The sequence below is a fragment of the Seriola lalandi genome, unplaced genomic scaffold (assembly GCF_002814215.2).
Source record: "Seriola lalandi dorsalis isolate HSWRI2012SDOR001 ecotype SW California unplaced genomic scaffold, Sedor1 jcf7180002053697, whole genome shotgun sequence".
Lineage (NCBI taxonomy): Eukaryota > Metazoa > Chordata > Actinopteri > Carangiformes > Carangidae > Seriola > Seriola lalandi.
Genome location: NW_019524250.1, coordinates 94,670 through 166,758, shown reverse-complemented (window position 1 = coordinate 166,758; position 72,089 = coordinate 94,670). Strand labels below are relative to the sequence as shown.

At 39.9% G+C, this 72,089-nt stretch overlaps 2 protein-coding genes across 3 annotated transcripts in view; one reads left to right on the top strand and one right to left on the bottom strand.

Moving 5' to 3' along the window:
* Nucleotides 1–2,387, bottom strand: part of st3gal2 (ST3 beta-galactoside alpha-2,3-sialyltransferase 2) — a 15,547-nt gene extending 13,160 nt beyond the window's left edge. Inside the window, exons 1-2 of the mRNA XM_087172741.1 lie at nucleotides 2,317–2,387; nucleotides 1,847–2,273 (exon numbers count right to left, since the gene is read on the bottom strand). Coding sequence (XP_087028867.1) covers nucleotides 1,847–2,273; nucleotides 2,317–2,387 — 498 coding nt within the window. The remainder of the gene's footprint in view (nucleotides 1–1,846; nucleotides 2,274–2,316) is intronic.
* A 36,736-nt stretch (nucleotides 2,388–39,123) lies between these two features.
* On the top strand, nucleotides 39,124–65,569 carry sf3b3 (splicing factor 3b, subunit 3). 2 transcript variants are annotated; one of them, XM_023401572.2, is made up of 27 exons: nucleotides 39,124–39,252; nucleotides 39,936–40,070; nucleotides 40,517–40,672; nucleotides 41,016–41,186; nucleotides 41,462–41,634; nucleotides 41,951–42,092; nucleotides 42,508–42,620; nucleotides 42,925–43,062; nucleotides 43,189–43,292; nucleotides 43,489–43,654; nucleotides 43,759–43,854; nucleotides 44,719–44,791; nucleotides 45,748–45,899; nucleotides 46,974–47,129; nucleotides 47,605–47,760; nucleotides 49,068–49,211; nucleotides 50,172–50,294; nucleotides 50,951–51,105; nucleotides 51,396–51,570; nucleotides 52,326–52,531; nucleotides 52,711–52,867; nucleotides 56,356–56,481; nucleotides 58,872–59,084; nucleotides 59,353–59,451; nucleotides 63,529–63,672; nucleotides 63,865–63,969; nucleotides 64,111–65,569. In XM_023401572.2, exons 2-27 carry the CDS (start codon nucleotides 40,001–40,003, stop codon nucleotides 64,249–64,251), a joined length of 3,654 nt encoding a protein of 1,217 aa, XP_023257340.1. In that variant the 5' UTR covers nucleotides 39,124–39,252; nucleotides 39,936–40,000; the 3' UTR covers nucleotides 64,252–65,569. The 2 variants fall into 2 exon arrangements, with proteins under 2 accessions (XP_023257340.1, XP_023257341.1); XM_023401573.2 differs by having other exon boundaries at nucleotides 39,158–39,200.
* Nucleotides 65,570–72,089: the final 6,520 nt, after the last annotated feature.

Below are 72,089 nucleotides of genomic sequence, written 5' to 3'. Positions count from 1 at the left end.
ATAAGTCATGCAGTGTCTACTTCATGCGATTATATGTGCCGTCTCATGCAGAATAACAGAGAGTCCAAACAGAGAAACCCTGATCGAATAGGTCTGCAGAGACTGATATGTTTATCCTGTTTGGTATGGCCCTGTACCTTTCTTCTCTTTGTTCTATAGTTTGTTTTCACACTCTTCATTCCTTCCCTACTCTGTCTCTGTCTTCCTCCCTATTTATCTACTTTATTTCCCTCTTTCACCACTCCCGTTTCCCTGTCTCTCATGTTCCTGCCTTATGCTGTGTTTGATCTCCCCCTATTCCTTCCCTATCCATTCCCATTCCTCTTCGTCTTTTCTACCTCTCATTTATTTCTCCTTCTGTCTCTCTCCCCTCTTCCCTGTTGCAGTGTGACCTAATGACTTGGCAGCTGTCGGCCTGTGTTTGCAGCTTTCTGCCATTTCAGCGCAGGACTACGGATACTGTGCTGAAACAGGACTCTGAAACCTGCTACTGAAGGACGCCGCGCAACACTGAGGATAATACTGGAAACAAACACGCAGACACACACATTTATATTTTCAAGTCGAAATGCACACACAAATGAGTACACAGCCGTGGAAGCTTACCCACTGAGGGTGGATGTTAATGCAAGAATTCTTTAATTAAGTGCTTTCTATCTCTTGCTCACACTCTCTCTGAGGATGTATTTATTTCATTTTTAGTCATTACTCAGTTGTGGTTTCAGAAAAGCCCAGTGGCCAACCCTGTAATGTTCCACTTCTCCACTAACACCATTACATATGACTGGCAGGGATACATGAGGAGCATGTAATACTTGTAAGGAGGGATTGGTTGGAGGGAAAAGGATGGAGAGAGAGATATGTGATTATGATGCATTACTTCCCCTATGTTGGTGCCCTAATAAACTTATATCTTCCATGTGACCGATTGCGCCTCCCCTCCTACTGTGCCATACACAACAATGTAAAGTGTTTGACAGTGTTGCAGACACGGTTTGTAAAACTCTGTGTTCGTACAAGTTGTGAGGTACACAGGACATAGTGTACAAGCCATCTTATTATTGTGTTGTTTTTAATGAGTATCAATGATGTTAGAAATATTGAATCAGAAAAACACAGTCTGCAGGTGAGAGCAATTCAGAAGGATTGAATTATCAACCAAAATGGAGTCTAGCAGAAAACAGATTTATACATGTAATATTCAAGATTGATTCTGGTTACCCTTGGTTCCAGAGGTAAAAGTCCCATTCATTTTTCCCCAGAGACAATGTTACATGATTGAAAACTGGAAACTCTGCTGGTTAAATCAAGAGTGTACCAGACTTACAAGTGTGTTAGAAAATATCTCCTGAGGTGCATCATATCAAACCAGTCACCAGGCTTTATTAATTCGGTAATGTTCAGCACCAACGGCGGACGGGAGCTAAAAATGACAGTGTTGAGAAAACACAGTCTGCAGCTTGAAATCCGTTCAGATCCTTTTCTGATGAATTCAGTAACTGCGGTGCCACGTTTAGTTCACAAATTCAACAACAAAGCCTTTTGAGTTCACTCCAGCTCTGATTCGTGCCTCTGACTGGAATCTTCTCTATGGCAACAGTGACCGAGGCTCATGGGTATAAATGACAAACAAAGCGTTATTTCACAGGCAAAGATGAAATAATCAAAACTGTTGCCAATGCCAAAAAAACTGGAGTAGAGTCCTTTTTTTTCTATGTTCAGTATATTATTTAAAGAAAACATTTAAATAGGGAAAAACACCCCTGGAACCAGCAGCTCCTCCCACTTCACATCTGTATTGGCTGCAAACCTCTAGCAGGTAAAGTTATATGATATGGTTACTTACCACCCACCAGTAGTAAACATCAGAGGGCAGTTGGATGTTGTCTCTGGTCCAAACAGGTGAGATATCCGGGTCGTAGTTCTCATCGAACCAATCAGAAACACCTGGGTCTCCAACACAGCGTGGGCAGGCACATGTCTTCTGCAGCGGGGTGTCGGGTGGCGACAGGCGGTGTGCGCCCACATAATTGGGCACTAGCTTCACTCGCCTCGACTCCTCCCACCCAGGTGGCTCCAGGTAGTTAAAGCTGACGCCCCCGCGCAGTGAGACGGAGAAGAAGAGTGAGGTGAGAAAGACGAGAACCAGCGAGCCGAGGAGAACCCAGATTCTGCGGGAACATCTCACCCTGCCTCCTTTCTCCGCTCCGCCTCCTCCGCCTGTACTACCTCCACCCCCTGCTGCCCAAGCCACCCCTCCGCTCAGCCAGGGCCTGAGCTCGGAGAGTCTGGGAGCTCCCCTGGATGGACCCCCGCCCCAGGACCCCCAGCCCCAGCGCCTGTCCCGGTGCAGGGTGGAGGACGGGATGCGGCCCCCCCACGGCCATGCCCCCACCCCTGGGCCTGCCACTGTCCCCAGCCCACCACCTCCTCCGCCTCTGTGCAACGACCACCAAGGTCTAGTCAGCGCGATTGGGACGACCCCCTGACGATGACTCTGAACCACAGGATCACCCACGATATCAGAACAGTGAAACACACACACACACACACACTGACAGAACACAGTGTGTCAGAGTCAATTTGTCTCACAGTCAAGCTGTGCACTCAGCGATGCTCCACCGCTTTCTTCTCGTCTCCCACTGGATCCTCTCCCTCCCTCCTCTCCACAGCTATGTGATGTGCTCGTACAACACACAGCAATGTGCTGATACACACATGCAGGAGTCACAGCTGAATCACACACAGCTGGAGCCTGGCTGCTTCGGAAGTCCTTTGCTTTCAGTGTGAGGTGATCTCTCCTTCAGCTACGAGCACAGCCTCAGCTTTTTCCACCTTTCTATCATTTGTTCATTCCCTCCTTTTTTTTTTTTAACTTTCTAACTTCACCTTCTCTGGCTTTCACTGCCTTTTCTGTCCACCTCTCTCTTTTACTTCCCTCTTGTTTTCATTAGCTGCAGTGTCCATCCTCAGTGAAATCCAGTGGATGGATGCAGCAGGTCCTTCTCGCTTTCGCTGCCATCTGTGCGAATGGTAAGCTTGGCTCCAGTGCTCCGCTTTCTCTCTTTTCTGTCTCTCTCGTTGCACTAAAGCGACGTAGCCAAAGAAAGGCTGGCAGACTAGTTGAGAGCAGTGGAGAGAGGGAGGGAAGAAGGGAGGAGGAGAGGGAGGAGGAGCAGTACAAGGGAGGAGGTTTGGCCTGAAGGGTATTCCATCACGTCCCTAGCCATCCTCAACAAAAAAAAAAAAATACCTCTCTTCCCTTCTCTTTTGCTTTTGGTGTCTTTTCTTCTCTGCTTGGTTCCTCTGTTATCTGCCGTTTTCTCAGTGTGTTTTTCCCTCCTCTCTTTGCCTTCCTCTTGAGGTTCACCTCGTCTAGTCTTTCTCAGTCTCAAGGTCTCTCCTTTCCTCTTGAACCCCTCTCAGTCCATTGTCTGTGTCTGTTTCACTGAGTCTCTGTGACCTATTTGGTGCGTGGAGTTTAAAGAACTCTTCTGTTGCTGTTCTTCTGCGCACTTTCCTCAAACACAAAGTTCTCAAAGTTCGGATAAAAAGTTTCAGTTTTTTATGGTGAATGATGAAATCTTAAAGAAATAAAAAACTCTTAAGATAGGGGCAGAGGATTCCATGACGCTCTTTCAATGAAAGCGCAGCATTTCCCTCCATCACCTTCTAGATGTCAGCGCTGCAGTTGATAGCTCATCATCATCCTTTCACTGTTCAGCTGAGACTCCACAGAGATGAAGAATTTAAAAAAAAAAGACAATGGATATAAAAATGAACTACTTTCGGAGAAATAATCAAAACATCACAAGCAGATTGGAGGATGTCCTCCTGATGGAAAGTACTTTATGAAGATCGTTCATCCGGGGTCGAGGCTGCACCAAGGAAAGTTTAAAGCAGTGGATGGATTGATGTGGAGAGGGTGCAATGGAAAAAAAGACAAAACCAATCAGCCCCAAATCTCATCTTCTCTCCAGCTGGCTTTGAGAGGATGACGGCAGGAAGGGCGGGGGCAGCATCTGTCCTGCTGCCCAGAGTGTGCGCATGTGTGTGTGTGTGTGTATATACCGGTGATATAATGTGTGTGTGTGTGTGGAGTTAAGCTAGGGTTGCACACCGTCTGCCAGTTGCACTAATTTAATTGTGTTCAACAGCTGTGCCAGTGTGTGTGTTTGTGAACGACCTATTGGCTGGCGGCGTAAGTTTCATTGGGCCGGTGAGCTTGAGGCGACTGCTGCTTAGCGCTAATCTGCTAAACTGTAATCCAAGGGTAGAACCCATGCAGTGCCCACTTTATGCCAGCTGTCGACCCTGACCATGTTCATCTGATGCCCTTTAAACACCTGCTTAACTCACCTGCACACATACTGATCCAAGTTACACTGCTGACTTTCTACTGCAATAACAACTAGTTTTTGATGTGTTTGTGTTTCTCGACCCATAAAACACAAATCGCTGCTCTCAGTAAAGTTGTGAAAGTGAGTATTTCATTATAAAATGTCCATGTCTGTGTTTTTTGTGTCTTTCCTTGTCTGTCCTGAAGTCTGGCTTCCTGTTCTGTAGAAAACCTGTAGAGAAAGAGAGAGAAAGAACAGACAGATTGTCATTTGTTGCCATTAGCCTCATTGACCACTTTAATCCCTCTCTCCTTTGATCTGCTTCCCTTCTTCTTCGCTCAGTCTAACCCAGCTCACCAAACTGTTTCTATTTTCCTGTTTTTCTTTGGCTCCAGCAGCTGCTTTCTAACTTTCTGCTCTTTCTTTCCCCCCCATGTTTTCATCCCTTGTTCAGTGTGTCTTTCAGACTGTCCATCATGAGGGACAGGGGCCAACATGGAACAAACTTCTGCTCTGCTCTGTTGTGTCTGTTGATTGGTGCTGAACAAATTTCAAAATGTCACTATGCTGAATTGGAAATACTGAAGTAGAGTGACAGGACACAGATTGAAAGAGTCAGGCAGAATACTAAACAGAGGAACAGGCCTCCCATACAAACTCCTCTTACATTTGGTATCTGCTGTTTTTATTACTACTGTACCAGATGATCATGCATCTGTGGGAGCTATTTACTGAGCCCAATACAAAATGCCGCCAAGTTGCTTTGTTTTGCTTCATCAAAATGTTTCAGTTTAGAGGAAGGAGAGAAGACAAAAGTGCTGCAGCCTCTCCTCTTGCTACGGCAAAGTGCAGGAAGCATATAACTCCAGTGTTGGCTTCTCTCCATTGGCTGCCAGTAGAATTTAGAGTTACATATAAAATCTTAGTTATTGCCCATCAGGCTTTGCATGGTGAAGCTCTTCAGTACGTCTCCGAATTGTTGTGTCCATATACAACTTCCCGACTTTCAGTGCCTTTTGGATGTTGACTTAATAAATCCTTACTTCCTGCTGGCTGATCAAATCATCGCACACTGGACAGTAGGGCTGAACCACACGCAAAAAAATATGTTGAGAGATATTACTACGCAATGAGTCACAGTTTCAGTGAGAATGGTAAATTTTACATTTCGTTTTGACTGAAAGAAGTGACGGTGATTTTTTGTGGCGTCTGTACCAAACAAACATGTTTCCTTATGCCTGGCTCTGTAGGACCATAGTGCTTCATTTATTAATGGTATGTCGTGACACATTTTACCCTTATCAAAAATTTGCAGCTCCTGTGATTTGGATATTGCACTTGGCCGTGGACCTACAGATAAGTCATTAGCATTAAGACAGGAAAAATAAAAAGGAGGGGACGACTGAGGAAAACAGACCAGAGAACAATAATCAGCTGTTACAGTGATGGCTGCCCACTCGCAGTTGCTCTTTCATCCTCTCATGTTGGACAGATGGCAGACTGGACGCTACAGTGACTCACTTTTGTCTCTTGAAGTAAGCAGCGGTATTATAAGACTTGAGCGCCGGGACTACCTGCTTAGCATGCTATCGTTTTAGTAGATATCTCTGCAACACAAAACCTTTGACGTCTTTGACATCACATCAAAATTGTTATTTCTTCACAATCTTTAATCTTTAATTTTTGAATGTCTTAAACTGAAATACTTACATATTGTTCTTTTAATAGACTGAGCAAATATTCAATTAATCAAAATGAAATAATCAGCAGTTTAATTGATATTGAAAATAATCATTAGATTTTTAGTTATTTAAACCTTGCTGCAGTCCTGTGGTAAATAAGAGAAACTCATTTGCCTGAAAAAAAGGGACACAGTGAAGACAGTCTGCCTCACTTTCTTGCTACCAACCTATCCACCCACCCAGCAATGAACGATTATCTTCCACTACTCTATTTTTGACGCATTGCCATGGCAGCCGGCAAGCCATGCAGGGTTGTTAATGACAACACAAACCACAGAGTCCCCAACCTTGACCCATCTAATCAATGCTACAGAACTGGGACAGTCTTTGCTTTGCTCCAGTTGACATATGTCTTTCTTTTTATCTCCTGCCTCTATATTTGCTGCGTATATCAACACTTCCATGACAGAGAGATGTTCACACTGCGGTACCGTTAGTCCTACACCTGTCCATGTGGTTTTTCATAACTTTACCGCAGTCACTGGATGTCTTCTGGGTGTAAAAGTGCAGTGACAAACAACACGCAGATGCACAGAAACATACAGAAACACACAGCGCTCGTGACAAGACTGCCGTTGTATTTTAAGTCACTAATACACTGCAGATTTACAACATCAACTATAGCTGGCTGGTTTTCACACCAGTTACACTTGAGGTAAATTGTTCATTTTTCAGACCCTGTATAAAAGGCTTGTTAGCGTTCCTTCTATTTGTCACTGAAGCCAAGACATACAATTAATTTGAGCATGAATCTCGCCTCTGCCCCTTTGGTTTAATAAGAAATGCTCCCAATGCAACTGAGAGCATTCTTTATTGTGTTCACTATTCATTTTTGAGAAAGCAAAGGACAAATACAGATAATTGTTGACTATGGCAGCTGTTAATGGAAACAGCTGTCCGTATTTTCCACTGTATTCCCACTGTTATCCATAACGTCCTTGAGAGAAATCTTCTTTTACGTGATTCATGTCATCAGGTATTCACTGAGCAAATGCTCCTTTCTGCACAGCCATCACGGCTCATTGTTGTGAAAGAAAACACACTTAATCTTTAATGAATACAATCTAAATATAATTTTTCATCAGCCCAGAGACATCACCTGTCTAGGTGTTAATACATTTATGCACCTGGGGAGCAGCTTTCAGAATGTGAGCTTGACTTCTGTGTTTTGTATTCTGTCCAATCTTTGTGCATCGCTCTGCCTTTTGAATGGTAACATTTCCTCACATTGATTTCAGTGCATATTTAACAGGACCAAACCACTTGAAACTGTCCGTCACTTCCCCCCGTGTTCCCTTCCTGTGCTGTCTCTACTGTCTGCATACAATGAGTCGACTGATTATCGGCCTGGCTGATTCAGCATTTTTACCATTATTGGGTTTTTTTTTTTTTTTTTTTAAACCAAAATCTCTGATGAAATAAATTAATTTAAAAAATGCAATATTTGACTCCTCTCCCTGTCTGTAGTCACCACTCTGTGCTCTGGAGCACACAGCACTATCTGATTGGTTGCACCTCATGAGCAATAGCCTTTCAACACTGACGGATACTGTTTACACAGATGGGCAAAGACTGGAGCGGCTCTGATGAGCACGGAAGCAGTGTCAAAGGTAAGGTAGCAGATATTGCCAGTTGTGATAAACATCACAATCTAATGATCTAGTTCATTTGTTGATCCGAGACACACTGAGCAAGAGAGAGCAGGAGAGTGAGAGGGAGAGAGAGAGAGCGAAGCCGTCGCTAACTGCTAAGTTAAAGTAACTAGCAGATCTGAATAGCATGTAAACAACAGTGGAATTAGCGTGAAAGTCGCTAAAAGGAGCGAGCTCTGAGTGTTTGAGCAGAACTAGTGTAAGTTTAAATGTACAGCAGGTAGCTGGTGATGAATAGCAACATTAACTGGGTCGAGACAGACAGCAATAAAGGCTGCCAGTAACAGAAACACCAGCAACTGGAAAAGAGACATTACGCTTACAGCAGCACGTGACCATGTGAACGGCCACTAACAGTTACCTAAAAGAAATTTTGCTCAAGTAGAAGTCAAATTACTTGTGTTAAAACATACTCATAGACAAACATGCAAACGTAAGTCAGTTAAAATGGACTAGCAGTGAACATTACAGTGTTACATTTTTAAAAGGGGGGGAGAGTAAGGGTAAAAATGTTGGCGTTTGAAGCCATCACATTTTTACAGCTAGCAATTATCAGCCAATACGATCCTGTCAACCTCCTTTCTGTCACAATGGCTCTTAGCCTGTGCTGGCAAATTTCTGTGTTTTCACTCAGCCTCCTGTTGAGTGCACTGGTGTATGATGGCCTCAGTCTATTCTGTCTCACCTCCTCTCTTTATTCTGTAGGTGAGGCTGTCTAATGAACAAAACAATGGCTTAAGTAAAGTGCAAATCTATCTCCATGCAAGTGGCTTTCAGCCACTGAGTGGTACAGAGCCCTGGCCACATATGTGGTAGACAGTTCCTACAATCCTAGCAGCAGTTTTACTCCACATGATGTGACCTGCTGTGGAACAGTGAGTACCACATTATTATTACTGACAGTGAAAACCTGCAGTTGGCAACAGACAGTTCTGCTGTGGGTCTGCAGTCCATGAAGAGAAGGTAAACAAGTTTAATTAAGTTATGTTATTTAACTGTGATCATACTAGCAATCATTTCAGAGAGATGCAGCATCCACAGACTGTGAATAAATTAACGTAGAGTATATCCTACACCGTTTAAAGAATACGTCTGTCCGAATTCTGTATTTTTCAACAATCAACAGTCAACAATCCCATTCAAAGTCCAGAACCAATATGAACTGATCCTAACAGGTATTGCCCGTGTTGCTAAAGCCTGATATAGATTATTTCTCTGTGCCACAGAGCTGCATTGTTGTCCAACAAGACAAAGGACGTGTTCAGATCGACTTTAGCCCTGCGTGAAAAAAATGCAGCCCTCTCATTCATTTGAATGAGGCCAGTCCAGCAGTGCAGTGGGGGTGCCAACGCAGAGGGCTCTGGGAAAAAAGTTGAACCAGGCTCAACTTTTGCTGGAGCACAAAGCCACGTCATCTGGCAAGGCAGTGCGTTGGCTAACCAAATACGTAAAATTGCACATTCCTGGTGGATTACTTTGGGTGGATTAATTTCTACCGCTTGCCTCGCGACTGACACAACAAAAAGATCAAATAGTTGCTGTGACAACTTTGTAACATCCTTCCTCTTATTATTAAAATTATTACTGATTATTCCTATAGCTATTTTCAAGGATTTACATCTTCAGTGGGAATAAGTGGGCCTGGGGCAGAATCCCACAGGTTAGCGAAAATAGGGAAAATAGACAATATCAGCAGCACTCTCCTTTAAATTTGATCTACATATCAAATACCATTATAACCTAATCCACTCATCTCTCATCTCTACTTTGTTGAACCCTCTCTCCTGGATATCTGAAGGTATATGCCTTTAGAAATGTAGTACGTGAGGCTGTTCACCCACACAGATACCATCTGCAAAATACAGTGAAGTATTTGCTGAGCCCGAGAGCAGCCAGCTAAGCTTTAGGCAACAAAATGTGAACTGTTGAGTCTTAAGAACAGAGAACATAACGAAATATGAAAAAACTGAAGGTGTTTGAACACTTTCTGAATGCACTGTATGAATGCACTTACTCTATAATACTGCATCATTGTGATTTCACTTCCAGGTCTAATTACAACATTTAATTACTTTAATCACTCGCCTTAACTGCTGCTGTTACTAAGCATGTTGTCGCAAACCTGCCATTAACCTGCCTGGATGAGTCAAATCTCGTCAGTCATCTTCCTTTTATCCATTTTCTGTCTCTTTTCCTCTCATCATCAGTATAAAATAAGACATCAGCAAAACCCTGCTGTAGAAAACATCTGTTATTAGCAGCTGTTATCGTGGCACTGACCATTTTTAATTACTTTTCATAACCTCCTCCTCCACCACCCACTTTTTACACTCTCTCCTCTTCTGATACCAGTTGTCTGACTCCCCCTTTCACCTCCAGTCATTATAACCAGAGTTGTGTTCATGACGATGAAAGATTGAAGCTGTCATTACAGGTGCATAATGCCCAGTGTGACACATCGCCCACCACACGCCTTCTCCATCGCTCCCACCTTGTTCCCTCTCTGGTGTTATTCACAGCAGAAGCAGCAGCTGGTCTTTTTGACCTTTTTAAAAAGGTTCAAACGTGCCACTTCTCTCTTTTTGCTTTTTTTTTAAAATCTATTCCCTTAACTTAGCTCCCCATCTGCTTCTCCCTGTCTTTCATCTCAATCACCAGAGTGGATGGTGGAACTAACAAACAAAACAAAAAAAGGTTTGGTTTTGTTCCTCTGTACCCACCTCCTTCACCTTCTTCTTCTTCTTTATCCTGGCTGCGTGTGGCTTTTGGCAAAAGTGCGAATGCTTCACTGCAATTTCATACAAGAGAGGCCACAACCTCCATCAGCATAAATTATAAATGTAGGTTTCAGACACAGGTCTTAGTTTAATGTGATCCATATTTCTGTTATGCACTCCTATCCTCTTCGTCCTGCCTGCACTTCCGCAAACCACATTCTCTCTTTTGGTTTCCTTCTACACGTTCTTTTTTTCTACACACTCTCCCTTCCATCTTTATTGATTACGTACCCGATTACAGTGCACACAGATGCTCTGCAAGTCTGACTCTGAATCAGTGAAGTTACACTGTTTTAAATCTTGCTTTTGCTTCAGTCTCTAAGTAAGACGCCAAATTTATTACAAAGCACTAACATACAATAAAATATTCTTGAATAGCTCAGAGACTAAGAAAAATGTTTGACCTCTGGTAACCTCATCAGCATCAACACTTCCTCTTGCTGATGATTTAAAATTTTAATGCTGTTGTTGCGGTATTTCAAATGGAAGGTGCGCAGCCGATGACCTCTGAGCTTTATTCACAGGAAAAGCTCTTCAAGAAACAATTTCCACAACAACGTGGATCTTACATCTGTGCCTCGATGTATTCGAGAGAAACATCCTTGGCTTTGATGGTACTCACCATCTTGAAACACAGAGAGAAAGCCAAGACCAGCCTTGAGCGACACAGTAAAGGGAGAAAATAAAAACACGAAAATGAAATATAGGACGATGAGAAAATAATCCCACACACAATGAGCAGCCAGTTTGAAAAGAAGATAATGGCTTATTTATCACCAAATTCAAGTGTCTCCATTTTTATAAACTGCAAGCAGAAAAAGCCTCACTCTGCAACTGGGCTGTAGTCATGGAAACCCACTATCTGTATCTTATGGAAATAGATTATTCTTTCATTCCTGCCTTCAGTTAATTGTGTCATACAGCCGCTCTGATCACAAAAAATTTCTGTAAAAATCTAGTCGTCCGTTCTTCAGTGTTTTTACTTAGGACTGATGAGGTGATCTGAAATCAGTTCTAACATTTCCCAAGGACTGACAGATCATACCTGCTGTAAGCGAACAGTTGGATCGCTGTCTGAAAAATACATCTTGAAATAATCACCTGAGAGCTCACGCTTTAAAAATAAAAATGAAAACTTACATGTTGATACCTGCAATAGCATTTCTGTGCTAACTGTTAACCGCATCCAACTAAAAATAATCACTGTGAGGCTGCTGCTATTAATATAGAGAGGAGAGATTTGTCTTTGAGTATAAAAATTCTGGCAGCTTAACTTTTCATTTTTAACCTGGAAGTTTTCATTTGAACATTAATTTACTGGTTATGGGCAATTTATTTACTTATTTGGCTTCAAAAAGGGGATGTGACAGAGAAGTTTGAGATCCTTTTAAATCTCATTTGATTGCAGTGTGGATTGTAACTATTTCCACAATTACCAGTTCAATAGCATATTATGGAATATGAAGATATCAATTTGAGTGGAAATTTCTCTTAATTAAGCAAAAGGCAAACTGTGCATTCCTTTGCACAGTTTCCTCTGTCATGAAACTGAAGCACTTAGTGCCATAACAAAGTGGCTTTTAACAAATGAAAGTAGGAATGGTTACAGACGATTGTGAACAAAAATTAAACAAGACTATTATTACCATTATTTTTGCATTGTAATACATGTAGTGAGAAAAATAAATAAAAAAACAGGTTTTTAGGATGTTAATACTTTACAACATACACAATAAATGCCGCAAATAAATACAAATAAAACAACAATTAAACAAAAAGAACTTTAAAAGGAAGAAACAAATAAATAATAAATAATTATATAAATAATTATCCAAGTAAAATAAGAGGGGAGGTAGTTCTTTAATTTCTTGTTAGAGGTGTATATTGAGCCTTTCTTAGTTTTGTGTCTGAATACCTAAAACAAAGATGGTTGAAAGTGTGATATATATATATATATATATATATATATATATATATATATACGATCAGCAGAAGAGCTGAGGTGTAAAATCACAGGCTGTCCTAAATCTATGAACGAACTAATCCATTCAAATCTTTACGGATAATTCAAAGAGCTTCCACATAAATTCCAGCTTGACAAAAGAAGCCAGAATAGGTTAAATAGATGTGTTTTATATGGTCTCTTATTTCTGTCTTTGCCGAGACCCCGGCAGCAGCATTTTGAATAATTCCAAGCTCTGCAAGTTCCTGGTTTAGTGCTGTCAGCATGACTATAATTAGAAGAGCCCGGGTCCTATGGCAAAAGATCACTTCAGAAAAAAGTGTCCTGACCTGAAAAAATGTACACGGTGCTGTGAGACAAGCAGAATCTGTAGAGAATAATAGGAGTTTTATAAATGTCATATGACCTGTGTTTGTATACTTGTACAATCTAATGGATTCCAATACAACTAGTATCCCATGAAGTGTACTTTTAATGTTCAGTGTTTGTTGACACCGTCATAGAAATGTTAAGTTTTAGCACTGAAGTCATAGCTTTTGTACTGCACTGCATTTTATGGAGAGATGTGTTTAATACTCTCCCAATATAATGTGGACCAGCACAACACACCTGTAACTATGACCTCATCAATAAACATACAACTGAATTTACACATTTCTGACAATGTTTACGGCAGGACTGTTGTACTCGACTGCAATAGCTTGTACAGATTTATTTAATAAAGTGTATTTATCATAAATGTGCTGTAACTAAAATCTTGTTAGTCTTAAATGCTCTTAAATGCTCAGAAACCACTGTATGATAATATCACATATTTCTGTGAGCACTTTAAGGAGGCAGGTGTTTATGATGCTTATATCACTGAAACACTAGACACTGTATTTTTTGTGGTTAAGCTATTATATTAGAGTTAATGATTATTCTGGATTCCTTTTGCATCATTTTATGCACATTTCCTAAAATGAAGACTGTTGGGGATACTTTCTATGATTAGAATTTATAATTAAGTCGAGCTGCATATTATGAGTTTGTAATAATGGACACTTTTTAAAGGTTAACTAGGTAGGTTGAAACTTTTTGTTTGCATTGGAGATGAAAGCACCAACACCAGTTTTCCTGGTGCTCTCAGAAGTTGACAAACAGTCATAGATAATCACACCAGATGGGAATTTGCATACTGAGGAACAAGTCAGAGGGTTCATGGGAGCAGTACGTTCCCAGGATAGGAAATTAAAAAGTGGGGAGGACATACAATAACGGCATTATCAATGACATCCTCTAACAAAAGGTCAAGGACACATTCACTAGATTAAAGCCGACAGCTAAAATAGCGCTGCCCTTTTACCTGTCGACGCTAATTAATTAATTGCCATTATTAGCTGGCTGAGATGTATTATTTGCTTACTATTATCCATAAGGTTTCTGGATCCATCCTTAGCATGACAAACAGGGCATGTGGCAAGCGGTTGATTTATAACTACAGCGTCTTTTTTAAGAAGCATGTGTTTGTATATTGGACAGAATATAATGTAAATAATATAATACAATGTTCTAAAAATAATTAAATTTACCTCATCTAACATGAGATAATATTAAAACAACAGCAGCCTCATCTGTTTGTATGTCAATTGATGTCAGGTCTGGGACAGCTGGGAGAATAAAAATAATTAGCAGATAAATAGTTTATAGTTATGAGACATGTTTGAATAGGAAACTTGAAGCAAAAAATTGCCCCGGAAATTAATTTGAGATTTCACCCTATTTTTAATTAAGTGACTGAAAACTGGTGAGTCTGAACGAGGAATCTTTGTTTTCAGCAAGTCTAGACTTTAATCTGCAGTCAAACTGAGGGAAGGGTGGCTGAAAGACTGCTGAGTGTAAGGGGGAAGCAGAGAGGAAAAGTGTGAGAGAGAGAGAGAGAGAGAGAGAGAGAGAGAGAGAGAGAGAGAGAGAGATCTCCCCAGTGGCCAATTAAACACGTCAGACATCTTTCTGCTGGAGGAATTCAAAAGGGTAATGCTCGACTGTTTGTGTGTATGAATCTCTAATATTGTGTGAGGGTGTTTGCGTGTCATATAAGCACACACATTTTCTGTAATTTTGCCAGAGTGAGACAGACAGAGAGAGAGAGGAGCGAGTGAGAATAAATGTGTGATCTAACTATTGAAGAGTGATAAACACTCACCCCCCCTGCTGTGCTGCTATGAGGTGCCAGAGAGGTCACAAACATGGCTTTTCTAATGGCGACAGATTCCTGAACCAAACTATGACCTGTTCCGAGCATCTCTACCGCGACAAGGCTCAGCTTCCCCCAGCTATTCTTTTATTATAGATAGGAATCTGTAACATTAACGGTGGGGAGATACTATCACCCCCTCAAGCTAAGGTGTATGCCTGAATGTGGGAGGACATGGATTACAGCCGGACTGAGCAATATAATGAAATAAATCATTAACAGGTTGAATATAAATGTAAAAAGACTATGGACTGCTCAATAAGTACATTCTCAAAGTGCTGCTGAACAGTGCACTAGTAAGAACAAGTTGGATTTTGTCTTGCAGACTCAGCACTAAGACTCACAAATAGGAATGTCATAAGAATAAATGCCAAAATTTTGAAAAGGTGATGGTACTTGTTTTTACAGTTCAGTGCAGAGGGTATACCGAATACCAATTCCTAACTTTGTTCATTTGCTAATTACAGTTACAGTACAGTTTAAAGCTGCTGCACTAATCAATATCTTTAGATAATGGGTCAAATGACTTTGTGTATTGTAATGAACAAAGAGAGCGTTATTATGACTTCTGCAGTTCTCTCAGCTCTGCATAGAATTTTAGCATCTTTCAGCTCATTGTTTTGGATTTAAGGCCGACAACTTTACGTTTTGGTTCAGCCTCACCACCATCAATAACCTCCCTCCAGCAGCAGCTGCAGCAGCAGCAGGCATCTCTTTTCAGAGAAAGATACCCACTGTACACTACCAGCATCAAACAGCAGACAAAGCTAGACTAGCTGGTGAATATACTGAAGTACAGTGGATATCAGACTTCATGTGTCAGCGGCAGAAACACGACTTCAAATCAATGCTAATGTGATGATATGTTTTTTGTTTACAGTTTGTTGTGCTGCCTCCAAGTGGCCAAAAAAGTAGAAAACGTAGAAAACGCAGAATGTGACCAAACTATCACATTAATGTAATGTTCTACTCGCATCATTTTTTTCAGGCAGGAAATATGTTATGCAGAAATTAGCTGGTGGCTGCTTTCCTGAAACAAGTCCATGCAGACACACACACACACACACACACCTACCCACATCCGAACTTGAAAAGACTTGAAAAACATGAGCCATTAACTCTCTAAGATGTAATTCAGGCCATGATAATGCCTCATGCTGACTAAAAGATGTTTCAAGTGAGGCAAAGTCTCATTTGCCGAACAATAATTTACACCTTGATCCCAGAACATTGGGCGCGCTGTAAGATGAATTAGCCTTACCAGGGTAGCACATTAGAAGACACTCTGTTCACATGAATGTTTTGCTTCGGGCCTGATTTCTCTCCAATTTTACAGCGCCTCCACCGCCACACACCGCCACATCACACACACTGTACCGCTGAACCCTGATGGGCTGACCCCCTTTCACACCACAGCTGTGATGACGTTCTGCCAAACTCACATTTCTTTCAGCTGAACCGGACCGTCTCCAACATGACAAGAACCGGTCTGTGAACAGAAGCCAGCACTAAGCCAGTGGTGGTGGTTTGATTTGTGTGTGTGTGTGTGTGTGTGTGTGTGTGTGTGTGACTGTGTGTGTGTATATCTGTTAGTATATGTGAAATCATCCAATGTTACAGATGCGGCAGAATTCTCCCACCATATGCAGAACATAGCACTGTGTCCCACAGCACCCACACACCTTTCACATCTTTTTATTTCACTGAATGGGTTTAATCCTATACTGCCGATTACAGACCAGTAACATGATAAAGCACTGATGTTGTACAAAGTGACCTACTTCTAAGCATTCCTTGTTGGGGTGTTATACGTGGTTATATCATGACGCACCAAAGGTAACAGCACACAACGATCAATACATTAACCTAACGAGAACCAAACAGCCACTAATGGCCTTCCCTTGTTTTTGCAATTCATTAGTTTCTATTACTCAGGCAATAAATTACACTAATATTAAAATGATAGTGAGTGAGAGGCTAAACGCAACAGACTGAATGCTAATGGAGCATCTCTACACAGGACAGTAGGCAATGTTGAAAAGGTGTACACACCTTACTTTCATCATCTCTCTCTCTCTCTTTGTTTGTCTATTTCAAGTGTGTTAACAATTTACACTCCCAGTGAACACATGCGTTTTTCCAGTTGTTACTGAGATTTAAAAAGTGTAATGTTTGTGTGTACTTTGACCACGCTACTTCCTGATGTGCAGTATTGTCCTAATAATACGCCTGAGGGTTTAGTAACAGTTTATTTCATCACTGCCTTTGTACAGGAAGTCATGAACTAAAGTTTGGGCACCTCCAAGAATTGTTTGTATTAACGTTTAAGATTTCATTTACTTCCATTGCTGCAGGAAAACTGGAAATGAACTACTATCCTTCGATTTCTCAGCTTTTGGTGACCTAAACTTTTTTTCTACCTTATGCAGTTTACCTTTATGCTTACCTTTGTACCATTTAAGGTTATTCACTGGACTTGAACTGCTAATATATTTCAATAAAAACTGGAAAAATGTTTTGTAATGATAACATTGAAAAAGATTTCTTCTCCTTGCAATTCATTGTTTTATTATTTGACACATGATGCATCACTCTACTGTAGTATTAAAGGGTAGTGGCACTGCGAGGATTACCAGACGAACAGGCTCAACCATGCCTTTATATTTCATGACTGCCTGGTTCGTAAGACAATTTTGCCAGAACCCAGTGGGCATTTTGCAGGTGATTAGCGGGTGAAAAGCCTTTTAAACATCCAAGCTAAAACTGGAATATTTTATAGTCAGACAGTTGTCAAATTTTCACTTTGAAACAATGCTCACTTCAAACGAGGAGAAAAGGCAGAGGAGAGTAACTGAAAGAAAACACAGATCCTAAAACCTGATAAAATACAGAACACTGAGCAACAGAAAAAGGATTTCATCATGAAGGGACGCAAGAAGAACTCAGATTGCTTATGTCCGCCATGACCTTCATTACAAAAGAACACTCACAGTACTAGTATTAATAAGTAAGTATTAATAAACAAAGATATCCAGCAAGGGACATCAATATCTAATCAGATCATCTATTATATATGGAGGACTTGTGGTCTAAATATGAATGTTCTGCTATGTGCTGTTGTTGAGTTATTGTTTTCATTTCAAGTTTCCTCTTAATTAAACCAATTATCTCATAAACTAGCAAATAGTTTTCATACCAACATGTTGCATGCTAAATATCTGGTCTCAAATTTATGATGAAAGGTGCTACGAGATCTAATCTGACTCCACTTGTTCTACCTGTGGTGTAAGTATGAATTTCTATTATGTGTCATTCTTGCTTTATTGCGTTCTCGAGTGTCACAAACAGCATGACGTCATAATGTCCCCCATACCATGTAACCTTGGTGGTTTACGTCCACATTTCCTGGCTAGCAGTCTTCTTCTTCACTGCCTTCATCGGCACATTTCGTCATTCCTTCAGGTTTTACCGCCACCAATTGTCAAAAAGCAGAATATTATGAAACTAGTGGCAGGAATGCGTAACCACGTAACCCACGTACTGGTCATCAAAAACCCCACAAAGTATCTTTAAACCAAAAAGAACTGTCCAGCTCCTAGGCTAGATCGACATCGACACCTTTATCTGCTAATCGGCTGCTGAGCAATGATTATAAAATGTGAGGTGTCCATTTATAGAAATTAAAAACCATGCAGTAATGTCTTTAATCTACAGTTGAGGATAAAACTACAGGAATCCCCCCCCAAAAAAAAACACATTATCTTCATTTGTTGCAGCATATTGTTCATTAAGTTGTTAAAAAGGTTGTTGTCCGTTATCTAACAGCAGCATTATGCTCTGCAACCTTACTTCAACTTTTGGTATTAAGCAGAGTCCGCCAGCTAACTGGCTAATGCAGCCTGTGTGCTTCCATTGTAAAGCTACTCCAACCTCTGAATAGTGGGAGTGTAAGGCAGAGGAGGTGGTAATGAAAACAACATGAAGAGAAGCAGAGAAAAGTGATAGCCAGCAAAACAGAGTTCAGCTCAAATGAAAGGAAATCCTATTATTTGTTAAATCCTTTTCATGGTATAATAGTTATGCATTTCAATCATCATCAATCATCGTGTATTTGTCCTTTAATTCATTCTCAGCCTGCCCTTCTCCCTCTCAATGCTTCTGTACTATCTGATTGTGCAGATATAGACTTGACCACCAAGTCATTACTCTCAAGTAAAAGGACACGGCTTTCCCTTTTCACTTGTTAACTCAACTTTTTTTTTTTTTTTTTTTTTCTTTTGGATTTATGAGTCGTTACAGCTTCTATCTGAACTGGATAGCATCGCATTTGTCCAATCACTGGAAAAAATGGGTGCACTTAAAGAGCACTTACAATATTTCTTCCCCGACAGCTGAATAAAGGCAGCAGTGAAGTGGCCCGGGTTATTTTTGTAAAGCATGCTACTGTAGGGAACATAAATTAACAGTATAAATCACAAAACTAAAAAAAAAAAACAAACAAAAAAAAAAAACTATATTTTCCTCTCAGTTTGGGTCCATGCTAGTACCTCTATTTCACGTCTGTCACAAGTTTCTTCAGATCTCAAATATTTGTTGCAGCACTGCTCACTTTCACACACAACTGTCACTTTCTCACACATGAGTCTCATGCCAAGATTTTCTCCCTCACACACACACACACACACACACACACACACACACACACACACACACACACACACACACACACAGTCAAACACTCTCCTCATATCTTCCACACTGCTTTACATTAAGCCTTGATTACTCCCTGTATCTCAATACCTCCACCTCTTTTCTCACCTCAGTTTTTCCTTTGAGCCTCTTATCCACACCCCTGCTGTCACACACGCTCTCTTTCACACTCGCTCCCCACTCGCCTTTTAATCCACGCTGTATTTCTCTCTGTAATATGCATCTAGGTGAGGGCTGCGTGACCTACATGCACCTTACAACAAGACCGATCATTTCCATTGCTTTCACACTGACCTGTTCACAGCTTTTCATACTGTCAAAGACTGGTTCTGCTACATTGGCACAAACTATATTTCACTCAGTGTGAAATCCCTGAGGTGATATTATGTGACTGTTAAGCAATTGGGACACTGCTTAACATCCCTGAAAGTACACAGAAATTTAGACGAAAAACCCGCTCTTGCACTTGCTGTAGTGTTATGTGAAATTGTGTATGTGATGTAACTAACACATAAACAAGACTAGTTCAAAACCTAGTATGTGGCTGGACAAATAATGGTCATTGTGCAAAATTGAAAACATACATAGTTGTATGCTGAGCTATTTTATTCTATTTTTATTCTGTTGTTAAAGACAACTTTCTTATTTTGTCTCTCACACAGTTCAGACCGCTGCTCCGCCTCTCTGCACCAATACATTTTAAGAGAGCTACGACCAATGAGGAAACACCAACTCAGGCACGTGGAATTCGGCTGACCAATGGTGGAATTATGATCATAGTCAGTCAGTCATGGACATTTGCAATTACAGGGCTGCCCCCACTGTTGCGGCTAATGTCGAGCTAGCTATCTTAATACAAACAGTGTTAACTGAGAACACGATTGTCATTGTGAGAAATGTATAATCCTTTTTCTCTTTATTTACTTAAAATAAAGAGCCAAGACCAACTAGCTCTACGCTGAATTACAAGAACAGTGCTGTTTGTTTATGTGCACATCTCCTACATTATTCACAGCAGCCTATGCACTCAAAGTTGCAGGTACCCAATCACCGTGGGAGGTGCAAGAAGCGAGACTGCCTGAGTACGCAGATGGCATGTCTGCATTCGTAAGGTGCTCATTCATTTTTAGCCACATAGAGAGCATGAACCAACCACTTGTCTCTCTCCCCTCTCGTCGTCCCTGCTACCCCTGCTAGTGTCTCTGGGCTTTTCCTCCACTCCCCTCCCTTCCTTTTCTTTCCATTAGTCTTCAGTCCCAAAGAGGGAGACGAGAGGAATACAAAAGGGAAGACCAGGAGGAGAGTCCTTCATCCTGAGGCCCGGTGCCAGCTGCTACTGCTGCAGAGACTATCCATCCAAACACAGGCAGGCAGGAATGACATTATTTGGAATTCAGCCCTTGATGCAAACTCTGTTGGTAAGCCTTCCTCTATAGACCCCTGGGCTGTCTGGATTCAATGTGATGCCCTAGCAGTGATAACGTAAGTCATCCAAGTGTACGCTCTGTAAACAATGTTATCATTACAAGTGTGCCCATCTCCCCTCTGCCATGTTCACAGATGGCAAGAGGCCTGCTCATCTTTCCTCCGTGCTTACACATTACTATGTACAGTGGAGGTAATAAATGCACATATAACAAAAACAATGACACATTTCTATGGATTGTAGGCTATACTGTATGTAAATGACAACAGAAGATGAGAAAAAAGCAAAAACACACAAGAGATGCTCAAAAAAAGATTCCAAAGAGTTCAGGCCCAACGAGAACATAATGACACAGTTAAAACAAGGCGAGAACGTGGCAGATCATCTGGTGGCCTTTGAAATTCAAAACGTACAATTACAGCAAACATGCACATTTATATATATTTAATTCCTTGTATAAATCAAGCTCCAAAAAAGCTGGTTCATACAATTCCCAAGATTCAACTTTACATTCATGTCAAACTCCATGTCCCCAGTTTGTAACACAGCTGTTGTGTTATAATTGTTTTTTTGCAGTCTCCATACTCACTCACAACTTCAGCTCGGGACAAACCTGAAGACTAACTGAAACCTACAAAGACTGGAAAAACACATGAAGAATTTTTCACCCAAACGCAGATTGTTTAGTCGTTAACTTGACAGTCAGGAGGGAGCGAGTAAATACACTAGACAACACAATCAGCGACTGATCAGTAACAACTTGTGACGAACCTGACTGACGCCGACTACATCTGAAGACTTCATCAAAATCTTTACATATCAAACACTATCAGTCCCATTCATATTCTCAATCGGCTCAACAGCCCAAGTGTGTGTCCCTGCCTTTAATATTTTTTTCTATGGTCTATTCAGACAGTTACTGTGATAAAACAGGAATATATTTCTCAGCTCGTTAACACAACTCCATGTTGTTGGCCACAAAACGTTTTGTCTAGCACTGTATCAGGAGTCAGCAACACATCTGCTGTATGTGTCACATTCATAACAATGCACATACACCACACACATAAACTATCTAATTTAAAGTAAACTGATACACAAAGAGAAACTTCAGATTAACAGCTGTAATTACCAAGAATGAGCTCTGTGAGCCAGAAGCAGTGTCAGCAGGGGAGAGAATGCATTTCCACATAAGTTGAAATAGTCAATATTTTCTGGTGCACAGAGACTGAATAATGTATTTATTTATTTTTTTTAAAGACCAGTCAGTATGGAGCCAAGTTTATAAAGCAACTTCAGAATTGACAGCAGTGCAGTAATATACACTGAGTCATGTCTGGCCTAATCTTGTTATATTTTAAGCAAATCAAAAGAAAAAAAAACATAATGTCCCAGAGGGCACAACATTTCAGTTAAGAATCGTTTCTAGATAAACAATTAGGAGCACAGAAAGTAACATTTCGTACACAATACGGTTTAATATATGAAAGAAATACATCCTAATTGGTACAATAAAATCAGATACTTGCAATCAGCAGTGGTTACTATTGTACAATAAAGTGCTGATTTATTAAACAGTAAACAGCTGCACAGAGTCATTTTGGATACTCCATGTGTTACCTGCAAATGCATTTCAATTTTCCAGTCAGAATACGTCAGTGTTGCCATGACAATACGTCATCCTCACGTCGCGTATGTCTGAGTCACCTGTCACAGTTGATCTCATACTTCTCATTTTCTTTCAGAGGAAGGGAAACCTGGCTGCCAGAATTTAAAAGTGGAAAGCAGCTTTACTGGACGCATGAGTGTCAGGAGAGTGGTTACTATTGGTTACGAGGGACACATCCAGTTATGACTAGAGGGGGTGTAACAATAAACCCCAACCTGACTCCATTTACATATAACACGGTTGAAATCTCACAGCTTATTCCTGCATATTCAACCACAGTAAACTAATGGTATAATTCTTGAAGTCAATCCAGGTGGTGGTTCAGAGGAAGATGTGTCTCTCTGGTTTTAGGGGGAAGTTGATGAATTAGGCTTCTGCCCTACACATTTTCTTGAAAAGAGAGCAGGAAGGATCCCTTTCCTCTTCCTCACTCTCTCCCTTGGGTGCTCTTTCTCGCTCCACAGAGAGATGAGATGGTGAAAAGAGACAAAAAGGGATGAGAAGGTTTCTGGGAGACAGATGAGATGAAGTGAACAATTGACAGACAGCAGCCCTGGGAACTGCTCCTATCTGTGTTGCCATACAACAGAGAGACAAACAGAAAGAAACTCACTTTTTTTTTTTTTTTTTTTTTTTTAAACTTTAGGAACAGAGCCAGCAGCTTATTCTTTACAAGTTGGATTAACAGGGAAACACTGCAGAAGAAGGTATGAAAATCAGTGACTTGAGCTTTTCTGATGATAATATGTTCATAAATCATCTGGCCATAAGACTTAGATCCGTCAGTTTCAAGGTACCAGTGATGACTCTAACCGTAGAGCTGATACCAAAATAGCAACAGCTACGTCAACCGCTCGCTATCTGGAACTGCAGGATGGGGCATTTTCAAAGCTGATCATCAGTGAAGTGAAAGAGTTATGATGGCTGTCCATACATGTGCTCCCAGGTGAGGTCAGGCCATTTAAAGACGGTACGATAATCCTGAGAGAATAAAGCCCTCAGATGAGCAGTAAACAGATGTGATGGATTATTCTGTCTCCTACCACCCGTATGGAACGAGGCGGCTGTAACAAGTGTGACGCGCAGACATACATGGGCTGATTTGAGCTTGGAAACAGGTACACATACACTTGAAAAAGTGTAGATGTCACTACTGTGTGTTATGTGATATCATATAGGATAGGTTACTGATGAATAGATGATAAAAAGTTGATTCATTCATTCATTCCAACACACACACACACACACACACACACACACACACACACACACACACACCACTTGGAAAGGCATGTAAAGAACTACACAAGAAAGCGTTAAGTTACATTTTACAGCTGGCAAAGCCTCTCACATTGATCAGAGTGGTCGCCTGTCACAATTAATCTCCCAAGAATAATGCCATATTGACATATTGAAAACATCTGTCTTATATTATGCTGCATTACATTATAAAAGCTAGATTCTCTGTAGCAGGTACACAACTGCTACACAACTGGTAGTTGTCCTTGATCAGGGGCTACTCGGGGGAATCTGGGACTGTCATCGCAAGTGATTTAAACAGCTACCTGCAGACAGCCATCACGCTGACAAGTGGCATTTTTCTCTTTCTATGATGCCACACCAGCCGCTCAAACTCAGACAGAAAAAGAGAGAAAAATACTCGACACATCAGTGAAAAACACCAGTATGATTTTGTGGCTGTGAAAAGCCAAACAAGTTCATTGTCTAAGAGTAATTGCAACAAGATAAATTAAAGTCCCTTTTAATGTCATTAATACATGTAAGATTTTGATTATTTTAAACCTAATTTTTGATACTATTTTTGGTTGGCATTTTGTCTGTGATTTCCGTTCAACGTAATTACTTTCAATAACTGCACAGCCACTTTGATTATTACTGGCGGAGACTGCCATTCCTGCGCTAGTTTGAAATGACCTATAGATACGTAGGGGATTCACAGGAAATTGTGCACATATGCACTCCAAAATTTTATCTAACGTTTGTTGAAATGTGACACAATGTGTCCAGTCAGGCCATAGTTGGAAGAGCTGCTCTTTCCCAGCTGCAGCTGCTGCCACCAGTAACAATAGGTGTTGCCAAATAAATTTTTCAGCCTTTATTGATAGCAACAGTGTAGGTTGACAGGAAAGACAAAGGAGAGAGACGACGACATGCAGCAAAGAGCCTGGGCCAAATTTGAGCCCACGCTGCTGCAGTAAGGACTCGGCCTTAATGGTACGTGCTTAATCGGGTGAGCTATAGGTGTGTACATTATAACTTTAATGTAATGATGTACATGCAAAGTGCTATATCTACATTACCATCACATTTAAAATATATATATAATTTTGCCTTTGCAGCTACCCGACTATCTGTGAAAATACAATAACACAGGGGAAACGTAAAAGAGATTCTAATATAGATTCTGTCAGATTCAACTCCAAATACATGACTTACATATATAAATACATTTTTGTGGCACATTTTTCTGGATTAAGAGTAAAATTACAAAAGTGCACCTGTAAGAGGACAAAGCAGATATTGGGGCAGTCTCACACTCTGTACTTTTTGAATCAATCTGTCCAAATGTTTCTGCTCACACAGGCCACCACACACCTGCCACACCACATGTTTATTCATCAACAAATCCAACATTTTGTGTGTCTGTTCCCATCTATGAACACGCTGTTGATTGGAATCAAGTACATCTGTTCCAAGCCTATCCATCTTATACACAGTTTGTCTGTCAACCAAAGCTCTCCTCTCATTAAAAAGAACATCAGTTTGACACCTCCACGCTGTGCCTCTGTGCAATTTATTCTGCGAATTCGGTTGTGCGATTAAGCCATCTCCCATTATGAGTAATGCATAGAGAGAGGCAGACTGAGTAACCTTTCTGAGGCTTTATCAATAGAATGACCTGTGTGTTAACCCAGTTTCAAATCTCTCTGGACCAAATGTGACGGCGCACTGTGTCATCAAAAGAACAGAGGAAAGCTAAAGGGAAGAGAAGGGACGAAAAGAAAAGAGAAGAGAAGAGAAGAGACGCTAACCCAGTTAGATTTGTGTGGCTCTAATAAAACTCTGTCTGCTCCCTAGGTATCAGATTAACCTAGTTGAGGCTTTTCCTGATGTGTTAATTAGACAAGATTGGACAGGGCTTCTGAGTTCCGCCACTGTAGGTTTCGAATGATAAGATGAACATCAGCGGCTCCACCTTAAGAAATGGGCATGTGAGCTGGATGATGATCTATAATTATGTTATTGAGCTGGGTTTGAACTCTCTGCAGAGCAAACTGGGACTTCTGGGAGATTTAATCTGATATTTGAGCATTGATTTCATCAAGCGGGTAACGCTCGATGGGTTTTGCTGAGTGTTTGGTCTTAGCGGACAGCTGGAAACTAACTTCATTTTAATAGTATATACTGGTGCTTTAAACAAGTGCAGAAAAAGAGATGGAGGATGGGAGCAGACAGACAATAAAACTTCTTTGTATAGTTCAATTACATAATACTCCCCAGACAGATACATTTTGGGAAATCAAGTAATTTCATTGGAATCACCACAATCAGTGAAAGGTAATCTGTAAAAACATGCAAATTTAACCTTGATCTTAGCCTCCTCTGTCTGAGTATAGGAGCTAACTAACCAGCTGTGCAAGAAGTCACTATGTCAACAACCATCTACAAACAAATATTTTGTGAAGATGTGCAGATGATTTACAGAATCAAATTGAGCAGTGTGATCTGAGCACACCCTCCAGGACCGGAGGAGAGAGGAACAATACCACTCTCCATATCTCTCCCTTAACCATAAGGTTAATTTATACTATGGCCTTCACAGTCACCAGATGTCAACCATTCAACACCTGTGGGAGATTTTGGACCGATGTGTTAGACAGCTCTCTCCACCGTCATCAAAACACCAAATGAGAGAATATCTTTTGGAAGAGTAGAGTTCAGGGACTTGTAGAATCAATGCCAAGGAGCAGTGAAGCTGTTCTGGCTGCACATGGTGGCCCAACACCTTACTGAGATACTTTGTTGGTTTTTCCTTTTGTCACCCGTCTGCATATTTGTATGACATGATGAACTTGTTGGAAATAACAAATTACATAATCATTCAGTTAAAATTTGCACTGATTTGATCTAAATGGTGTTTTCCACTTTGCTCCATGAGCACAAAGTGGTATTTCCCTGTCGTCTATCGATGATTGCGGTTGCTTTTATCAGGGGTAACAGAAGCCATTGATTAGCAACTAGACAAACAGAGTGGAAATAAATGGACAGACATTTGCTGTGCTATCTCATCTGATGGTTTGAGTAGCTATGTGATTTCTATTGGAGAAATAATTAGAGATAAACAACAGGACAAGATGGAGATTAACACTAATTAACGTCAGACAATTGATTCCCAGTAATTCATATCAATAACAGTACAGTACTCGGCTCAGGCTTTTCTTTGGTTTTACATTAAACAGTTTTTACTGTTGATTCAAATACCTGTGTGAGTAAAGGATTTCAATGTGTGCGAGAAAGTTAAGTAGTTTACAGTGATAGGATTGAGTTTGTACGTGCATGTGTGTGTGTGTGAGAGAGAGTAAAATACAGTTACTGTAAGTAGTTTAAAATGATAGGATTATGTGAGATGTTTGTCCTTGTGGGTGTTCGTGAGCCTGTGAGAAGAAGAAAGAAGAAAAAGATGTTTTTCCATCATTCAGAATCACACCCATTCTTTCTGTCCTACTACATTTGGTTTTTCCAAGGATGGAAGGGGTTCGCTGGAGGGGTTTGCATTATAACCCACCCTCCACCAAAAACAAAAATGGAAATAAAAAAAAATTAAAAAAAGAAGTGAAATAGCCTGGTGCCCTTTCATGAAAGCCCATACACTTAAGTTCACTGAAAGGCTTTTACCTCAAGGTAGTGTTAAAACTGGATGCACATCATACAATTTCTACAGCTCATTAAGCACTAAATTTGCTGTCACTGCCAGATTTTACACACATTTTGCCCACAGAGAGCTTTCATGAATAAGTTTTGAAGTTTAAAATCTGGTGCTTAAAAAGGAACTGGGCTACTTTCTTTTGGATAACCGGCCACAGAATTCTGCACAGAACTTCATTGGTACCAAAAGGCAATACCAGGAAGGAAAGACACGTCTATCAGAGTAGGGATTAGGACTGAACAATTAATGAAAATATAATTGAAATTGCTATATGGCCAAGTGCAATATCCAAATCACCGGAGTTCTTAATAAAAAGTCAAATGTGTCGCATTGTTGTGCTACAGAGATGCCCGAACCAACAATTCAAATTCAAGGGAACATGTGTGTTTGGTACAGACCTTAGGAAAAAAAAATCACATCATTAACATTTTTAAAAATTATTTTCGGGGAAAATGAAATGCAGTAATTAGCATTCCCACTAAAATTGTGACTCATTGCAATGTGTATCAAAATAATGGCAATATGATTTTGTTTTTGCATATCATTCAGCTCTAGTAGGGACAGGAAATCAACAGCCACCACCTGTAACGCTGGCACATTTTTGGTAACAGCTGGTTAGTTTTGTTCATTTGTAATAGTCACATTAAAGCTACCACAATTACAAAAAAAAAGCGCTAAAAATATTCAACATTATAGTCTGAGTTGGAATCATTCTGCAATCAAATCGCAATTAGCATTTATTTTGAAAAGCACTGTCCTGTAAATGTGTGAATTTGTGTTCAGAAGTGAAACACATTTTTTTCTGCAGTCAACACATTAGCGGTTATTTTGCTGTCTGCTGACTCTGTTGGCGCTGCTGTGTTTGGCTGGTCACAGACCCTGAGACGACTCATGGCATTCAACAGAAGGGATTTACATTTCAAATCTGTTCTCAGTATTCTCAGAATATAGCTGGAGTATAATGAGAAAAGAGTGCGAGTGTGTGTGTGTGTGTGTGTGTGTGTGTGTGTGTGTACACAGGCATGGTTTAAAGGTAAGAATCCTATTAGCAACCTCTTGGCTCTGTGCTTAGTTTGTCAGCTGACACCATGTTCCTGTAGCGTATGCTAAACTTGAGTCTTGACTCACACTGTATTATATATAGTAGACGTTAATGTTCCTGATTAGATTGTATACATAGAGCCAGTGCTCAATTTGAGAAAAAAAAAGTTCTTCTTCCTATTATTTAATATAGAGTAGATTAACAGATATTCAGGTTCTAAAGTCTTTGCATATTTCTGCACCAGGGTTTCTCTCTGATAGAATAGATTTTGTCTGAGAAATTGGGACACCACATTGCAATTTTGAACAGAACCATTTTATGGTAAAGTGGTTCAGGCAGAAAGAACATACGACATGTCTGAAGCACATTAAGTGGTTTTTGTCTTGTACATTTTTCATTCAATGGCTTTCTCAGGCATCCAAGGTCATTGTTGCTTCTTAGTGTTTTATGGTGAGACACATTTATGTGCAGGCCCTTTCAAATTTTATTGCCAATGATATAGTAAATGCATCGGTGCCTCGCGACAGTGGCTGTCCTACTGTACCTCTATGTTAGCTTGTCACAGGTTGTTCTAACTGAATTAAATTTAATAGGGTCTGATGATAAATCATACCGTGTCACAGTATATGCATTTTATTTTATATATTAAAATACACAAAACAATATTTTCTGACTTCAATGAAAAAGATATTTCAAATGCAAAAATATAATCATCATATACTGCACCTTTTGGGGTATTAACATCTCCAGAGGACAAATATATATATATATATATATATATATTTCTCATTCTTATTTGTAGTCTCTTGTGTTTGCATTCTTGTATTCAAACAGGAACTTCCCACACACAATCTGTAAGGGCCAAACTCGTTATGGTTGCCAGTGTACATTTGAAAAATCTTAAAACATTAAATATTAAACAAAGAGAATTCTGAATGTGTATACTTGGCACATCAGTTGTTTACATCTTGGACTCTGTAGGCGTCTATTGCTGATTTATACAATTCTGTAAGTGTGCTTATACCTCATCTGCAGAGAATTCATGCTTGGAAAGAATTTAAGTTCAACTGACAGAGGGAAACATCTTTTATACTGGTCACTTAGCTATAAGCACTACTAGATAGCTGTAAAATCTACAGCTAAACAAATTAAGCATTGCTTGCTAATGAGAATATTGAAAAGAGGAGGGAGGAGAAGAGAAGTTAGGGGTTGATAAAGTGCTACAAGCCCACCATGAGCATAATGTTCCCACTGCAAGTGAAGTAAAGGACAGATTTTGAGCTGTTTAACCTCCAAATTAAAATGTACAGGGAAGATATTCATTCTGCTCTTGTGCTCTTAGTAACAAAAATGGGACATAAAATGGATCTAGAAACTGAAGACTGCCTCAAATAGGACAGCGTTATGTGAGCCTACGCCAAAACACAGTGTCAATACAGGCATAAAATTAGAATAGAAGGGGGTTTAGGTGTTAAACTGGCCATGATTACAAAGCCAGGAGTGCTTTGTTGAGGCAGCATCTAAGCCGCTTTTAAAGCCAGGAAAAATCCAGAATGGGAATTTTGGTATTGTGCACAATGCACTGGATACACATGGTGTATGGCAACTCATGCATTCATTACCACAGGACCTATTCAAAAAGATATAGTTTAATGAAACACTTTCAAAAGCTGGGTCGTAAAAGCAAATTTCTGACAATGTAAACAGTTTTTGTTAGGACTAAGAACCTGTGAAAAACCACAATAAAACACTGATGTGTTAAGATGTTGAGGGTGGTTGTTGCCCTTGATGTGACTTGGGTGTCAGTCTATTTTTAACAGCTACATGATTAAACCAGTAAGTCAAGTTGAAGGTTATGACACTACATGGATTGCTAAGCTAGTGTCAGGATGTCCCTGTTTACATTTAATCCTCTGGGTTTTCTAAAATAAAGTGTTGTTGTGTTTTTTCTAAAAATATGTCCACATGGGATGAGAGAAAGGGAAGATAAGAGAGGAGGCTTGCTAATATCACATGTAATGCAGTTTTTTTTCTGCTAAAGTTAAAGCTGTTTTAGATATTTAACACGATGCATTGCTGTATCTCTCTCTCTCTCTGGTTGAACGTGGAGAAGGCTTCATTTAGAAAAATCTGATTTCACATTATTTCCATCAAGATTTATCTCAATTTGAATCAGATTCTGATGACGGCTGCTGGTTTTATTTAGCCACTGTCAATCAAATCAACTCAAAGTAAACGCATACATTCCTGATGAAGCATAAACAGCTTAGATATCGTGTGTTAATATCTAAGGATGTTTTTTTAATATCGACTGAAGCTGGTTTCAGCACTCAATGTCACTGTTCATCATCAAGTTATTTAGGCATAAAGACAAAATGATAAAGTGAAGTCTGTTTAATTACAACAACGTTGGTTTGGGTATGTTTTAGCCTATAACAAAGTGATACTGAATTTTGTTAAATCAGTTGGTGAAAATGATCAAAGAGGTGCTTTAATAGCAGTTCAGGTCCTACTGTGTTAAAGGTCATGAATGCAAAGTGTCTGGGTACAGCATCGACAGTGGGTGTGTGAGATTTATATCCTTCATCCTCTTGTTGGCCGTATCGACAACAATTCTGATAATGGATTAACCACTTAAAGTATTTTTTTCAAGGAAAACTGGTAAGCATTCACAGTTCCATGCTTCTTTCTATTCTGTATCATTGTAAATTGCCTATTTTGGAGGTTTTGTATTGATGGTCAGACAAAACAAGACATTTGAAGATGAGTTTTTTTTTTTTTTTAGTTCCTCACATAACCAACAAGCAGTGTCCTCTGTGTGTATTTTACAGAAGCCTATTCCAACAGTACCTGTCCACCAGCTAGTATAATAAAGACAGTTTAGACGGTTAGCTGTCTGCCAGGTCCCCGGGCTGCCAGATAGCGCAGATAGTTTCGGACTTCTCTACTAAACCAGACGGGAAGATGTAATCTTATCAACCGCCTAAACTGCATCTGTTAGGAACTATACTGACATTAAATGATTGGGAGCCACTGATCTAATCTATTGTCCATTCAGAACAAACAAAATCAAAACACAGAGAGAAGAAGAGAAGAGAAGAGAATCTCCCCTTAAAATCTTCACCTCTTTCCCTGAGCATCACCTCCTTCCCTCTATCCTTCACAGCACTCCGACTGCTGTTGTCTCTTAGCAACGCCAGCAGGCAAATCGATGGAGGGGGAAAAAAGAGAGAGACACAGAGATGAATGAAGGGGGTGAGAGGACAAAGGGGAAGGAGAAAGTGGAGAGAAGTGGGGAGAAGGGCAGATGGGTTTCAAGTGTATACAGAAAAAGGGAAAATGGAGAGAGGGGGGGGTTGAAGCGGAGATGTAGGGAGGGAGGAGAGGGAGGGAAGGTGACTGGAGGTAGAAAAGGGAAAGAAGAGAGGGAAGAAGGGGAGGAGAGGAGGGAGGAAACAAAGAGAAAGAAACTAGGAAACGGATAATGTCTAGCTCTAGCCACTTTGCTTCATTAATGTCAATTAGGATCAAAATGTCGAAACGATAAAGTTGTGAACATTTTGAGGGATAACAGCACATGCTGTCTGTTCACTGACACAATTTCTAGGAAATTACAAGTTATTACAAGTTGAGCTGCACAATATGCAGAAACTTCAACTGTTTCGGATGCTCCTCCAACAAGGTCAGACTTAAAAGCAGTTCCTCCATATAATGATTTAAAAACAAACAAACAAACAAACAAACAAACATGCAAGATAAAAATGTGGGACTAAATTAAGACTTGGAATAAGTACCCACACTTTGCCCATACTTTGTAAACTGATACTCATGTGTAAAAACGACACAAGAAGCAGACATTGTCAGGCAGGTCAACGACCACAATTGATCTCCACTCGGGCAGAGGGAGATGCAAAGAGCCGATGGCCTCCGACACCAGCAGCAGACACTGGAGGAGGAGAATGATGATGCCTCTTCATCATTACCACCACAACAGTATTGTTTAACCGAGCTGTGGCTGTGTGCAACCCCCAAAGCCCACTCGGTACAGAAAATTTGGCTGCATAAATAATAGGTTTTCAGAGGCTCACCTTGCTGTGCCAGTTGTATTGCCGGGTGAAATCCCAAATCAGCGTTGGTTTAAACAACCGGTCCTTTTCAGACTTGCTCGCTGCTGCTGCTGCTGCTGCTGCTTCTTATTTCAGGCATCTAGCGGTTCTGGTCTCTCATGGCATGCAGTCACGTTGCCTGAATCTAAATGTGTGTTTTCCTCCACTCTTTAAGGATGCAAAGCCAACGAAATTTAAATGGACCTCGACTACAATATATATATATAAAAAAAACAAAAAACAAAAAAAAAAACCGTTAGCGGTTTCAACCTAGCAATGCAAAAGCAGCGGGTAGCAGATGTTTCGGGGGCCAAGACCTGCTAACCCGCTCGCTGCATAAGAATGAGTGATGAGGCAATGTCCAATACGAGAAGAAGACCGGGGACTGTTCTCCGGGACGGCCCTCAACAACCAGGCAGGAGGAGCAGGAGGCGGTGTCGGCTGGTGTCTTCCTGGGAGGGACGGTCCTCGCCGTGTCATGCTAACTAGCATGAACCTACTACTTCCTGTAACACCTTTTCACAATTCAACACCCCCCGCGTGTTTAAATTACCAATATTGTGTCAATTATGGGGGTAAATGGATTTAAGATGTTCGATATAGGCCTATGAAGAATACCATTTCTGCAAGTATTGTTTAATGTAATATTTGCCTTTTTGGTATTTTTTGTCTCTTACTTTTATTTTTTTAAATTTTCATATTGTATCAGTTTTTCTAAATAAACCAATGCAAATGTTCCCTAATGCGTTTGATTCATATCTTCCAATACGACTTATTTTATTTTCTCTCAGAATGATCAATATAAGTCCAAACACCCCTGTTACTGTAACATCATTTCTTGCATTAATGTGCTTTAAAAGACCACCCCATTTGCTTCCATAATGATCAGTCATATTTCTTCCATTTTTCCAAATAAAGAAAGCTTGCTTGCCAACTAATCCATTCATAGAAAGATTATCCTAGGCCCAAATTCATCAATGATGCATTGAAAAGCTAAACTCACTTGCACAAAGAAAAATTTGTATATTCGCAAGTACAAAAATGTTGGTATTTATCAAACGTTTACACTTCATTTATGCACACCTATAAGTATTCTGCCTTGATAAGACCATGGGTTGTACATTAAGATGTATGTAGCTTCTCCGATGTCCCCCATAGGTTTCTGAAGAGCGGTTTTAACCACCATCTTGGCAGCCTCAACTCTTCTGGCTAATCCAAAAAATGGGCAAGGAGGTGGGGTGTGTGTGGAACCGAGACTTCAGTGTCATGCATGCCAATTTAATAACTGTGGCGAGTATATACTCCCGTTAACATTCTTAGCACAGCTGGACATTTTGCTTGAAGGCTAACCCAAAGCCAATTCATTTGCTAGCCAATTAAGGAACAAAGTAAAATACTAGAATTTCACTAACCTAAAAAAAAAAACAGGAGCACAGACTTCTTCACTTTATGTTAGTAAACTTACCGCACAACAAGCCATATTATTTGTCTGATATTTGCATGAAATAACCTCCAAAAACGAGAGGTCACTTTCACTGACTGGAATTAGCTGAGGTGATGTGAAGTGGCTAATCAGCTGTGATGGCACCCACCTGTCACTAAAGAGACCATGCCCTCAATTATGCACAACTTTAAGCTTTAAAAAAAATTAAAGGGGGTGAGTTTTATAAAGATTCACCCCATACATTTGTGATGATGGGGGGAGTTAGCTAGTGAGACCAAAATAATTTTTTGAACCAGGTTGTAACTATGTTTATTTCTGCTGTAATGTTGGGCATTTTAACATGGGAGTCAATGGGAATTGACTTGCTTTTGAAGCCAGCCTCAAGTGGCCATTTGAGAAACTTGAGTTTGCAGCCCCGGTGGTTATTGTAGAACACACGTTGTAAACCACTCTGTTAGAAGATGTTAAGTATAATTTACGAAAAGAACCACCCAAATTACCATTTATGGTCACAAACCTTAAAGGCAAGATATGTCACTAATTTCTGTTGACAACATGGATAAATAATACAATTTTGGACGCAGAAATAGCTTTGATCAAAGACGTGGACGTAAAACAAGCAAGTTCCACAGAAGGGATGTAAATGCAAGAGGAGGAGAGCTGTCTGCTATGGACCAGCGCGTTGGCAGCATAACTGCAGAGACCTTGTGTCTGGCATCATTTGAGGACCCTCTCCCAGACCCTGAAGGAATAACAGACACACCAACTGATGGTAAGTCAAGCTTTATTTTTGCATCCATATTGAGACATGGACCACATCTAAATATTTAATATATAACTAAATAAATAACAGAATCAATATAACAAAACATGAAGTCTTCACAGATGTGGGTGATGCCTGACCCCTCAGGTGTCCTCTTTGGCAAGTGCTTCAGCTGTGCCTTGTGTTTTGTCTGACGCCTACTCACTTTATAGGCATCAAATATTAAAGATTTGTTACACATGAACACACCCTTGGAGTCTAAAATTAGTTCAGGAATAAAAAATAAATAAATTTGTTCTCAGCACAGCACTTCTGCAGAGGTGATTTTTATTTTTATTTTTTTCAGTGTAATGTTTTGAACTGTGTGGGACACTATCACTCACTAGGTTTCCTGCAAAAGCATTTCTGCTCAGTTTTCATTTTCTAGTTCACTCAGCACTAAATGGACCATGAAACTGAGAATCTGTCACAATCTGCCCATTCAGTGACTGTTTTGAAGGACTGTTTTACTTTGAAATTACTTTGTGTGTCTATTGGTTGTTTTACTTCTTGTCGTTTCCTGTGTCTGTGATTGTCTGCCCTATACCTTGATGCGTTTCACCTGCTCCCAATTACCCTTGCCCTCAAGCTTCAAGCAAGAAAAAACTCTGCCGCTCAAGTTCAATTAAAAAATAAAAATACAGGAATTTAGTTCAAACACAAGATTTTTTTTTAACTGGCCATTTGCTGCCGCAACATAATGTAAACTACTGTACTGTCATAAATTAAAAGTGTAATAGTAATATTCTTTCAGTATAAAACCATACCCAATGTCACTTAAAGTCCTTGTATTTATCATCAGTATATAAACATTTGGTAAATGTTTTTTAACAGACTGCAATGTTGCAATAAGAAAATGTTTTACTGTATTATGATTAATTATCTTTTTATACAGCGACCTCTACTTATGGGTTGTAGATGTTGACAAATTCATTCATAAACACATCTGCCTACAACTACATTATAGTTTATTGCAAAGCATTTATCAAATGTTTATATACTGAGCACTCGGGTTTGTTTGCTCTATATCTGTACACAGATGATGACAAAAGTACTTCTTTCACAGTCTGTGTTTATGTGCATCATTCAACAAAAATATCACTTCAATGATTCAGCAACAACACAAATTCAGTTCAGTTTATTCGGCGTCTCAAATTACGTAACGTAAGTAACGCTCTTCCCAAACAATCAATGTTTCACTTCTATTCAATTCATGTTTATACAAGCTTTTACCAGTCAGCCATCTTCCCAATCAAACAGGATCTCTGAGAGAGTAAACTCTAAAACTCCTGCTCTGTCGGACTTACCTCTGGTACCGGGTGGTTGATTTCTTCTGTAAACAGACTGTAAGAGGACGAAGGTTCCTGGAGACCGACGTGATGAAGAGGAGGAGATCCGAGTATTTTTACTTACTGACCGCAGACTGTACACAGAGCCAAGGCTGGTTCACTGACGCCATCGTGATGTTTGTCGTCCGTATTTAAATCCGAAATGGCGCCAACATTCAATCACCTCAAGAGTCCAGTGTATAAACGGTGCAGAGCTTCCCTGTGCTCGGTTTCTTCCCCTCCCCTTCCTGCTCCACCGTCTGTTACAGGTGTTTGTTCCCCACCATGGATGTTAAATTTAAACTTAATATGTTTTATAATAGACCTACATCCATGTTCCCCACGTCGATTTACTTTTCTAATGCTGTTATTCATATGACTCGGCTGAGACTGGGCCGAGAAATCCGCTGTTGAGACGAGTTTTCCCGCTTTGTCTCATGGACACAGGAAAGGAAAGAGTGAACCAGTAAACATGAAGTCCAGCTGCAAGTGACACAAACTCCATAAAGGAAGGTTCAAGGTTCATGAGCTGCAGCTAAAAACCATGAACTGCAGCCGGAAGTGAAGGTAAAAAGTCCAACAGCAGCTGTGAATGAAGTTCGCTAATAAATAATAATCACAACATTCATGAACATACAGTTCATTCCTTTGAAAGCAATTTTGACTAAATAAAAGGCTTAAACGTCACATGTTATTCCTGAGCCTGAGGACAGATAAGTCTATTATCTGTCCTGAAATCACAGAGAATCCTCAAATCCTCCACAGACAACACAAGGGCACTGAGTTTGTCATAGTCTTTTCCTGGTCTGTGTCAACAGTTGTTTATTCCTTTAAAAATATCGATTAAATGTAGTGACAAATGAAAATGTGAAATGCACTTTTTAATTGACCCCCCCCACACACACACACACACACACACACACACACACACACACATTAAGAGCTAATGAGTGCAAATGATACTAATACAGTAGAAAAACATATTCTGGGAGTTTAGACTTGCCAGTGTAGTTATAAAAAAGCCAAAGGCTTGTTTTCATTAGTCAGGCTACTGAAGTTATATAGCTGAAATTACTTTGAGCCACTGGGAGAAATTCACTTCCTCACTAACCTCATAATCTACAGTAGTTGTGTAGTGTACTTCCTAACAGGTCTCATCCAGATTTTTTAATTGGACATAAAGTTTAATTACACTGGACTTTTATTTTATCATAATGAGCAAGCAGGAGTAGTCAGCTCGTTCCATTTCTAATAGTTAGCTAGTTCAAGTATTTAATCTTTTGCTTGCAGAGAGTCAGGTGTGAGTAGTTACAGCTGAGTGATTATATTTCTATAAATAAAAGGAAGCACATACACAGGTCAAATTCTATCGTATTATCTTGAATAAACCACAATGAACTATTCTAAATCAATAAATCAGTCAATCAATACATTCTCACTTTAAATATATAATCATGTTAGAACAAACCAAGTAGATTAGATGTTCTATTAAACCTTCTTCAAAACCCACTCAAAGCACCTGTGTGAGCTGTGTAGTTAGCACACCTGTTCTCCTGCTGCTCTTCAGCCCAGCAGTCACGTGACCCCACCTCCAACAGTATGCGTTATTATTTAAGTTAAAAAAAAAAATGCAGTACTCTCATTTGCATTTTCATTTTCACATGCTCATGAGGGTGTTCTTGGACCACATTAAAGTGAACATTGAAAAGCTGTTGACAATTAATTTTCAAAGACTCAACCTGCTCTACAGTGTCATTATTCAAATAAAATAAGCAAACCGCGCCCACAGTCCATTGCATTTACATTTACATGTCACTACGCTCTTTTGGGGTCAAAATGGAAATGAAAATGCAATTTGTCAGTCCTCTCATCAAGGCAGGTCATCAGTGAGGATATCACTTCATTGTCACTTTGTCTGTCTGGGACAGTGGCAGCGGCTTGTTTGACCGGCCTGTGTACAAGACTGTGTTTTATATCAATACAGCTCAATGGCAATGACCAGAGGTAAGTTTTAAAAGATTAATGTATTACAATAAGTGATAAGACGCTAAGAGACAGGAGTCTGGTAGTTATCCTGATCCCAGTTCACAGCAGAGATGAGACCAGCTGTTGGTATCAGTGAAGACCAGTGGGAACAGGATGGACAGGACACAAATGACACAAAAAACGTCATATGCAGTATTTTGTATTATTCCGGTATTATAGGAAACTTTGTAATCTCCCACTACTGTGAGTTTAAACATTTTTTGATCACACACCAGGGATTAATAATATATGTATATACGTGTGTGTGTGTGTGTGTGAGAGAGAGAGAGAGAGAAGTAGTATAAAGTAACAGATTAGCTACATACATGTATTGCAAGACTATAATGGACATTTATTCACAATCAGTTGTGGGCTAAAAAAAACCTATGACAGTTATGAGTTGTGGTTATTATTATTTAGACAGTTTGTTTATTTATTTAGCTAAACTCTCCTTAAATTGACCACTGCAGCCAGCACGTTTGTTCACAACGCGCAACCTTTACTTTGAAGACGAGCAGCCTCCGTTTCCGGCTCTCGACTTCCTTGTTCAATTTTCATTCAATTTTCATGGAACAAGTTGGATAAGCCGACGCTGATTTTAATTGTACGTGTTCATTCAATGGGACAATAACAAACTCAAATCGTTAACAGCATTAAGGCAGCATCGGCTAAAGAAGAACGAGCTCATAAACGTCAACACATTTACACACATATGTACACAAGTAGGCCAATAAAATTAAGCAATACCCCCTAAACTGGCATTTTTCATTATACAACGTGAACAACATGTGCGGGCCCTCGCCATAATATAATTATTTTTTTCTTGAGGTCTTTGTCGGTATCTGCTGGACATTTTTCGCTACTGCAGCACGCGTCAAATTTCTATCAGGCACTGTGTTGGCCGCCTCTCGTGACGGTGTTTAGGCTGACGAAGGACCCCCGATCGGCGGCTCGTCGTTGGCTTCCCGGAGTTGCTGAAAAACTATATATGTAAATGGAACTTTATCCATCTGAAATCTGAATCATCTTATTTAAAACGCCGGTAAATATTTTATTCTGTGAATCTGTAGCTTGTCCGTAATTAATTGGACATTGTATGCATGTGGAGTGCGCACCGTGCAGCCTGTTAATAAGCAAAGAAACAGAGGACGCGTCAAGGGAAAAGTGGCGCTTTGTATGAATGGGCTGCTCTTAGCCCGCTGAATACAAGTTAACATAGGATCCGAATTGGCTAAATGTGTGCTCAGTTTTACCCCAGGAATATTTCCAGGTGAAATAGGTTACCCTATTCTACCAGGCGTATAACCAAAGAGATAACTTCGCGAACAAAAGTAATTGTTGAACGTTACTTTACTACTTGCTAAGCTAACGTTTAGTAACGTCAACTAGCTAACGATAGCAGTGCTCTGCGATTGCTGGCATGTAAACAAAAACGTTTTGGGTCGGGTAGTTATTTTAACCCTCTGCTAACTTCCTGTAGTTTTATTTTGAGGAGTTTATTAGTTTAGAAAGCAGTTGTTTGATCTACAGTACTACTTCCTCTATAGTGTAACTCAAGCTCAATTTGATTATCCCTCCAAAACAGGCACCTCGTTTGTCATCAGTGGACCTGTGCGTTTCAATTGCCTAATTGTCACATTTCAAATTTCTTCGGTTAAAAAAAAAAAAGTGTACATATATTTAAATTTGTCCATATGCTATTGGTTTCCTTCCCTTTTGCTACAGTTTTGAGCCAGGCTAAGCGCTCTGTTTGCTGAAAGATCTTGTGGGGAAGCTACTGAAAGGGAGCCATGTTTCTCTACAACATCACGCTGCAGCGTGCCACTGGCATCACCCATGCCATCCATGGAAACTTTTCAGGTGAGCTCAGGATGCTGTTGTCTGCCCTTTACTGCATGCCCACTCTTCCTGTTTGTTTGGGTTATCTTTATATTGAATATCTGTCTTTACAGCCTGCCTGTTGACAAGTCTGTGCTCACATTATTGATTTGCTTATTGGTAGAGTCTGCTTTTTTTTCTGTTTGGATAATTTTATTGTTTTATTATTGAATAACTACAGTTCAGGGTTGTGCCTCATTATTTCTGACAGTTGTGGTTTGGATCTAATGCAGATTGGAGACTGTCTTAATTTCATCACACAAGTAGTCATTAGCACACACTAAAACACACAGGCCATGCTATGTGAATAGAAAGCAGAATTATGAAGAAACCCTGTTAAATTAATTCCAGGGCTTCAACTATAATGAATTCCTATCTGACGCATAAAATGTGCTTAATGCTAAAATGAGTTGTTTGTGTTTTGGTAGGAACCAAGATGCAGGAGATTGTTGTTTCTAGGGGAAAGATCTTGGAATTATTGCGGCCAGATGCCAACACAGGAAAGGTGCACACTCTGCTCACAGTGGAGGTGTTTGGCATTATCAGGTCCCTGATGGCTTTCAGACTCACTGGAGGAACCAAAGGTACGTACCCGTGGTCAAATGCACTTGCATGCATGTGTTTGTGACTACAAACATGGATTATATATTTAAGAGCAACCCTCAAAAATGTATTTTTACCCTAGATAGTTGATTTTCATGACATGGATTGTTGCATGTACATAGTTAACCACTGTTATTGAAATTTTCTATTTAAGTGAGAAGAGTTCTCTCTGCTTCCCTTAGATATAACAAAATTAGCATGTCTGACCTTGATGTTGGGACCTCACAAAAATGATTGATAAACTGCTGAGAGGGGAAAAGTATCTTTTTGTTACACGAACCATCTTTGACTGTTGTATATTTGTGTCTGTGTGTGTTTTTGTAGATTACATAGTTGTGGGAAGTGACAGCGGCCGTATTGTCATCCTGGAATATCATCCATCGAAAAACATGTTTGAGAAGATTCACCAGGAAACGTTTGGAAAGAGCGGCTGTCGGCGCATTGTTCCTGGACAGTTCCTGGCTGTGGACCCAAAAGGCAGAGCTGTTATGATAGGTATGAATTAAGAAGACATGATATTAAAGGCGTGTTTCCCACAGGTTGAGAATTTATTTGTGGTTGTGGGTGGCATGGCGTGTGACTGAGTAGAGCCTATATATGGTAAACGCTGAAAGGATTTGCATATTTGTATGTAATGAGCAGTTGACCAGATGAGAGATATTGCTTTTGTGTTTTATTGTAAAATTTTGCCTCACACATTAAATCTTACAGTTCCCAGTAGTTAAATGAAACTAAGCATTTTGGATGTATGTTGTCCTTCCCCTGTCTAGGAGCAATCGAGAAACAGAAGCTGGTTTATATTCTGAACAGAGACGCAGCTGCGAGACTGACCATCTCCTCTCCACTGGAAGCCCATAAAGCGAACACACTGGTGTACCATGTTGTCGGAGTCGATGTTGGCTTTGAAAATCCCATGTTTGCTTGCTTAGAAATGGACTATGAGGTGAGTTCATGAAAACTCATGGTTATGAAGAAATTTACAGAGGATAATTACACACATCACACTGCTGTAGATGTGATGAGTTTGTCATGTCTCTTCTCTGACTATCACTGGAGAAAGATTTAACACCTCTGATCTCAGCACATTTTAATTTGCTTAATTTACTTTAATCATAAGTAAAGCTTATTAAGCATTTTTACATTTTGTGTAACAGTTCAAAGTTGATGCCTTCTCCACTGTCTAATGCTATTACTGAGCCTAATAATGGACGCACTTTGCCAGCCCCTGATCCTGTCTGTTGATATTTGTTTGTTTCCAGGAAGCTGACAATGACCCAACAGGAGAAGCTGCTGCAAACACGCAACAGACGCTCACCTTTTACGAGCTGGACCTTGGCTTGAATCATGTGGTCCGCAAGTACAGCGAGGCTTTGGAAGAGCATGGAAACTTCCTCATCACTGGTAAGCGTTTGGACGCAGGTGGTTGTGTACATCAGGGCTGAAACAAGAGTTTTACGACTTGTCAGCTGCTACAGTATTTGACTGGAAGCTGGAAGCAGCAGAACTTTTTCATATTGCATTCGTTTTCAGAATTGGCAGGCATACCTGTGAGAATTTTTGCAAACATCACAGTGTTGTAGATATGATGAGTTTGTCATGTCTCTTCTCTGAGAAACTCTGGAGAAAGCTTCAACATCTCTGATCTCAGCACAAGTTTACCAAGACATTAACACATCAAAGAGCAGCATAGAGGAGCAAGTGGAAACCTCTGAATATAAAACAGGCCGTTGTGCTTTTGGGCTCCAGCTGTTTTCACTATTTTATTCATGATTCTGTAAAAGAAACACACCCCACTAAATGCTCCTCTCTGTTTTAGTCCCTGGTGGTTCAGATGGGCCCAGTGGAGTCCTGATCTGCTCTGAAAACTACATCACTTACAAGAACTTTGGAGACCAGCCTGACATCCGCTGTCCCATCCCGCGACGCAGGGTGAGTCCTCAATGAAAAACATGGTTCGGTTTTTTTCTCTTAGTACATCTTCCTACGAGAATGACTTCAACATGTGACACTTGTCTCAATCGTAAAAAGAATATAAGCTATGTTTTAGTAACGAGTTGCAAAGCCAGTACTATGATTTCAAGTGGATGTTTATGTGGAAACTAATGATTTAAGTCACTACAGCTACTCCTCTTGTTTTTCAATATGTGCCTGGTAATTTTTGCCCTCTCTAAGCACATTTATTCATTCTGCTTTCCTGTTTCTTCCTCCTCTTCTCATCTGTCCCGTCCTACAGAATGATCTGGATGACCCAGAGCGTGGCATGATATTTGTCTGCTCAGCCACCCACAAGACCAAGTCCATGTTCTTCTTCCTGGCACAGACTGAGCAGGGAGACATCTTTAAGGTTACCCTGGAGACAGATGAAGAAATGGTGAGCGCAATTGGAAAATGCCATCTCATAGTTCATGGCCACTGGTTTTATGTTTATAATACCTACCCCAATGCGTTATAGCAGAAAAACATATTGTGTTATAAGTAAGTCTGTGTTGTTTCGTAGGTCACAGAAATCAGGCTGAAGTATTTTGACACAATCCCTGTGGCAACAGCCATGTGTGTCCTGAAGACCGGCTTCCTGTTTGTGTCGTCAGAGTTTGGAAACCAGTAAGTTTAAGGCTGTACATCATCTGTGTTGTTATTTATTTCCTTGTTGTCCTCCCTCTTTAAGTTTATTTGTCTTGCTTCTGAAAGAATGTTAGTCCTTTCACCCTTTTGTATGATTCCAGAGGTTAAAATATCATGTTGCTCTTTTTCTGTCAGACCTCTTTTCCTCATGTTGTTCTTCCTCTGTTTCCTTCAGTTACCTCTACCAGATCGCTCACTTAGGTGACGACGACGACGAACCTGAGTTCTCATCTGCAATGCCATTGGAAGAGGGAGACACCTTCTTTTTCCAGCCCCGCCCCCTCAAAAACCTAGTGCTGGTGGATGAGCAGGAGAACTTATCACCCATCATGTCCTGTCAGGTGAGTGTGCCACAGATTCAGTAAGAGGAAAGAAAGATGGAAGAAAGCAAGAACAGTGCAAGTCTTTACCGGCTCGTTGTTCACTCTCTTCCTGTTTTTGACAGATTGCTGATTTGGCCAATGAAGACACACCTCAGCTGTATGTGGCCTGTGGACGAGGTCCAAGGTCAACTCTAAGGGTCCTTCGGCACGGACTCGAGGTACACACACACACACACACACACACACACACACACACACACACACACACACACACACACACACACTGTAACATGCAGGTGCATGTGCACACACATACTCAGATGGCTGTGAAAGTGATGAGTTTTTTCATGTCTCTTCTCTGAATAAAAGCTGAAGAGTCTTTAAATCTCTCTGATCTCAGCACAAACAGAGTCTGTAGTTTTGATGTCATGCTTTGTCACCACTGTTAGTCTTTGTCACTTGCTGCTTGTAAACTTGGCTCAAAACAATCACTGGGTTATTGTCGGTTGGCATTTCTGGCTCTGGGTGTGTTAACATTGTTACTTTCATGAGGAGTACAGATCACACCTGCGAGTATTCACATACATTCTTGCTGCAGGGCTTTCAAAGATGTTTCCCCAGTTACATGTGTGCACAATAAAAAAAAAAAAATGCCTCAGGCAGTTGAAATGTGAAAATATGAAAGAAATATTTTGTGTGGCACATTTAGTACTGAAGGTTAACTGGAAATCCTAAAATCTCTCACAACGCAACATGTCTGTCTCTGCATTTTATTAGAGAGGGAACATTACGTAACCCAAGGAACTTAACCAGTAGTTCATAATTGTTCTGCTGCGTTCTGTGTAGACAAACTGCATTTGCACTTGTTTGGTAGTTAACACTTCAGTTGTTTATTTTGAGGACAGTAAATGTGAAATGATCAATATTCAGCTGTAGCGTGAAGGTACCAAGTGGCGCATGAACAGTCAAACTAAAAAAACATTAATATAATCTTTGTATCAGTCGTTACAGTATCATGATAACATATGTGATTACTGATGAACATTAAATCCTCTTCTTGCTCCTCTGTTTGTCTGGATCAGGTTTCAGAGATGGCTGTGTCTGAGCTGCCCGGTAACCCCAACGCTGTGTGGACAGTACGCAGACACGTGGAAGGTAATAACATTTCTTTTCTCTTTATTTCCCTCCTATATCCCACTCCCTCACTTTCGTCACTTATCTGTCTGTCTCTCGTCTCATCTTACCATATGTGTGTGTGTACATCGCACTGACCCGAGTCGCAGTGATTGGCTGAGTAGCATGTCGTGACCAGTGTCGTAAAGGCTAGAAAAGATGCACCGGTTAAAATAGAAATGCTCCGTCGAAATGTAATAATTCTCAATGATTTATAGGTCCGGGTCTGGATAGGGCGGCGTCTTTGTGTTCTCTTCTTTTTTCTCTTGAATTGTGCATTTCCAAGAAGTTGTGTGGTTTCTACATTTTGTGAGTTTACCCCACAGACAGGTGGAAGAGATCAGTCATTAGGTGTGTCTGTGTGAGAGTGTGTGTGTGAGTGAGAGAGAGGGGAGAGAGTATCTGGGACAAATATCGACGTTTCGTTTTTGGATTATTAGCCGCGAACTTGTTCCCTTTCAGCAAAATGTCAGTTTTTAATGAAAAAGATGGTACCCTTGTTATTTTTGTAGTTCAGAGTTTCTTAATTTGGGGTTGTAAGTAGTAACTTCACAATCCATTTTAGCTTGAACACGCTCTCTTCACAAACTAAAAGTACATTCTGAGCCTGGACACGCACCACGGGACACTGTTGCTGTTTGGCTGAGCTTCAGTAATGCAACCGCGTACAAAGTGACCATAGATACTTCAGTTTTGTTTCTGAAATCTAGCTGGAATATGAATGTCACCCAAAGTAGATGTGTATTACAAGTCTTTATTAATATGAATAATGCTTTTAATGGCCAGTGCTAATTATACAGCAAATCACTCTGCTGTGCTGCCGTTTCTGTCCCATGTGTCTGTTTTTCTGTCATTTATTCATCATATGTAGCCTCAACACAGCCGTGTTATTTTTCTCATCATTGCCTTTGGGTTTTCTTTATTCCTTTTATCATTAGATGAGTTTGACGCCTACATCATCGTGTCTTTCGTCAACGCTACTCTGGTTCTGTCCATTGGGGAGACTGTAGAGGAAGTGACAGATTCTGGATTTCTGGGAACAACGCCCACTCTCTCCTGCTCCCTGCTGGGTGAAGATGCCTTGGTGCAAGTGAGTGAGATGCACCTTTTAACATCATTTTTTACTCATACCTGTTATGATCTCAAGATCGTATCAAGTAATAAAATTGATGCATGAAGCTGTCCTGACCATTTTATTTTATTTCTACTTCACAAATTTCACATATAACAGGAAAATAACTGCCTTTGCAAAGATTCGTTTTAAATATTTGTATGTAGTCATCACTTAATATTCCACAGATTTTTGTAATAGTGTTGAGACGGTTTGTTTCCAATTAAAGACCAGTATTAACTTTGTTTTATGAGGCAGATTAAAATTTTTAAGATGTATTACATAAATATTTACTCATAATCTTTCATGCAAAGTATTTAGAATTGGACACAGATGAGTATCATTTAACAGCTTGTGTGTTCTGCTCCCTCTGAGTTTTTCCTTTTTTTTTTTTTTTTTTTTTTTTATGACTTGATTTGGTCCAAAAAAGAGCGAGCATGTCACCTCAGTCCCAGCCTCTCTATTGGCTCTCTATTCACTTTAGAATCTAATTTAAGACCTTGCTAATTGTTTTCAAGGCTCTAAATGATCTGGTGATTTGTTGGCACTTAGATCTGTCAACAAACCGCTCTTGTATTTCCTACGGTCACAACTGAAACTAAAAGGTGACAGAGCTTTTGCAGTTGCTGCTTCACGATTGTGGAAAAAGTTGCTGTTAGAAATAAGATGTGCTCCCTCTGTCTGTTTTTTAGGCTTAAGACACATTTTTAATCAGTGGCCATTTTGGTCCACTAATCTTTTATCTGTTGTAATGTCTATGATTCTGTATTTGTCCTCAGTTGTTTATTGCTGTCATTGGTATATTTCTATTTGTGTTTTTAAATTCACTTTATATATTAATATCCTTTGTACAGCACTTTGGCTAGTTTATGCTGTGTTTAAATGTGCTTTAGAAATAAACCTTACTTACTTAGTTTACTGTCTTGAACCGTTAGATACAGGAACTGATATTGGAATAGTAAGAAAAGAGTGATCACTACAGTGATTTGATATCATCAAGAAAATAACCCCTCCTTCTACACTATTTCTGTCTTTCCATCTTTTCCTCCACAGGTGTACCCAGACGGCATCCGCCACATCAGAGCAGACAAGCGTGTGAACGAGTGGAAGACTCCTGGTAAAAAAACAATTGTCCGCTGCGCTGTGAACCAGCGGCAGGTGGTGATCGCACTCACTGGAGGAGAGCTGGTCTACTTTGAGATGGACCCGGTAAGAACGTAGATGTTTTTGTTTTTTGTTTGTGCTTGCATGGCCAAGACTTTTTTTATGTTTTAAGTTGAATGTTGCTTCAGGGAACAGATTTGTCCTTGTCTAAACTGTCTTTTGCTTTAAATTTAAGTAAAATAAAAATTCTGTGTTTGGGAGGCAATAAAACTCAATCAGTTGAAAAACTAGTTTGTTTAAAAGTGGACCGCTGTGTAGACTGTTATGACGCCTCAGTGTGATTGTGTTTCTGATGCGCACATGCTCAGCACTTCGTAGTTTATAGTGCAGGCTTTGAACATTAATCACTATTTTTACCAAATTGGCGTCTTAGACAGTGTAAACAGAATGTTGTTGACTGTCGGGCTCCCAGAAAATCATTAACTTCTGTTTCTGGTGCCGTAATAGACGCAGCAGAGAAGTGAGATGACTGAGGGGTGTAATAGTGTTGCTCTTTGTTTCCTTCCTGCCCTTTCTGTAGTCCGGCCAGCTGAATGAGTACACAGAGCGGAAAGAGATGTCTGCAGATGTGGTTTGCATGAGCCTGGCTAACGTCCCACCTGGTGAGCAACGCTCTCGATTCCTGGCTGTTGGACTGGTTGACAACACTGTCCGAATCATCTCCCTGGACCCTTCGGTATGAAACGATACATAAGTTTGTTGATGAAAGTCTTTTTCCAAAAGTGTTTGGGGGAATAAAATGAGTGAAGTATTGTTGTAGTCACACTGTTGCCTCATATTCAGCTAATCTTGCTAGCATGGTTTTAAGTGGTAAATCGATTATTTATTTGTTTTTTCCTCAAGTAATTTAGCACCTAATTAATATTATCTAAACACACCATGAACTAGTTTGAAACCACTTTCATCTGTTTCACTGATTGACATGAATCCCCTCCAGCCAAAACTAAGCTGTTTAGTTTCTTCTCTGGTCAGTAACAAGTAATATCCATGCTTGTTATAATAAGAGTTATGCCTGAGCCGTACGGGAAAACCTGATGCAACATGAAATTTGAGTCCTGCTGAAAAGGTGACCACTGAGGAATCCTTGGGCATAAAATATTTGTTTTTAAGGTCACTAGAGAACTCAGCTTCAGGCCTCGGACAAAATGATAACTTTAAGCAAACCAGACTGCTGTTATTTACCTATCGACTCAAACAAATGTCCAAACTTGAACCTTGAAGAAATGAATGGAGCACACAAGTGGTTGTTCATCTATGATGATTGACTTTTATATTTGGTGTTGGTCTGTTAGTGAGTTTGGGAGGCTGATTTAAAAAATAAAAAATAAAAAAAACTCCATAGCTGAAGATAGAGAGAATAAAGTGATTTATTTAAGATAGGTAAAATATAGTCCTCAAATTATGCAGTGTAATTTTGCTGCAAACCATGGCTGTCAGTCTCATCCACCCTTCTTTCATCAGATTTAATAGGTTCATTTTTAAAATAAGTCAGACAGAATATGACACTTTTCCACAATTTACCCGAGAGATGGAGCAACAGAGCTCCTTTGTGGGTATGAAGTTGTTCTTGAGAAAGATGCTGAAGGCAATTAGAAAAGCAATATGCCTGATAGTTGTGACAGTGACAACAATGGTGAGAAATAATAAAATTATTGACCAGGGTCTTGATGGATTTTATTTGATTACTTTTATTTTGAGAACATAATGTTGCCTCAAACCAAAACTTTTAATTCTGAGAGTTTTAACTACACCTCTGAAGTGATTCCACTTTAATCAGGTGGAATCAGCACTGACACATTCACTGATTACTTATTATTCCTGAAAGCTCCAATTAGCTTCAATTAACTGAAGCAAGAACGGTTTATTTTTTATGTTTTTAAAAGAAGAGAATGTCTTTTTTATTTGTAGTTAGATTGTTTTGTATGTTGGGAACCTTCTGTATGTTGAAATAGTTTTAACCCTCTGAATCTTCATCATGTTCAGGACTGCCTGCAGCCGCTGAGTATGCAGGCCCTGCCAGCCCAGCCAGAGAGTCTGTGTATCGTAGAGATGGGAGGCGTTGAAAAACAGGATGAACTTGGAGAAAAGGGAACCATCGGATTCCTCTACCTCAACATTGGACTTCAGGTGTTTTTTCTCATTCACTGATTTGATTCCAGAAACATCACACCCCCCATAAGACAGTCATATCTACAGTATATGCACTGGCTCAGATTGAACTCAGAATTTTGCATATTCATGAATTAATAGTAAAGGCACATATAACACAGTCTCACTTGGTCACATCAGTTTTCAACTGACAGTGACTCAGAGACCACCTTCTGTCTAAGAAGCTACGTTAGGACAACTGTTGTGTGGTGTAAGGTTGAGAATTGAGGGTTTTTGTCTTACCTCTTAGACACTGACTATTACTTTTCACTGAAACTTGCAAAACTCTGTTTTCTTGCCTAAAACATGTAGTAAATCTTTTTAGATGCAGTATAACTTAAATTTTCGGGTGAGAATGGTACGTTATGTGCGCACATGTGACGTTCAGGATGCATTCCAACATCAGCAAAGAACAGGCTACCATGAAACACTATTTTATTTTATCCTTAAAGTGACCATGGCTTTTTAAAAATGTTATATATTTGTGAATATTAAAATTCATGCAAACAATAATTAGTCCATAGAATATGGTGATAAATAAACAAATAAAAATAGTGATTCCTACACTGAAACTGCATTATTGAATGCATGGGCAGGGACCACCTGCAATGCCTTCACAGACCACTAGGGGGCTGCAGACCACCCGTTGAAAATCCCTGTCTTGTGAGTTATCCAGGAAGAACTGGGCAATATTCAGTTCTAAAAATATCTGCAACAACCTACGATGTCTAACCAGACATTTAACCAAGCAATTACCAACAATCCAGCGCAGTAGTCTGGAGTTTTAATTATTATCATGCAGTTACGGTAATTGACATGAAATTAAGTTGTCTATTTACATTTATAATTTTTGAGGCTGTTTGTGACTGATTCTCGTGATGTGAATTATAGACCATTTCATCTAATGTGTGTGTGTGTTTGTTTGATATCCTTTCTCAGAATGGTGTGCTGCTCAGGACTGTGTTGGACCCAGTAACCGGTGACCTGTCGGATACAAGAACACGCTACTTGGGGTCACGACCTGTCAAGCTCTTCAGAGTCAGGATGCAGGGACAGGAAGCTGTATGTGACTCATACTTTTACTTATAATGAACACTTGGGCCGGGAATCTCAGAGTAACTTACAATACAATACTAGTATAAATTGCCCAATATAAAGATGGTATCACAGTACAGAGATTCTGCGATACACGATACATTGCAAGACAGTCATTAACAATACATCACGATGTGTTAGTTTAGGGCCTCTTTAACGCACACACTGACTGCAGTTTGTCCATGGCTACGTGTGCCATCACTCCAATGTAAAATGACAATAAACTGGCAAAAGGCTGAACTGCCAGAAAGCAGAAGAATTCTGGAGTTAAAGTGTTAAAAATAATTTAAGAACACATTTCTCTCAAAAAATAAAAACATTTACAGAAAAACCACATTCATGGCTTTAAAAGCATAATGAAATTTTATATAAAACTTGCAGACTGCAGTCTCTGTCACCTTCCAGCTATAATTCAGATTCATTTATCATTTATTCATTCGCTAATGTAACTTATGGGAGGATTCTTAACATAAAACTTTTAGCTCTAAGAACTAGTGAGGATTTGTAATTTCTGTCATTTTAAAGGCCAAACAACCATGTGATTAATCATGAATGGAAGATGAATTGTTGTGAAAATAATTTGTTGCAGCTGTAAAATATAAACTCTTTCCTCGTATTGACAGGTGCTGGCAATGTCCAGTCGTTCCTGGCTCAGCTACTCGTACCAGTCTCGCTTCCATCTGACCCCTCTGTCATATGAGACTCTGGAGTACGCCTCTGGCTTTGCCTCTGAGCAATGCCCAGAAGGTATAGTGGCCATCTCCACCAACACATTGAGGTATGGATACACACTTCAACAGTTTTGACATGTTTGCATGCAACTTAGGCAGCTTTGTTTTGTTCATTAGAATACCTGAGTTGTCTGTGGTGGGACAGCCAGGAGGGAGCTGGGCAGCCGGCCTGAATTTCAGACTTTTGGGATCGAGGGATTTATAACACTTGTTGCTTTTGTTGCACTTAACTTAACGAGAGAAACGACACCGTAAATGATAGTAAAATGCAGTGGAGACTCTCACACTGTCTTTCGTCCTCTCCTCCTCGTTTCTCCTCTCCTTATCTGTCTGGCAGAATCTTGGCTTTGGAGAAGTTAGGGGCTGTCTTCAACCAGGTGGCCTTTCCTCTGCAGTGCACCCCAAGAAAATTTGTTATCCACCCGGAGACCAACAACCTCATTTTGATTGAGACTGACCACAATGCCTACACCGAGGCGACCAAAGCTCAGCGAAAGCAGCAGATGGCTGAGGTATGAAGTGCAACGTCAATGAGATAATAATGGTCTTATGATCATACTGGCAGAGCTAAAATTAGCTCCTCGGCCCTGAAGGTTATATATTTGTCATAGTCAAAGCACACCTTTAAAAGAACCAGATGACACAAATGACATAATGACCAATAACTTGGTGTAATTGCTGGAGTATTGATGTTTTCTGAGAGGCCAGACTGTTCAGAGTACAGAAACCACCCAGGTTGAGCATCTGCTTTGACATCACACATTTTAAGCCAAGGCCTGAAAGTAGCTTAGTGTTTCTATTTTGGTGATTTGAGTCAGGGTCAGCAGGCCGAGGGCAGTTTTCCAGTTGTTTTCAACATTGTTTATTACAGTGTTTAGCACAAGTCCGCAGGAGCAGTGAAGAGGTGAAATGTTTTTTGATTTAATTTGGGTATTTGATTTGTATGAAAATAAAAAGGGCTGCCCCCTAAAAGTTGAAGACTTGAGTTGATAAAAACATTAAACATACATTGACAAAGTTAATAACCCCATGAGAATCGAACTCACTGAGAGGCTCCACGGTGCCCTGAAACCGCAGTGGGCTTTAGCTCAGTATCAGACCTGCCAACCTGTATGCATTTTGACGTCAAAGTACGCCGGTACAACTTAACACTCTAAAGTACCGAAAATGCTGGTGCTGCCTTTTGGCCATTGTTTCAGCTGTTTCAAAATGCCATAGTGTCCTTTCACCCAACCTCTCTCGTTATGTGATCCTGGTGCCCCTGCAGGAGATGGTGGAGGCTGCTGGCGAGGATGAAAGAGAACTGGCCGCTGAAATGGCCGCTGCCTTCCTCAACGAGAATCTCCCAGAAGCCATCTTTGGTGCACCTAAAGCTGGAGCCGGGCAGTGGGCCTCACTGGTGCGTCTGGTCAACCCCATACAGGGTTCAACATTGGACCAGGTGCAACTGGAACAGAACGAAGCTGCGTTCAGGTGAGCAAGATCCAGCTCAAGTAGAAAAATGTTTAGTTTTTTAGTTTCTTTCATTTGAGAGATTGTTGAAGTGTATAGAGAATACAGGCTAATGTCTGATTCTGAGATGAAGCAGAACATTTGTGATACTGAAGGAACTCTTCTCACTCTTCCCTTTTTCATTGTTTGATATTTTCCAGTGTGGCCGTGTGTCGTTTCACCAACACAGGAGACGATTGGTATGTTCTGGTGGGTGTTGCCAGGGACATGATTCTCAACCCCAGATCAGTGGCTGGTGGCTTTATCTACACCTATAGGCTGATTGGTGGAGGGGAGAAGCTGGAGTTTGTTCACAAGGTGGGTTTGACTGACGCCTAATCCCAGATGAAATTATTTCTTCCTCCCTTATTTAGATTGATGAAAAATTTTTTTGCTGCATTTCTTTTTCTCTTCTGTTTTGAAATGTATTTTTACATGCAATGGACTTCAAGGAACTGGATTACAACTTACTCATTGACATAGAACAGGCAACAGAAAAGGGAAAACTCATAACATTTATTGGCTGCTGATAATGCAAGTGCAAAAAAAAATTGCAGCTGTTCTTTCTTTGCCTGTAGGTGGCAAACCTTGTTTACATATTGTGCCGGTCTAAACTGTTGCTGCTATTGCCTGTGTTGGCCTGCACGTGCGAGTGATTTTGATGTTTCATTATAGCCTGACTAAGCAAAAGAAGCACAGCGTAAGGGAGTGAACATGGAATGTGGCCAATGTGACCCTGATGTCAGGCACTTGTAGATGCATTTTGCTTTGGAGGAAGTGGGATCATATCACATTACCACGTAATGCATGGAAGAGGGTGCTAATTGTCCAGAGAAACTGTTCTATTATTAAAATGCGGATTAGCAGGTCATCAGGCATGACAGCCCTGAGTAAATTTTCAGTGACACCAAGCACCGATGTCACTGCCCCTGGCGTCACGCCCCTCTCCCCGGGCAATTCCCCAGAAACCCGAGCCGCATGGAGGCCATCAGGGTGATTCAGCCCACATGCAATTGTTACCTGATGTGGATTAACAGGGGAAGTGAGTCATAAGTGAGTTGTATTGCATAGTGGTGTCAGCCACTTCTTTCATATTGGAGGAATTTCCCATCCACGTAAATAGATCTGATATTGAATCTCTCTGGTCTAAACACACATTTTTACTCATGCATATGGATACCCAGATAGATCACAGATTATACATACTCAAGTACAAACATGTTTGCACAGTATGACCACCTCATGCGCTGACTACACACAGTGGGACAGATAATGTCATATTTTAGACTGCAGGCCTTATGCAGGCCTGATCGAATTAGCTAGCATATAGCCACTAAACCGGAGTAATGCTTGACCACAGTTCAGCACAGGCATGTGGACATTTACCTCAACAGGAAGAACACAGCACTAGGCAAACCAATATGGAATGCTGTGTTTCCCATGAATTACCGAGAATGTGGCGGCCTGCCTGTGTAATCTGTATGACCACTCACAAACACATGGACAATGCACCATGGGTCATAGTTGGTCTATTCTCAAATATGATATATGAATTGACATTGCTTTTCAGCACCAATCGATCTGACAGCAAGCACTAAAGATGGGTGAATTGTCATTTAGTCACTGCCCTGTTTTGTGAAAGAATACATTGCAACAAGGATGTGCATAATATGGCGCAAGTCCAGCTACCAGTTCCTATTAGTGCACACTTTGAATTGCGCTTTGAATTCTCAAGGTGGTAGACCATTAAATCTGCAAAATAAAGTGACAAAGGCTGCTCAAAAAAATCGTCCCAAAAAAAACAACCAGTGCTTGACTCAGTTGCTGATAGCTGATAATTTATTAAATCACCCAACCCCTACTCCTCATGAGCCTTAAGCTCTTCTCTTGACACTACTGCTGACACCAAAGGTCTTCTCTCGTTTCATTTTCTATTTGCTCTGTCTGTCCCCCCTGTGCTTGGTGTAGGGCAACTGTTTTGATAATGTCTAGTAACACTGTAGTGATTGATAGTCCAGCTGTAATACAAAGCCAGCTCTAACTTTCTCTGTGATCACTCATTTTAAATGTCAGTGTATCCAACCTCACAGCACAGCTGCTGTCATAAAGCTGCAGGTTTGATCGTTTTATCAGACAATGTAGTAATCATGAAGTGATGATTTTATTTCCAGGCTCAACAACTACAGTGAATTTGGGAAGTGTTCAAACCCCTTCACTTTTTCACTAAAATAAGATTAAAAGATCCCCTCATCAATATATGTTCAATACCCCGTAGTGACAAAGTGAAAATGGAACTAGAATATATATTTTTTTAAATTTATTAAAAAGGAAAAACTGAAATGTCACGTTGACATAAGTATTGAGAGCCTTTTCTATGACGCTTGAACTTTAGCTCAGGTGCCTCTCAGTTTTCTTCTTTTCATTTAAAGATGTTTCTATACTTTTTTTATTGGAGTCCACCTGTGGTAAATTCAATTGATTGGACATGATTTGGAAGAAACACCTGTCTATATAAAGTCTCACAACCGACGATGCACATCAGAGCAACTTTAAACAGTTGCACTCTAAGAGGTTAGTACAGCAGTCCACAAAACCTCCAGTCCAACCTGCAGTGAGCTGCAAAGGAAGTGTATCAAAGCAATGACGTGCATGTTTAAAAAATAATTGAGTGCTGACGTGAATGGCTGTCTCTGCTTCCTTTCAAAGGAAAGTGTCAGACATGGCAAAACATACTATAACGTCACAAGACACTTTGTGATTCTCCAGAAAGGAAATGGAATAATTTGGATTGTCAAATTGTGTTGTAATTGTGATCAAGGCACATCTTAGACAAGTATTGAAAATGTTTCACTTGTGACCAGTGTAATCTTGTTTCAGAAATGTAATTTACGAAAATATTTCCAGTTTTTTGATCGTTGAGTTTTTTTTAGAACCGCTGTAATTCCAGCAAGTCCTACCGTAAGAACAAACTATTGCAAATATTTTAAATCTATAGTTCTTCTTAGAGTCATGATATCCAATCTTTTATGGGTCACACAACAAAAACTAAATTCACAGTTGTGGTTTTAAGTTCAGTATTTACTTTTATTTCAATGGCAGTGACATAGAAAAAGGGATACCTCAAAATAATCTGATTGGAAGATTTAAGGTCAGCAGCTTGGTCCCATCACAAGATTTGCTAAAGTTATTATCTTTTGCGGGAGCCATTTAAAGGACACAGTGTTATTATGCAGGCAGGTACATGATATTTTTTCTAGAAGTTTGCTGCATTTCATTTTCTGTTTTTAACTTTAAACTTGCATTACATAATGGACAGGGCAAAGTGTACAATGCAGGGGAAGGCAGGAACACAAAAACAAGTAGTTCTCCCTGTAAATGAACACGCTCGACAAACCTGAAGATGAATACTCTAACATTGTCTTAAGCTAATCTTCCACGAGGCACTTAAATACAGTTATGGTGTAGCACATTCGTGGACGACACACAACAGCACTGATGATAACAAAAGTCCTCGGAGAAACACTGATTACTATGTAAAACCCTACTACAAAGAGCCAAGGCCACTCTTTTCCTTCACACCTTCTCGGATCCCTGTTATGAGCCGGGGGGATCTGTAGCTTATGTCCAAAGCTGTCTTTAGTGAGACATTGGACCCTTCTTCAAAGAGGAGCTTTTCTATTTTGTAAAAAAAATCTGAGCTGTTTCTGTTTAAACAAGCCTGCATCTTAACCTCAATTCTCCTAAAACCTGTCTGAAAGTAATCCAATAAGCTGCAGCTAATTAATTCTCTGTGTTTTGATTGACAGACCCCGGTGGAGGACGTGCCTTTGGCCATTGCTCCATTCCAGGGACGAATCCTGGTGGGGGTTGGGAAACTGCTGAGAATCTATGACCTGGGCAAAAAGAAGCTGCTTCGCAAATGTGAAAATAAGGTAAGGCAAGGCAGAGCTGCTAAAAAGCTTGAACGGTTATTTCACTGTGTGAACGGTCTTGTGCCTGCAGTTTTATTGTTTTTAGCTATGATTGAGGGACATTTTGGATAAGTAATCCAAATTTTGTTATACACATGTAGTAATCACTTGTCACTAAAACTTCTGGCCACAAACTTGACACTCAATGATAATTTTTTTTAGCCTTTTTTTCAAAAAATAAAAAAACAAAACTGTAGATCTGTTGCTGGGAAAGGAAGCTAAAAGTAAATTTTAATCTACTCAGCTCCATCGACATTAACACTCAGAAATTTAAAAATGCATCTTTTTCACTCTATTTTGATCTTCCATGCATAAAACTTATCACTGAAGCTCATCAAAGAGGTTAAATGTGACTGGAGCCTTTAAAAAAAAGTGCAGATATACAACAGTATTTAGAAACATACTTCAGCTTTCACCTGACCCCGGACTAATTGATTAGTCAGGGAAACCATTCATACCCTGCTACATAATACACTTAGTCTTCGTCTGCCTTGTAAATTGAACAAATTGGCACTGCAGCTGCCACAGAAACAGGCTTTAATGGATGTAATGGTATGAGTTATGCATATCTGTGCCTAAGTATATTCACTGTTATCCATATAAGTTTTAAAGTAATGCAATGTAAGAGTAAGCTGATAATTATAGACCACATATCACAGTTGGGCGATTTGTCTCAGCCTTGATTCGATAATTGCTACATCCGTTTATGAAATGGGTCATTGTAGGAATAAATTTACATTCACAAAGAATCCAGACAAACTGGGTGTAGGCATCTACATGGTCTATAATAGTTTGCTACTGTTAAACTCTAACCTGACACGCCAGATTTTGTTACATAGAACTGTCTAGGAAGACTTCATGGAGATTGGAAAAGGCCAGGTCCTTCCAAAAAAATACTTGGCAGGTGATCACAAGTGAGAAAACCATACACTTAAGGAAAACAAAACTTAGAGAAACCCAGTTAAGGGCCATTATTGTGAAATAATAAGCTCTTTCAATTGCAAATCTACCTGTATTCACCAAATTTCGCAAATTTCTTATCTTCACTGTTAATAAATGAAATAAACTATTGAACCAACATCTGTAACATCAGTAATTTCACCTTATTTGCTTGTAAATGTCAGTGGAAATGAACTTTAAGCACTGTTTCTTCTCCCTGTGAAGACAAAGATGCTGTTTTCTTTTTTTTTTTTTTTCAATCTGTCAGTGAATGACAGCACTGGTTTAAACTAGTTCAGTATTAAATTCAATAATGACAGTCTCCTGCTCTTCCACCTCCTCCTTTCTGGATTTAATATAAATCTGAAGCACATCCACTTTAAATTAAGCGGCAAGATGAAGCTTTCTAAGGACAGCAATTATTTGTCAGAAGTGCTTTCTTTTCACGAAGAATAAACAACTTTCATTTGTTCACCTTTTCAAGTAACCCTTTGTTTACGCTGGCTTTGTCAGTTGCCTGTACACGGTTGAGAGTGTTTGACAGATTCACATGGTTTGCTTCAGCAAATTCAATTTAAAATAAAGTAATTGGCACTTAGATTTGAGGTGGGGTTGTCTGTCGAGGTTAGTACAGGAAAACTAGAAATTGAGCTGGTCGACTGAGCAGCACAAGTCTGGTGGGTGAGTGGAAAATCATCTGCATGGTGATGTGATAAAATGGTTTAATCTCCCACACAGTTCTTTCTATCATTATATAAACCTAAGACTAAAAGTTTTGAAGCACAGAACCTGAAGAGCAAAAAAAAAAAAAAGAAAGTGTGACTCAAAACACCGGTTTTATAGACCATGTAATATTCCATTAAAGAAATTGGCAGAAACTTTATGAGGTGGGAGATGCACTCGCCATGTGTGTGAGGACTTGAGGGCACACACAGAACAGCTGCTGTTTACAGCGACAACCGCACAAGGTGCCTGTAAAAGGCCCGATTGATGCCCAGTTGCAGTAGAGTACTGTTTCTGCCTGTTCTATTGCAGACAAAATACATGGCTTGCATTTGATTAAGGACCTCATGAACACAAAGAAGTGTATGTGCTGCAGCTGGAACAAAGATCTGTTGGACATTGTACACCAGCTCATGATTGTATTTCTAACAGTTCCTTCCTACCTAGAGTATTTGTTTCCTCCCTGTTTTATTGATCATATCCTTCTGTATTTAACTTAATTCGTTTTAATGAATAAGAAACTGGAACAATGAACTATGAATGAAGTCAACAAGCTTGTTAAGCTTGTAGAACAGGACTGCATGTTTCCCTTGTACAAAAAGGGAGGTTTTCCTCCTTAGTACACATGTGTAGTACCTTTTTGTGTTTCATCAGCTTCTCTACCTGTACTTCATTGTTCTTATCTCTAGCACGTACCCAACCTGGTGACTGGTATCCATACCATCGGCCAGCGTGTAATTGTGACAGACGTCCAGGAGAGTCTGTTCTGGGTTCGTTATCGACGTAACGAGAACCAGCTCATCATCTTTGCTGACGACACATATCCACGCTGGGTGACAACGGCCTGTCTGCTCGACTATGACACCATGGCCTCCGCTGACAAGTTCGGGAACATCAGCATTGTAAGTACAGGAACGAGGATTGTTGGGTGTATTTGTATTGGTAGAATAATTCAGAAATACCACTTTTAATTGAAAAACACACTAGAATTGAGTATGTAGTATATAATGGTAGAAGAATAAATCACAATTGTCTTTCTGGCAAAAAACATTGAAAACATCAACCCCAGTCAAAACAAATTGATCTGTCCCTTGTGTGTCTTTCTCACATAAGTGAAAACCTATGGAGTTCTCTGTGACTGACAACAATAAATCTGATTGATTTAACCAGGTGCGTCTTCCCCCCAACACCAGTGATGATGTGGATGAAGACCCCACAGGCAACAAAGCTTTATGGGACAGAGGCCTCCTTAATGGAGCGTCACAGAAGGTAAGATTTGGGTCAGTGCTAAAGGTTAACCAGCGCCCCAGTCTCAGGTTGCAAACAATGGTCAGTCTTCCCGTCGCTGAGAAGTGTCCTCATAGCCTAATGCTGCCCCCACGTTTTCATGCAGGGATGGTATTAGCCAGGATAAGAGCAGTGCCTCATGTTTGCCTGACGTAGTGCTTGGAGTTCTGCTCAAAGAGTATTTTTTTTTTTTCTCTCATCAGACCAGACAGTCTCTGTCTACATGTGCTCAGAGTCCTTTAAATGCTGTTTGGCAAACTCAAAGCAGGCTGTCATATTTCTTTTACTCAAAGTGGCCTCTGTCTAGCCTCATAGTCTGATGAATGAAATGCTGTTGAGATGGTCATCCTTCTGGCAGGTGCTCCCATCTCAGTAAAGTCATTTCTCCTGTATGTTCTACCTAGGTGCTTGCCCAAACTAAAGTATTTCCAGTAGGTAAGAACACGGCTCTCATGGACAACGTCAGACTGTGTGCTACATGTGATAGGACAACAAGTTCATATGTCTGATCAGTTCAGTTTGCCTCTGGTTGTTTGATACTCCAGTCAATTTGTAAACACATCTCAAGGATAATCAAAGCAAACAGATGGCACTGTACCCGACCATAATTTGCAGTGCACAGCAAAATGGTCTGAATATTATTCCAAATGTAGAGTCTAGATTAATGGACAAAATGGCAGTCTTATCTATTTAAGGTTCAAATCTACATTACAAAGTTTGCAAAAAGTGAAAAACTGATTGTCTGAAGCCACTGTATGTAGAGAGAGCAAGTGAGTTCTAACAGTAAAAAAGTCACTTGAGGTTTTTTAAGGTGTTTCAGAAAGAAACACTGTGTTGAGCCCGGGTTGGCCATGTTAAACAGACCGGCTTCTGCAATGGCTAAAATGTCATTCCTGTGCAGGACTCTGGCCTGATACACTAATCTGCCTCCTCCACCACTCAGACCTCCAACCGCCAACACACACAGACACAACACACACGCGTCACACAAACAGCACAACACCGTCAACCACAAGTTTAACCTACTCACAAATGCTACACAACTAGCACACACAGCATCACTCTTACCATATTTAAATCAAATATGGTCAAAAACTGTTTAGGTAGCAGATAGACTGGGAAAGTCCCTCCAATTTAGACATTATGACTTGGTCCCAGTAGTCTTTGTGACACAGTGTTTGTCCGCTATTTCTGCCGTAGCGCACACTGATAGACAATTTTGTTTGAATGTGGAAATGTACTGTGTCTGTTTATAGATGTGGTGTGGATGCCTGTATTTCTCCTTATCCAGAATTTTGTGCGTGCGTGTGTCTGCGCGCGCCTGCATGTTCACATCTGGCTGGTTTAACTTAATTACCCATACATGGCTTGACTAAATGCTGTCTTACATTAAATTAGATGCATTCCACTTTTATTTGATTAATGTATCTCAAAAGATCAAGGTCAGGGAGGTACAGCTGTCTGTTTGGCAAAATGAAAGGACCGACTGTCCTAAGCCCAAATGTCATACAGTGTGAGAGTATGATTTCTGTCGTGTTGTTTCTAATTGTCTTTCAATTTTAGTCGATGTAGGAATTCCATTAGTATGTAAAAATTTTCACACACTTTTATTGTCAAAACATATACAACTGAAGTAATCATAAAAATAAAAGTTGAAGTTCAGGTCAAACATTGACATAAATCACACAAGGATCAACATACATGGGGCAGAATTTGCATTTAAATCAAATTTTAATTAGTGCATTCATATGACTGAATGAAGAGAACTTCTTTGTCACACAAATAGTCACCAATTTGGCTTCTCTAATGAGTTAAATGCAAGTTTTCAGAAAACGGGAGTAAACCCGTTGGCTCATATTCATCACACTTATTTTCTCAGTGTTGAATTCCTTACCTTCTTCGGTTATTGTGGCCCAATATCTATTTTGGTGCTCTTCCGTCACGTGCCTTCCAAGCATAAGTGTTTGAACAGGACCTGGGGAAAACTTCCCGTCCCCGAGGCTGCATTAATCTGTAGATTTCCTTTCCGTGGTTCTTCAACACTTCAGAAACAAGTAATGTGTGAATCTTTTGTAAAACTGCTTAGCTTTTGTTGTCCCAATGTGATATGTTGGAATCCCCCACAACAGCGTGTGAACAAAATATGCCTCATGTATTCTCAACATGATGACAAGCGGCTGCAGTTTGTGACCAGATGAAACATTCGGGGGAAAAAAAAACATTTGGGCAGTTTCAGTCATGAACCACACCAGTGCAGATGTTTTACTGTGGCCAATAAATGGGGAAAGGATTAGTCCTGTTCTTGATTTTTCTGTAACGGAAAAATCTGAGATCCCTACACAGCAGTACAATCCAGCTGAGTGCTAATAAAACACAGGCAATACAAAAGAATCAAAGATGAAGAAAGGGTTTTGCTGCACAGCAAAAAAATCTTTTGATCAACTTGAAACTCTGTACTCATTTAAACATTTTCTTAGTGGAAGAGAAAGTAATGTGTTTTGCCCATGCCTCATCTGGCTCACTCGTGGCTCTACGGATCGCTATGTCTGATGACATAGCCATCAGATGGATTGGCACCAAATTTTTGGATATTGATTGTCACCTGAGGATGTATCCCACTGACTTGGTCCCCTTAAATCCCCTTACATTTCCTATAGCGCCACCGTGTGGTTGACATTCAAGGTTTTGCTATAGACTGTTAGTCTTGTTTCAATTAGGCAGTTCAGACAGTAGGTCTGAGGGATGCACATGCTGATTCATCACAATCGTTGATGTGAGTTTTGCATTCAAAGACTGAACCTACAGGTTTGACCGTGAGACCTTGGACATTAAGAAAGTGTGCCAAAGTTCCCCTGAGGGAAAGGGGGATAGCAGTGATGGTTTGTATACACAGTGTACAAATATTGAATGGCTGCAGCAATTGAAAGCATAGATGGCTTTGTCATCTGTTAGTGTTTTGAGGTTTACATTCATTCTTGAGAAGGGCTCATTTATCCCCAGTAAGGAGATGACATTGCTGGTCTCATTCAGACCTGTTGTTTCCCATCAGAGAGAAGCTGTGTTCTGTGTACGCCCGGCTCAGTTGTGTCTTGGCACAGAGTGAATTTTAACTATCCCTAGTTTGTGCTTTTTTTTTAGTCTCATGGTGTCAGTGTCATGTATGTCCTAAATGCAGTTTACTCAGACTAATACTGAGGGTTAAATGCTACCCAATGCTGCCTTTGTATCCAAGGTACATCCTGATTATTACCTCCAATTACTGGCAAAGAAGCTTTTGTTTTGATGGTTATTGGATTACATCTGACCCTTCAGATCAATTTCCTCTAGGTAAAAGATGACAGTGTGTGACTTTTTTTTGACCTTGGCACAGAGTCCACTGTTCATGTACTTTATATACATGCAGCTGTCAGTAGGGATGATTTTGAGACCAGAAATGGCTTCAAGTGACATATCTTCATCTCTATATGTATGCACAGTATGAATGCCATGAAATATCAGTCTAGGCTTTCCACACCATCGAGTTCATAATCGAAGTATTAATTATAGAACACATAGTTTCCAATATTGTCTGGACAATAACCGCATTTCACCATTTTAAACTGTTTTGATTCTCCTTGTCACATATGTAGATTGTGAAAGGTGACTAGATCTCTCAATGGCATATTTGACCTATTTTTTTGAAGCAATGTTTTTGTTTTTTGTTTTTTTTGGGTGATCAGTGTAAAAAAAAATAAAAATCCATATTTCATCACTTCTAATGATGCATGTAATGGGGATTACATATATCCATCTTATGCAAGATCTGCATGGCTGCACACGCCACAGTTTAAACTCAAGAGCCATACTTGAGCAGCGCAGTGCTAAGTACATTTAAATCCTTTCCTGTACATTTAAGTGCTCTATGGGAAATCAAAATCTAGACGAGTTAATGGATTTTTCAAACAATTTGGTTTGGAGTCACATCAGGTAGTGGAGAGCCACGAGGGGTCACAGGTTGGTCAATCTTACTTAAGCAAAAAACACATGAATGTTTTTTCTCCCTTTTCTGTCTCTCTTCAGGCTGAGGTCATAATGAACTACCACGTAGGAGAGACAGTGTTATCTCTCCAGAAAACCACTCTGATTCCTGGAGGTTCAGAGTCCTTGGTCTACACCACACTGTCTGGAGGCATCGGCATACTGGTCCCATTCACATCACATGAGGTAAAACACACAATGTGTAGTACTTGTTTCCATATACATCCACACACCAAGTTCTAAGACGTTATGGCATCGTTGTGGCCCTCAAAAGCGACTGTCTACTTTTCATTACCTACATAACTAATTAATTTTGGCCTTATTTCCTGGCCTTTCAATTTTATTATATCTCTATCTTCTCTTTCTTTTTTTCTCCAGGATCATGACTTTTTCCAGCATTTAGAGATGCACATGCGCTCTGAATTCCCTCCACTGTGCGGTAGAGACCATCTCAGCTTTAGATCCTACTACTTCCCGGTTAAGGTTGTTATCTTGTTTGTATTGTTATTGGAAATACCTCATGTGAATCTGATCTGTTCATTACCTCTGTAGACTATCTTCAAAATATGGATTTGAGCATAATTAAATATCTGTCATTTTTGTCTTCTCTGTTCTTTTCTCCAGAATGTGATTGATGGAGATCTGTGCGAGCAGTTTAACAGTATGGACCCTCACAAGCAGAAGAGTGTGGCAGAAGAGCTGGACAGAACGCCACCAGAGGTCTCTAAGAAACTGGAGGATATTCGCACTCGCTACGCTTTCTAATCATCCACACAGCCTCACCTTCACCCAGAAGGGATGGACGAATACACCTTTTATAAGACTATTACACCTGCTGCTGTGCCACAGTATGCCCCTTTAAGGACACAGATTGATGGAGACTTACGGATTGCTATATGAAAAATGTTCAAGATGTCACAAATATTGATTTTATTTCCCACACATTGGTCAATTAGGCTGCCAGTCAAACACACCTTTACTTTGCCAATGCAAAGGACTATTCAAAACTAAAACTAAAATGTGTGTGAACAGTCACCCACACAGTGATGTGAAATGTCATCCTGTCATTCCGCCATATACATACTTTCTGACAAAATTACTGTGAATGTTGTGTCAGATTTTCCACACCTCCCCTGTGCTGGTGTCAGCACAAACTACACATATGCAGCGATACCATACCAAGCTAACATTACAGGGAAACATCACAGGAAGTCTTGGTCATTAGCTCACTTAACATTGTGAGACTGTGGTGTCATAATTACCTCCATTCACACGTATAGCTGTGTGAACAACCTTCACACACAGATGTGTGAATAGAATTCACACATCTGTGTGTGACACTTTTGCGCTGTCACCCGCACACTTTGAGCACGTACACACTGATCCCAAATCATCTGTCATCATCTGTAAGCAAGTGAAAAACATTTTATTTAAAGATGTTTTAGCTCATGTCAAGTAGAACAGACTAGTTATTCCCTAATGGACACAATGTGTAGAGATTGGATTCCACGCTGCTTGGACAGAAGACCCTTGACAGCTGAGCATATTTTTATTGTCTGTAAACAGGTTGTTTAGTGAGAAGGTGATTATCATTTTGTGTGTCCTCCATTTTTGATTTCAGCAAAACATGTTTTTGTATGGTGTGATTATTTTAAGGTGTATTGATTGGAATGATCTGTTATAATGCATTTACCGTAGTCCCAGACGGTATTATTAAAATCTTTCTTAGCCCCTGGCCCTACCTACGTCTAGTTGATAACTTTGGCCCCAGGCTCATTAAATCACTTTGCTCACTCGCAGCTGGGAACCAGACAGAAGCCGACCTTTAACCAAGTCCAGGCCACGGAAGAAGTGTTGCCATAATGTGGCATTAGACGATGGGTGAACTCAGACTAAATAAGTGGGTGGAAGAATACTGAAGGTTTGCACTGGGTGTTGTTCTTCTCAGTCCTGTAAATTCCCAACCTCAGCCACAGGCACAGACATAGACATAGCATTCCACGGTAGTCACTGAATTTAGGGGTTTGTGGGACAGGGGCAGTGGTCTGTTTTGTAAATAAAGATGTTTTTTTGTACTTTATAATGCCATGAGTTTGTGTATCATTTCATACCACTGTGTGTGTGTGGAGAACCATCACTCAGCCAAAGGCCTCATGACTACATTTGTCTTGGTCATTAACACATTAGAGGTCCAATATTAAGGTTTGTGACTTTGTTTTCACACGTGTTTTGGCTCAGGATAAGAACATTTGTGGTTTTCAATTAAAATGCCAAGGTTAGCCAGTCAATTTGCGATTCATTAATTTGTGAGGAACATTTTATTATGCTTCTTTTTGTGAGTAAGGTTTTATTTGCAGAGTTCTAGAGGTTACCTTTAGACAAAGGTGGGCTAGTTGTTTCCTGTAATAAATAGAATTTAAGATTTTAGCATATTTAAGTATTTGTATCTCAAATATACATAAATATAAGGAACATTAGCCGTGTACCTTCTCGTGATAGAGAGCACCGAAAGTGGGAAACAACTACAACTGACAGGAACTGTCTTACTGCTGGGGCTGGTTTCACAAAGGTAGACCTTGACTGTGGCTTAGATATAACAAATAGACTTCAGACAGATGTCTAAATTTATCTGTTGCACAAAGCAGTTTAGTTCTTGTGTATCTTAAGCCTGACTGTGGTACAACGAATTATGGTTAAATTAAACCTTTTTTCATTATTATTTAAAAAAAAAAAAAAGGCCGACATATGACCGGCATCCAACCTCTCAGCTCCATTTACTCCAGCAGAAAATGTTTTTCTTCTGGAAGAATTCAACAGTTAAAATCACATTTTACTTGAAGAGTGAAACTATAAAAAGAAAAAAAATGGCTGTGGTCCATAACAATGTCAGCAAACCATTAATCATGAGCCATGTTTTACTATTTTTGTTGTTGGGTGGCCCTGTTGAGTGCAGGTGTCACTGATTACCATGTTACCAGGTAACATTGGGTTTAGGCTTGAGTTAGTCTGGGGGTAAGGTGTCTAATGTTTTTGGCTTAAAATTAGTCAGTTTTTATCTGTTGTGAAACGGTCTTACTTGCAATTAGTCTATGAGCAAAACTAAGACTGGACCAACATCACAGACCAGTCTGAAATATCTTTGAGAATCTGACCCCAGATCTTTTTTTTTTAAGGTAGAGCAACTAAGAATGCTATACTTGTTATACAGAAGCAACTTTATGCCTTGGTGTTTTTAATTAAAAGAATTGTTCAACATCTTCGGAAATGTGCCTGTAAAGAGTTAGATTACAAGATCAGTAACTCTCAAATCTGTACAATAAATGTATCGCTAGAGACAGCGTTTAGTTAGATTAGTTTAGTACTAATAATGAAAGCACAGGGAAACTGCTAGCCTGGCTCGAGGGTTATTTTGGTTATGGTTAAGTTTTCTTAGGAGCTTTTGTTTTTCCTCTTTCAATTTTGTTTCTATTCTACTGTATCCTTAAGCATCCCCGTTTAAAGTTGACTAAAGCTTAAAGTTGAGGGCATAATTTAGGGCGTGGCCGCTTTGAGTAACAGGTGGGTGTCGTCACAGTCCGTTGCTCGCGTCACCTCAGCTAATTGGAGTCACTGAACATGTTTGGTGTTAGTGGTGTCAGTCCCTTTTGGAGGATTTTTCATACAAATATCGGGCAAATAATATGGCTTATTGTCTATCACAACGTGACGAAGTCTGTGCTCCTGTTTTTTGAGGTGAGTGAAATTTTAGTATTATTTTTTTTATGTTAGCACTAATTAGCAGGTATCAGGTGTCTGTCTGTTAGCTTAGCCGTTAACTAGCTAATTAGCAAGCAAACGCATTAGCTTTGGGTTAGTCTTTGAGCAAAACGCCCAGCTGTGCTAACGATGCTAACAGGAATGCTTGCTACAGTTAATCAACCGGCATGCACCGAAGTCTAGGCTGCACAAAAGCCCCACCTCTTTGCCAATTTTTGGGATTAGCCGGGAGTCATGCAGTAAATTAGCAAGATGGCGATGATAGGGCAGCCCACTCTGAACCTCATAACGGCTCCTCAAAAACCAGTCAGTGACTTCAGAGTCTACTTCCATCTTTATACACAGTCTACGATTCACACATCCAGGTGTCTCAGCCTGTCTCCCACATCTGTTCATTCAATATGAAGCTAGTGACTATGAATACTTTTGACTTTTAAATTTTTTTTATTTTTTTTTTTGATTTAAATAATTGATTAATATATTTTTATTCAGTGGCCTAGCTTATTCTACTTATGTCAAGTTATGGTAGCTATTTGTAAGTTTTGATATTGCTACCTAGCCAACATGAGCATTAACAGCAGTTTACTTACCAGTCTAGAAGAAACATTGTGAGTTCGGCATCAAACTTCATTCCTTTACTTGCCAAACCTGTCTCCAGCAGTGGAAAGCAACTGTAGTTTTGCTACTATTTCTATCACTTCTTTTCTTCTATTGAAGTCAGCGTGCAAACCAGCTATCTCCGTTCCAGTTGCCCTGTATCGTCACTTTATAATAGCTCCTTTTAAAAAACAAACAAACAAAAAATGCAAGAACAATGAGATTTTATCTTCTTTTGACAATGGTGATTTCCAGGTTCTGAAATCCAGCACCTGGTCTCCTCCCACTTGTAGTGTGAAATGATAACCTTCATGTGGATTTCTTTATCAATTTCCTTCTTGCATGATAAACACATTACTGTGATGATTTTTCCTCCATCGCTGGACACAGTATAGTTCCACATGGAGCAACAGCCAGACATCTCTTTACCTCCATCTGTAGTGTTTTACATGTGAAGGCCTCACTGAAGCAAGTTCTCTGTTCACAGTGGCCTGTTTAACTTGCGTAACGAGAAGACGATAATGGTTTGTCACACAGAAGAATAACAAACACTCAGCTGCAACAAAGTCCTCCCATCTGGTCAAGTGCTTCTGCACATGTGATAGGGATTTGCCTCTGTGGGAGAAAAGCAAAGAACTTGGTCAGACTAAACTTTCCCACTTAGAACAATGGCATTGTAGAGTTGCATGGAAGTATAACCACGTAGGCAGGTTTTTAAAATATGTAAAGGACAACAAAGCAGTGCTATGCAGTGGATTTTATCTTGAAAACATGTACTCTTGATTTGAATAGAAAAGTGCCCAGGGCACAGTAAAGAAACTTCTTTATCTATTGAAATGCCTATCATAATGGAAATCACTGTTTTTCACATGCTCCTTTACCCATTAAATTCAAAATGACATTATTCTGCGGGGTATGATGGCCTTTAAAATTGCAGCAGTGTACAGTCATCTACATGGATATTTAAGGATGATCAATTCTTTTTTTATGTAATTTTTCACTTTTATATATATATATACTATAACTTTTGTATACAATAACACCTTTGGAAATGATCCTTTTTAAATCTGGTTATTTGATGAAGCAGGGTATTTTGCCTGTGAAAAGTAAAGTATTAAAAATATCATTCCATATTAAATTATTACAAATAAATATAAATGGAACCACACATTCAACAAAAATGTTTTGCCTTAGCCTTACATATAAAACCAGTAATTATTGATTGGTAATCAACAAATTCTAGTATTGTACAGTAATACTGGCTACTGGCTATTAATATTGCCCTGTTACTAAAGTGATCGGGCTCTGAGCAGACTATAAGTCCAGTACCAGTCTATAAAGGTCATGTAATACTTGTTACACAACATGCCAAAAGAAAACTTAAGCAGCCATGTTACTACACCTTTAATCCACTTGGTTCCACTGTCAATGGTATGGTTTTCAGACATGACCCTTTAACAGCAAAATACAAATTAACAATTAAGGTTGCTGTTTATACAAGCCCAGTTGGACTCTGGCTCAGTATGTTCCCGGGTCGTGACTCTGATATAAAAGTGCATATATTGCACTGTATTCCACTGCCACCTCTACATAACTCTTTTTTAAAGACGCAAGACAGTTTCTGTACTTTGAACTTCATGTGTACTTCTTCCTACAGTGGTGGTTGGTGAAGTCATGGTGCAACTTTGGTCTGTGTTTTAGTTGCATTGCATGTTGCAGCTCCTAAATTGCACAACTTCACTATGATGAAAACATTTGTTATAATCTCTGAGCTTGTTTGTGCTTTGTGAGGAGCTGTTGCTTAAAGTGATATTTCGGGTTATGTGATGTGGGGTTGTATGAGGTATTTATATATAGCCAGTGTGTTACCTGCAGCAGATTTGGATTGGTGCCCTTCCAGTTAGGAAAAACAACTACCAACACCGGGACAGAAGCTGAGCAATGTAGTACGGTGGACGGGACCAGCTGAAAAAATTATGATTTGATGATTAATGATTTTCCTGTGGGCATTTTTTTAAGTGGTTGGGCTGTTATATCTCCACTCTTAGATTTCATTAATGGCAGACATTTTTTAACTATGGTGGCAGCATATTTGTCCTTTTTATCATCCCTTTTATGATGACTTGCAAAACGAATGACATTTGTCGTTCATCATGACATCATATTTTGAACAGAAACACTTAACATAATGGTGAGTATCTCACATATGGCTTATATATAATGTTGAAAAAGAAACTAACAGCTGTCTGGTTTCAATATATACCACTGATGACTAAAATGGAGTACTGACACATGATGCAAGAAATGGCAAAATACGTGCACTGGTGTTCTAGGTTATTTTAAATCAACAAACATCAGTTTTAAAATGCCATGATTACGTTTCATCAAATCATTCAACAAGAAAATTGATCATTCTGAAACAACTTCAATGGATATGTTTTCAAGGAGCGCTTATGCTTTATGGTTTCATGGCAGTTTTGCATGTGGTCCCAAAGAGACTACCTGCCATGTTTGGTTGTAAGTCAAGCTTTTGGTACATGGTCTCGACCATAAATTTACTAGGATTCACCCTAAACTTTACACTTATAGTGAGAGCTTTTGTCCTTCCCATAGGCAGGCTGTCGTAGATTGACTGGACACACACAGTCTTTCCCAAGTGACTTTTTCATGTACTGTCTTTTCTCACCACTGGCTTTCGAGAAGGAAAATCGAGAGGAAAAAATATGTTTTTCACTAAATTGGAATTCTAAAATTTCTGCAAAATATAATGTGTAATGAATCAGTGTGTTTCCAACAGCAACGTTTATCCCTTAGAAGATTATATTAAGCTTCAGTAAGTCTGATGCATCATAGAATTTCATGACTGTCTCACCTAATATGGCATTTTTGTACCAGTTTTTTTAAATTTTTTTTAATTAACTAATTAATTATTTAATTAATTTGTCTCCACTGATCCACTTTGTGTACCCTGTGGTGTTTCTATCAGCTGGTATGATGATGGGTTTGAGGGAACAGGCAACACGGCCCCTGATACCTCCAGTCTTCTTGTTCTTCCTGATTGAATGGACCATGCAATTATGACACTTTTTTGTACATCTAAACTGTTCAATAAATGGTTTGATTAAAAATGCACAGTTGATGGTTGTACTATGCGGTGTAGCTATGGGACAACATTTATTCGGTTAATGCTTTGGACTCCCATCTAGCCTGCTGAATATGAGGCTTGCAAGTTTATGGTTGTCTGTCATTCAAATAATGCAAATAGTTGTATTGTTTTGCATCATCTCCGAGTGGTTAAAGTTTGACACGTGGAGTGCATTTTCAACATCAGATCTGTCATAAAGGGAAGGAAGCTGCATTTCCCCATCAATTTTGTAATAAATGCAGCCTTACTTTGAAATTTGATCCGCTCGTATTGTGAAACCACCCTAGAATTTAACTTCAGTTTGTGTCCAGTGATTGTATTTAAACGAAGTTCTCACAGTTAAGAACTGTTTACTGTCTTTACAGTTATATGCGGTTAAATCTGGGTTTAATAAAGCCTCAGTCAGGACAAATACAATTACTGTATTTATTTGTTTGACCAATGGCGTGCTGTCAGGGTAAGTAAAGCAAGCAGTGGTTGCCCAGTTAAAAGCTAAAAATAGACATCAATTAGAATGATACTGAAGTGGAAGTGATATTTCTCCTCACGTCTTATTAGAACAACGTTCTTTTCCATAAAGGATCTGATATTGCTTGTGTGCATTCATACTGCCCTAGACTATTGTCTCATGGGTGTGATCTTGTGCCGTTGACAAAGATTGGGGCTTGTCAAGCAGAGAGGGGAGCACATGCAAATTGAGGATAATCCTGCGATTTTTGATGGGTGACCCATGTCTCTCCTTTGCCTCCCAGTCCAGACAATGAGCCAGGAAAGGCCAACAATATTGAGGCAGGGAAATGCATGATTCTGCATTGTTACTGGAGTGTTTCATTGTCAGTTAATAGTACATACATGTTTACTGCCAGTTCAAAGAAATAATCTTAATAATTCTTCAGACAGGAAGGAGAGCAGAAAGGAGAAGATGTCCGTGCAGACAGTAGCCAGATGCAGAAGAGGGACAGGCAGCACAAAATCATGAGACAGGACGGGCTTGTCATGAAAAGGTATGTTGTGGTTCAGGCCCTTTTTCAATGAGGGCGGGGGGTTGTTCGTCACTGCTTGCATATCCGTAAAAAAGTCACCGCATGCCACTGTATTTGGCCCA

Excerpts from the sequence above, each read along its gene's own strand:
- sf3b3 (XM_023401572.2), top strand. The coding sequence starts at position 40,001 with ATGTTTCTCTACAACATCACGCTGCAGCGTGCCACTGGCATCACCCAT. Across the intron at positions 41,187-41,461 it reads AGGCAGAGCTGTTATGATAG|GAGCAATCGAGAAACAGAAG; the intron begins GTATGAATTAAG and ends TCCCCTGTCTAG. Across the intron at positions 50,295-50,950 it reads GGATGCAGGGACAGGAAGCT|GTGCTGGCAATGTCCAGTCG; the intron begins GTATGTGACTCA and ends TCGTATTGACAG.